General features: G+C 37.8%; 2 protein-coding genes and 1 long non-coding RNA gene across 4 annotated transcripts; 1 reads left to right on the plus strand and 2 right to left on the minus strand.

Annotated features, from left to right (window-relative positions):
* The first annotated feature begins 12483 nt into the window (after nt 1–12483).
* Nucleotides 12484–15857, plus strand: LOC135158125 (uncharacterized). Its single transcript, XM_064115423.1, has 2 exons — nt 12484–12744; nt 13582–15857. The coding sequence occupies exons 1-2, from the start codon at nt 12531–12533 to the stop codon at nt 14814–14816; spliced, it is 1449 nt and encodes a 482-aa protein (XP_063971493.1). The 5' UTR covers nt 12484–12530; the 3' UTR covers nt 14817–15857.
* Nucleotides 15858–16526: 669 nt separating this feature from the next.
* Nucleotides 16527–26766, minus strand: LOC129261235 (uncharacterized). The gene is made up of 2 exons (XM_054899296.2): nt 26413–26766; nt 16527–21116 (listed from the first exon to the last, which is right to left on the minus strand). The coding sequence occupies exons 1-2, from the start codon at nt 26764–26766 to the stop codon at nt 20103–20105; spliced, it is 1368 nt and encodes a 455-aa protein (XP_054755271.2). The 3' UTR covers nt 16527–20102.
* Nucleotides 26767–31189: 4423 nt separating this feature from the next.
* Nucleotides 31190–39287, minus strand: LOC135158126 (uncharacterized). Of its 2 annotated transcripts, XR_010296902.1 has the most exons (6): nt 39273–39287; nt 37946–38042; nt 37017–37177; nt 32144–32285; nt 32001–32112; nt 31190–31611 (listed from the first exon to the last, which is right to left on the minus strand). It is a non-coding gene; the product is annotated as an uncharacterized LOC135158126 (long non-coding RNA). The 2 variants fall into 2 exon arrangements; XR_010296901.1 differs by lacking the exon at nt 39273–39287 and having other exon boundaries at nt 37946–38111.
* Between the last annotated feature and the right edge of the window lie 20878 nt (nt 39288–60165).

Consider the following 60165-nt stretch of genomic DNA (forward strand, 5'->3'; position numbering starts at 1 on the left):
TGTTCCGAGAGAGATTTGAATGTATATAGGTTTTAGGTCTAAATCGCCTTACAATCAAGCCCATTCTTTTTTACGTACAGTGATTACAATTGCCCGGCCATATGTCCCAGTCGCCAAAATTGTTAGCTCGCGCTTCGCGCTCGCATCATTCAGACTGTTCCATTATCATCTTCACAAGTTTCTTACGTGTTGGGCAGCGCTTTTAAAATATTCACTTTTATATCAGTAAATTTAGTTCGCGCTACAAACAGCTTGTTCTTTATTGTTTTACAACGTCCAGTCATGATCAATTATACTAAAAAAAATATATATTGTTGAGCATGATATACCCTTCGTATTCATTATCACACGAAGTGCAAAAGGAATGTCTAGTTTTTATGTCTACATGTAAAAAATAGCTTATTGTGCTTCGCGCTTGCAATTATTGTTTACTGAGGTACATATAATTTGATATTTACATAAAAAAACCTGCTTAGAATGTCCAGTTGTCGCGCAATAATAATATTCAGCTCGCGCTATTCGCTCGCATTGTTTAATTTAATGTCCACCATGTCCACAGTGGCGTATCTAGAACAAACGAGGCCCGGGCAAGTGCTAAAATCGCACCCCTTTCAAAATATAGGTCTATTGTGTATATACTCTGCACTCGACCAGTCAAAATAAAACATAATATTCTAGTCCGGGGTTTTTTATCATGAAAATGATGCGTATCTAACGAAAACAACGTATGCAAGCGCTAAGCACGTGCCTATTATTTTCAGTATTAAGATCTTAAAAAGGAATATTCTAAGCACTTTTTGTAATAATTAACATGATGCATATCCAGGCAATGAACGCATTCGCGAAGCGCGAGCCGAAAATTATTGATATTGAGACCTACAATCGGGACATATCGATGCTTGTCTAATTAAGCATTTCATGCAAGCACGAGGGGCGAGCTGAAAAATTAATATTGAGGGGAAATCTTAATAATAATGATGATAATGATAATAATTATAATAATAATAATAACAATAATAATAATGATATTGGTGGCTTTTTATATAGCGCACGCGTCCACCTTTCGGTGCTCATGGCGCTTGTAGAAAAATAAACACAACACCCAACAACAATAGAAAACAAAAAGAATAGAATTTGAATTCTCCTGAATGTTAATGGGAGATCAAAATATAGTTTTCACTGGGACTTGAATGTTTCTGTTGATGAAAATTTGGCGTAATTGGATAGGCATTTAGGCAATCGATTCCATAGCTTTGGTCCTATAACAGAGAATGCATCTCCCCATTTGTGTTTGGTTCTGGGTGTCTGGAGCAATAGAGCATCAGAATGATGAGCGGAGACTGCGTGAAGGCTGATATTTTGAGATAGAGCTGCGGAGATATGTGGGGGAAGAGAGAATAAATTGAATAATAGTAAAATAATTTTGAAGGAGATTCTTTTATCAACAGGCAGCCAATGTAAGGACTGGAGGATTGGCGAGATGGAGTCATACTTTTGAGTGTATGTTAGGAGACGGGCAGCAGAGTTTTGTAGACGTTGAAGTTTTGTCCAATCTTTTTGTGGGAGGTTAAAGAACAATGAGTTTGAAAAATCTAAACGGGAGGAAATCAAAGCATGGATAATTTTAGGGGCTTTTTGTAGGAATTCATGAAAAGGATACGTATCTCATCGGGGTAGGCCCTAATGTGAGCGCGAAGCGCGAGATGATATTTTGTATATCCTCACCTAAAAATGTCTAATGGAGAGTTTTTATCTCCCTCATCAAAATCAGAGCGTGGTGAGAAGCTTTGACAAACCAGAAAATTATATTTCCGAACTGTTTGCAAGAATTAATGAAAAGAAAGGTATAAAAATAATGCAAACTCGTAGCTATAGATGAAAAGTTATGACATTTGAGTTTGAAAAACTATTTTTTTTCATTAGAAGTGTTTGTTGGAATTCATGGAGAGAATATAAATAATTAAGTATATCACTAATTAAAAGTTGCACGAATATTCATCCCTGGGTAAAGGCATGCAAGATTATTTTTTTATGTTGAAAAGTGCATTAATGGTACAGAGAACGGGGGTATTACCGTCAGCGGTATTCCTTTTTTCAGTGTCTTAATTCCTTTGCTTTTTCTATTCATTTTTTTCCTTTCTTTCTTTGCATCTATCTCCCGTTTTTGCACCACTGAAAGTAGCACCTGGGGCACGTGCCTCCATTGCCGCCCCGGCTAGATACGCCATGTAATAAAGTCCATTTTTCATGTCGGAAGAAATATCAGCTTGCGCTCCGCGCTCTAATCGATTGTTGATATTGTTGATTGTTGATATATATATATATAGCCATTCTGTTCATGGTTCCATTGCTTTTTATGTCTTGTCTTAGGTCTAAATCCAGGGGGAAAATCACCTCGCGTCTAATTCTCTAATATGACGTTTCTTCTTTAAATAAAAAACGGACTTTAACTTTCCAGTTTTTAGATCTGAATTAAACAAAATAATAATCAGCTCGCGCTTCGCGCTCGCATTAATTGTTTGATTACATACTCATCCTGGTTATGATTTCAAAACGTGGTTAACATGTTTAGTTCTCAATAATACTCATATTGTACATGACAGAAAAAGTGCTTAGATTGTCCGAGTTTCGGGCGGAAAATTTGAATTTCTGTTCGCGCTTCATGCACGCTCGCATCATAAAGTTATGCTTATATATCCATCTAATTTATGGTTGAAAATGTGATTCGAATATACATTTTTCAGTCCCAGATATTGAAAATGTACAACTCGCTCTCGCATTTTATTGATTGGTGAGATTTGTATTACATGTACATTCATGAGTCACTGCAAAACGAATACTTTTGTAGGTGAGTATATTAAAAATTACTTCTGTGTTTCGCGCTCGCACGAATCTTTTCGTTAGATACGCATCTTCTTCATGATTACAATAACTGCCCAGAATATTCAATTCTCAGTTCTAAATTAAAATATACAATAAATTTAGCTTGCATGTGATATATTTAGACCTCATGAGATAAGGTAAGATAGGACTGTATTAGAACTTCGATCTTTAGTTAGGTCAAGCCCTCTAGTATATAAATGAATAAATAAACAAATAAATAAATAATGCCTCCCCCCCCCCCCAATCGGGAAAGTGTGAATGATAATTCCCACCCCTACCTTTAACTGATGAAAGTCTGTACTGCCCTGGGTATGGTGGAAGAAAATGTGACTGAGGAGAGTGTTGGACACTTCCAAGACTCATGGTCGTATAATAGCTGACGTCGGTACACGTTACCGATATACATTTGTAGAATCAAGGGCTATACCGACAAACATTTTGACCATTTACGATGGAGTGTAGCTCGTGAGCAAAAAATAAAATAATATAATCACTTTTGAAAATGAACACCACTTCTCCCCCCCCCCTCTCCCTTGCATGGTTGTGGAAGTTCGACGTGTTTTTCGTTTGCGCGGGGGAGGGGCTCAAATAAAGGATTATATGTATGTTCGTTTTGATCACACGAATCAAGCAGTGATAATAATACATGGGCACCTTGAGCACCTAACAAGATGGACACGTGTGCTATATAAATATTATATTATTTTATTACTATTATTATCATTACTTAGAACTTATACGCTACTCGCCCCTTCCACTTCCCTCGTCTCCATTTTTTTTTTGAGGGGGCCGCAGGTATAGGCATAATCTATAGCGTTCCCGCTCCCCCTTTCAATAATTTTAAATTTTTTTCATCGTCCATTCTGGAGATATATGATTTCATCTCTCCGATCCGCCTCGTCAGTGTGTAAATGCGCTAGCGTGAAGGGAGGGGGTCGCTAGCAACCAACCTCCAACCTTGGACAAGACAAGAAATAGGAGAAAAAATAAAGGACATTTTAATATTAGAAACGAAAATGTCTGCTATGTTCTTGTTTGTCTTTTCCCCTGTTTATATTCCATAATGATGTAATGATGTTCATTTCAAGATTTCAAAAATCACATGTTCAGACCCCCCATTCCTCCATGTCCAGGGTTGCACTTTGTGAATAAGAGAATTCAACCTGGTCACACGTCGTTTTATTTTCGTTTTCAGATCCTTTCATTTTACTTCTCTCTCCCAATTTTCTTTCTTTAGTCATGTTCGTTGTGTTGTAGAACAATAGAGTAGACTCTTTGACGTCGAAATAAGGTTACCAGACTAACGAAGGGAATGGGAAAGGTAGCGATAAATGGAAGCGAGGGGAAGGGGCACGCCCTCCTATTAAGTGGGGTAGTTACCCCCTTAAAAGGAAGAGGGAAAGAAAGAAAGAAAGATAAAAGAAAAGAAAAGAAAAATGTGAAAATAAAAATAAGAAAAAGATGAATATCACATGTTTACTAAAACCAATAATACCAAAATAGCAGTTTTGACAAAGGAAAATACTTAAAATTTAAAGCAAAATAATCATACAATCAAAAATAAAAAGTTTGTTTTCCGCACCAAAATGAAGGTGTTTGGATCAAACCTGTACATCACCCCCATATAAATCTTGGAGGTGATTTAGCACCCCCGCTTACAAAGGCCATGTGCATCGGTGTTTCCACAGATCCAAAACAAACTTCTCGAATTTATAGACATTTCCTAGAATTGTTAGTTTGATTTTAACAAAAATTGTACAAAAATGTAGCCAGCCGAAACTTTCAGCAAACAATTTTAGAAATATAACATGAATGTTGACAGTTGCTATGTTTAATTATTGTTTACTTGTAATCTTTGGATTTCCCGAAATTTCCTGCATGGATTTGTTTCATTCGGAACCTTTCCTGGAAAAGGTAAAATTTCCCGAAATTTTCGGAATTTCGGGAGGAGTGGAAACACTGATGTGCATCACGGGAATATCTATATATAACCCTTCATAATGCAATGTTATAAGGGGTTATAAGTAATATCACGAACATGCTATTGAAATAAAAATGTAGGATTTTAATATAAAATCGAAAAACTTTTCAAATTCAACTCTTTGCATTTACTCGCATTTCTCTATTTATTCCTAAACTTTATATGCCCTGTCGCCGAACCCTGCATGTGTCTTTCCACATTTTTAAAAATCGGATTAAAGTGACATTTTTAGATTGGTGACTTCATTTTTTTGTACAAAATACCATGTGGACGTCTCAGGATTCTGGAGTTTCTTGGGGCTTTGCTATCTATGCCTAGAGAAAGGGGAAATAGAGAGGAACGATAAGAAAGGATATAAGAAGAAGAAAAGTGAATGAAATAAGAAAAGAGGAACGATATGAAAACAGAACAAGTAGAAATCATTATACAAAAAAAATCAATCGCGAATATACTTTTTAAAAAATCAGCTTGCGTTTTACATGCGCTCTTATCATTATTCAGGAAAATATGCAGCAATATTCCAAAACAGTTTATACAATGTTTCGTATTAAGATCTTAATTTCAACAAATATCAGCTCGCTTGGCGTATAAACTTTATACTTACCATAAGACCGTATTTGATGAGAATGACCCGATTCAGCTCTTCATGTCAAAATATTAATAATTTTCAACTCGTTCTTCGTGCTCCGCGCTCGCACCATTCTGTTGTATAATCAATGCAATTTAATAAGTTTGAATCTCGGGTTTTCAGTTATTTTTTTCCAAGCAATGTGCTTATAATGACAATCCTCGATCCTGCTAATTGTTAATATCATAATATGTTGGGCGTGGATCATTTGGTGTGTGTGGGTTGAATCATATTTTTAATAAGTACACTCTATTATTCATGCCAAAATTTTAAACGATATTATGTGTCTTTTGTTATGAAAATGCTAATACGCATTTACGAGAACAATAAATCAAATCGAATTGTTTAAGATGAACATACCATGCGTGATTACCAAAAGTGAGTAGAATGACCCGTTTAAGATGTTCATGTTCATAAAAAAAGTTCGCGCTCCTATATTTCTTTTCAAGGCGAAATATAAAAATAAACATTACCTTGCGCGCTTCGCGCTCGCATCAATAATTTAGGCCATAGTACATGAGTAGGTCCATGATTGTAAGAATAAAGCTACGATATACTTAAAAATTCAGACTTTAGTTGCATGGGACACCCCCCCCCCTAAATGATAATAATTAAGCATTTATCAGCCGATGTGGAAGAAATGTGGATGGAAATATTTCTTCCCCCCCCCCCCCCGAAGTACGTAAAAATATACATTCTGGCACTGGCGGCGGAAGATCATGCTTCAACACCGCCGGAACACCGCCAATCCAGAATCTAATATTTTTATGCTTTCGCCGCCGGCCACAGAATAATGCAATTATTTTTATGTCCTTTTTATTCCCAGCATATACCTTTATATTTTATATATTTTATGCTGCACCAAATCTTTTTATATATTATTATAAAAATGTTCGTTACATTGGTTGTTGGGCTGTGCAGTTATGTGTTGGAGGGGGGGGGCAGCTTTACGTTGTGCAGGGGTGGATCCAGGTTTTTCTAAAGGGAGGAGGCACAATTCATGAGAAAATTTTGAAAAGCAAAAAAAAAAAAAAAGGTTTTCATCTAAAAATTTACAATCTAAAGGTATTTCGCCAAAAATTTGTCAAGCAAAAGAAGAAGAAGAAAGGACCTCGCGTTCAAAGGAAGGGAGTGCATACGTGAGTAAAATATGGCAGATATACTACACAAGTTTTGATTACTGCTCTCAAAAAGGTGCTCGGCCCATTAGAGAAACAGTCTTGAATAAATGAAATGTTATAATCATGTGACTGCACAATTAAAAATGAATGTCCTGTATTATGTTCATTTTTCGAGCGATATGGGAAGAGTCTTACGTAATACTAAGTAATTTGCATACCCACATAAACAACGAAACGTTCACGCATGGGATAAAGCCATCCTTCCCTCAGCTAGCCATGGTCCATGCCTCAGCTCACGACACACGCAGAGCTCGAGAGACCACATGTTCTTATTCTATTCTCAAGTACATGTATGATGTTCTGGATCGCACATATTTTATTCTGGTGCTACACTTTCGCTTTATCTTCATGTAATATTAAAGTACATCGCCCCAAATTTGCCACGTTACTACAATCCCGGCGAGGAGTCAGTAAGTCTGCATTTTTCTTATCTTAGATGGTCTGTACATATCTTTCGTTGCGCTATCAGAATCTGTTTTTCTTCTTTCATACTACTTTCTCTGCTTCGACTAGAACCGTCAAGGCACTATAGAAACGAGCCAGCAGAGAACATGCGCTGCATGTAATGTTTACAATTCTCATTGCATGCCGGCCGGAGCGGCCTTGCCCCCATTCACTGTTGGTTGATTGACAGTTCTCGCTTGCGTGTCCGTTACGATCTCAACGCAGAGGGAGGCATACAATTTTATTTTCAAATCGGGATGTCACAGTAATTAGGGAGATCGTCTAGTAGACGAGTTCTAATATAATCACATTTTCCTACCTACTAACAACTTTTCATTCAAAATAAAGATGATTTCCAGGGTTTCTTAGAACAAGTACATAAGCTCATAAACATAATTCATCTTAATTTGAGAATTTTATAAAATCAGCTTCTCACAATGTTAAACGATCCCTTTAACGTAACTTAGTTTGTACTTAAATTATAATTTTTGAAACAACCGGGTCTGGAAAAAAGACTGGACTTATATTATAATTTTGGAAACAACTGGGTATAAAAAAAAAGACTTTGGACCTGCATTATAATTTTTGAATTAACCGGGTCTGGAAAAAAGTCTTTGGACGAATATTATAATTTTTTTAATTAACCGGGTCTGGAAAAAAGACTTTGGATGTATATTATAATTTTTGAAACAACTGGGTCTGGAAAAAAGACTTTGGACGTATATTAAAATTTTTTAAACAACCGGGTCTGAAAAAAAAGACTTTGGACTTATATTACAATTTTTGAAACAACCGGGTCTGGAAAAAAGACTTTGGACGTATATTATAAGTTTTTAAACAACCATGTCTGAAAAAATGACTTTGGACGTATATTATGATTTTTTAAACAACCGGGTCTGAAAAAAAGACTTTGGACACATCTTATATTTTTTTAACCAACCGGGTCTGGAAAATTGGCCTGTCACCATTCTAATTAATTTGTATATTATATGAATGTGTATGTCCTAAAACAGTCGTGATGTGGATGATATGAAATGAAAAGGTGTTTTTCATGATAAATTATGCTCTTATATGTGTGAATTTTACCTTCTCGGATATCCCGACAAAGTAATTTCAAAATTGTAACATACCCCCTCTATCACCCAAATCCAGTTATCCACCCCTCTGCAGACACACCACCACCGCTGCCGTGAGTGTGCTACGCAAGAACGATAATGTAGTCCGCTACATTGCCTTGTCACTGATCGGTGAACGGCAGAGCAGAAAAAGCCTTGATCGCGTATCGACATTAGGATCATCGATCAGTACGTTCCTCACATGCACAACACACAACACCATTCTGTTTTCCTACCTTCCTTGCTCTTGCCTTGGCTGGCGGGGGCTGGGGCTTGCGAGTACATCCCATATTGTCTAAGTCTAACTTCCAATACAACACGGGAACAATTTAGAAAAGTGATTTCAGAATGAACACTACGTACAGCACAGAGTTGGGGAAAAAAAACATTCTTTTTCGGTCATATTCTCCGACTTCCCGCGTTTTAGTCTCGGCTCATATGTTGTTTCAGATTGATGAAAAAAAGTTTTATTATGATTCTGATGAATCAAGAGAAAAAAGGGCAGTGAAACCAACAGAAAGAAACCCTTACATACAAAGGAAATTCCAAGATTATACATCCTGTTTATGTTTTGGAAATGCACTGTACTCTCACTAAAATGTTATGTAAACCGTCTTTGGGTAAATTGTGTCTGAATTCATAGACTAGTACAGTACATTATCCACGTTGGTTGCACTGTCCTTTCTATGTATGCAGTAGGCCTGGCGGAATTGTATTTACTTGTGTGTGTGTGTGAGGCCGGAGTGTGTGTAAGCATATAGCTATATGGTGTAAGGTCTACATCACTGTATGACACCATGAACTGTATAAGCCTACTATATCGATATACTCGTGTGTGTAGGCATACTAGTAAAAGGCCATGAAGAGTTCAGTCCACTGGTCATGTATATGGAGATATGTAATTACAACCCATTGCTCCTGACCAGTGGTTCATAATACATTGGTCACATTTGTCATACGGCGGCCGTACGGCGAGTCGATCGAAAACAGTCGTTTTATTCATTTTTATTCAAACCATCTATATACATGCAGGCGCGGACCCATGGGTGGGGGGGCCGAGGGGGCCTTGCCCCCCCCCCCCCTTCGGCCAAAAAAAAGAGGAAAGAAAGAGGAAAAAGAGGGGAAGAGGGGAGAGAAACAAAGAAAAAGAAGAAAGGAAGAGGGGGAAGAAGGGAAGAAAAAAGAAAGAGGAAAAGGGGGAGAGAAAAGAGGAAAGGAGAGAGGGGAAGAGGAGGAAAAAAAAGAAGGAAAAAAAAGAGGAAGGAGGAAAGAAGAGAAGAGAGAGAAAGGGGAAAAGAAGAGGGGAAAAGAGAGGAAAAGGGGGAAGGAAGAAGAGGAGAAAAAAGAGAGAGGAAAAGGGGACAGAAAAGAAGAAAAAGGGAAGAGGGGGAAGGAAGGGAAGGAAAAGGGAGAGGAAAAGGGGAAAGAAAGAGAAGGGAAAAGAGAGGGAAAGGAGAAAAAAAGAGAGAGAGAGGAAAAAGAGGAAAGAAAAGGAGAAAAAAGAGGAAGAGAAGAAAAGGGAGGGGAGGGAGAGGGGGTAGAAAAAGAGGAAGAGGGGAAAAGAAAAGGAGGGAGGAAAGAAGAGAAGAAAAAAGAGAGGGGAAAGAAAAGAAGAAAAAGAAGAGGGGAAAGAAAAAAGGAGAAGAAGAGAGGAAAGAAAGATAAAAAAGAGGAAGAGGGGGAAGGAAGAGAAGAAAAAGGGAGGGGGAGGGGGGGAAGAAGAGGGGGGAGGAAGAGGGGAAAAGGAAAAGGAGAGAGAGGAAGAGGGAAGAAAGAAGAAGGAAAAAAGAGATAAGGGGGAGAAAAGAAAAGGGGAAAGGAAGAGAAGAAAAGGGAGGGGAGCAAAAAGAGGAAGAGGGGAAAGAAAAGGAGAGAGAGGAAGGGGAGGAAAGAAGAGAAAAAAGAGAGGGGAAAGAAAAGAAAAAAAGGGGGGGAAATAAAAGAAGAAAACAGGAGAAGAAGAGGGGAAATAAAAAAAAAGAGGAAGAGGGGGAAGGAAGAGAAGAAAAGGCAGGGGGAGGGGGAGAAAAAAGAGGAAGAGGGGAAAGAAGAGAGGGGAAGAGAGAGGAAGAGGGAAGAAAGAAGAGAAGAAAAAAGAGAGAGAAAGGGGAAAGAAAAGAAGAAAAGGGGCGCCAAATTGATGTTCGAACTAGGGGGCGCCAATTGATACTCGAGCTAGGAGGGGGGGGGGCGAAATGATATTCGAACTAGGAGCGCCAAATTGATGTTGGACCTACATGTAGGGGCGCCGAATTGATATTCGAACTAGGAGGGCGCCGAAATGATGTTCGAAGAGATGTTAAAATGATGTTCGAACTGGGGGCGTCAGATTGATACTCGAACTAGGGGGGCTCAGGATTGATGTTTGAACTAGGGGGCGCCAAATTGATACTCGAACTATGGGGCGCCAAATTGATGTTGGACCTACATGTAGGGGCGCCGAATTGATATTCGATCTAGGAGGGCGCCGAAATGATGTTCGAAGGGATGTTAAAATGATGTTCGAACTGGGGCGCCAAATTGATACTCGAACTGGGGGGGGGGGGGGGACCGAATCGATGTTAGAGCTAGGGGGGGGGGGCGCCAAATCGATACTCAAACTAGGGGGCGCCGAATTGATGTTCGAACTAGGGGGGCGCCAATTTGATACTCGAGCTAGGGGGGGCAAATTATATTCGAACTAGGGAAGGCACATTGAGTTCGAAGGGATGCCAAAATGATGTTCGAACTGGGGGCCGAATTGATGAACGACCTACATGTAGGGGCGCCGAATTAATATTCGAACTAGGGGCGCCAAATTGATGCTGGACCTACATGCATGGGCGCCGAAATGATGTTCGAAGGGATGTTAAAATGATGTTCGAACTGGGGCGCCAAATTGATACTCGAACTGGGGGGGGGGGGGGACCGAATCGATGTTAGAGCTAGGGGGGGGGGGGCGCCAAATCGATACTCAAACTAGGGGGCGCCGAATTGATGTTCGAACTAGGGGGGCGCCAATTTGATACTCGAGCTAGGGGGGGGGCAAATCATATTCGAACTAGGGAAGGCACATTGAGTTCGAAGGGATGTTAAAATGATGTTCGAACTGGGGGCGCCAAATTGATACTCGAACTGAAGGGGGGGGGGGGCGAATCGATGTTCTAGCTAGGGGGGCGCCAAATTGATACTCAAACTAGGGGGGCGCCGAATTGATGTTCGAACTAGGGGGGGGGGGCGCCAAATTGATACTCGAGCTAGGGGGGGGGGGCGAAATGATATTCAAAAAAGGGAAGGCAAATTGAGTTCGAAGGGATGCCAAAATGATGTTCGAACTGGGGGCCGAATTGATGTGCGAATGGGGGGGGGGGGGCGAATTGATGATCGACCTACATGTAGGGGCGCCGAATTGATATTCGAACTAGGGGCGCCAAATTGATGTTGGACCTACATGTAGGGGCGCCGAATCTATACTCGAACTGGGGGGGGGGGGGCGTCGAATTGATGTTCGAACTAGGGGCGCCAAATTGATGTTGGACCTACATGTAAGGGCGCCGAATTGATACTCGAACTAGGGGGGGGGGGGGCGCCGAATTGATGTTCGAACTAGGGGCACCACATTGATGTTTGAACTAGGGGGCGCCATGGGCGGAAATCACAGGGGGACAGGGGGGACGTGTCCCCCCTACCAAAAATAGTAGGGGAGACACAATATCAAATCTCCCCCCTACTATTTTGGTCTTTTATGATGGAGAAAAATACATAATTCACATTCGAAATAATACATGTATTTAGAACTATTAAAATGACCTTACATTTTAAATGGGTGAAAACCTTCTTTTATTTTTTAATTTTCAAATTTTTAAGCCCCTGGTCCCATAGGCCGATCCAGGAGGGCCCGAGGGGCCCTCCTGGATGGGCATTACACAATATCACATTTCACCATTTCACATTACACATTTCACCTCGTAAATCGAACTTTCGTTATTTTGTTTGATTTAAAAACTGATTTTTTAAAGAGTGCTTTCTAAAAATGACAGCTGTTTGGCCTGAATATTAACATTTTCTGCTCGCGCTACGCGCTCGCAAATTTCGATTTATCAAGTACCTATTATTTTCGTGTATTCCATTTTGTTTTGAAAATATCCCATTTCAAGTATAGAGGGTTCCCGTGTGACGTCACTGCGCGACGGGCGTCCATCTTGGAGGACAAACGCCCGGTCGATGACCCTACAGCTAGCTATGACGCGTTATGCAACAGCGCGATGTACACCATATACTGTACATACCGGTACTACGAGCATGTAAAGTTGTATATCATGCCAAACTTTTGTGCTATGTACAAATGTGGAAATAGGGCTTACAGAGACAAAAAGTCCCTTTTCCGTTTGCCAGCTATTGTGACAAGAGAAGGAGAGGAAACTTTTGAACTCTCGAAGGAAAGGCGAGGAAAGTGGCTTGCACAGATTTCTCGTGACATCAAAGATACAAGCTTGCCGTACATACGTGTCTGTTCAGATCATTTCGTCAGCGGTATGTAGAAAATGTCTCTCCAATAACGTTGCATGTGAAGGACTAAGAATAGATCTAATATATTTAGTCAGAATTATATACTTTTATCGTCTAGATGTTAGGTAGCTTTGTTATAAATATGAGAAATGCAACGTCCGCTGGTTTTTTCACCGGTTTAATGTTGGCGGTGACGGGGAGGGAGTACCGCCGTCGGGTCCGGCGGCAGTTCACGCGGGGTTCCGTGGCAATTACGGCCGATGTGACTGTTACTGTCAGTGTAACTGTAAACCTCGACTTGTCATCAGCTTTATCAACACTGTTGACAACAGATTGTACATTAGCTGACTAGCTGTATCCCAGGGCCACGGAACTGGGGGGGGGGGGCTGAGGCCACCCCCCTTCCCACTTTCTTCCAAAATAGTGTATGGTAAGGTGCCCCAAGGCCCAACTTTGCGCAGCGCCCTTGTCTGGGCACACGCGATTCTAATAAAACGAGATGCGCAACAACAACAAACTTTAAACCTGAAATATGTTAACAGATAATCATTTAATTTTTTTTTGCATGGTCACCTCCCCCCCTTCCCACTTTGAAAATTGTTCCGTGGTGCCTGTATCAGACAACCTCAAGGATAAATCAAGCTCCCCCCCCCAAAAAAAAAAAAAAAAAAAAAAAATATTAAATAAATAAAAAGAAAAAATAATAAATAAATAAAAAATGTAATACTTTATTGTGGGCAGGAAACAATACTTGGGGTTTAGTGTAGGCTAAATATTCATGTTTATCATAGCTGTACTACAGGAAGATATAAGTATTTTAAATTATAATTATTATTTTTTATGTTTTCTTCATAATTGCAGGAAAGCCAGCATATCTGTATGACAGGACCAATCCAGATTGGGTACCGAGTTTGAAGCTTGGCCATAATAAAGTTACACCTGATAAAGTTGAACGTGATTCTGGCAGGTACAAACGAGCACAAACCAGACAGACAAAGAAAGTTGAGAGCAATGCAGCTCAAGCACTTCTTCTTCTTCAGTCTAGTGATGAAGTGAACAACAGTATTGATGAATGTCCTGGAACAGCAAGTCAGACATCCCTCGAAGGTTCTACAATTGAAAGTACCACATCTGAATTACAAAGACTACTGGATGAAAACAGGATGCTGAAAGCTGAATTGTCAAAGAGCATGTACGACCAGCAGTTCTTTGAGGGTGAAGATGAAAGAGTTAAATATTATACTGGACTTGTTAGTTTTTCTGTACTGCTTGTTTTGTTCAAGTACTTAGAGGCCTTCATACCTACCGGCATCACCCTCACTAAATTCCAGCATTTAATACTGGTCCTGATGAAGCTACGTCTTCGACTGTCAGTCATTGATATTGGACATCGATTTGGTGTAACAAAAACTACTGTGTCAAGAATATTCCTCACGATGATAGATATCATGTATATACGACTAAAACCTCTCATTGTTTGGCCGGAAAGAGAACACTTACGTGAAACAATGCCCTTGAGTTTCATAACTCACTTTGGAAAAACAGTTACAGTCATTGTAGATTGTTTTGAGATTTTTTTGGAAAGACCGTCAAATTTAGGAGCACGTGCCTCTACTTGGTCATCATATAAACATAACAATACGGTGAAGTACATGATTGGTATCACACCTCAAGGTCTTATTTCTTACATTTCTAAAGGATGGGGTGGAAGAGTTAGTGACAAATACCTAACTGAACATTCTGACTTTTTACGCAAACTAGACCCGGGAGATGTTGTATTAGCAGATAGGGGATTCAACATTGACGATAGTGTGGCATTAACTGGAGCTAAGGTAATTTACCCAGCATTCACGAAGGGTAAAAAACAGCTGAGTGCAATTGATGTTGAGCAAACAAGACGAATTGCCAATGTACGCATACACGTTGAGCGTGTTATTGGATCACTACGCCAAAAGTATGCAATTCTTTCTACCACAATACCCATTGACTACGTTATTTGTTCAAATGCAAATGGACAAAAAGTAACTTTGGACAAAATTGTAGTTGTTTGTTGTGCACTTATAAACATGTGTCCATCTGTTGTGTCATTCAATTAAACAGGTCTTTCAACATGCCCCCTTGAACTGAGATGATGGTTCAATTTATTTTATAGTGATCATTTGTTCAGTTTTTTTTGTGGCTTTATAATGAAGGTCTTACATCTTTTATTTGATTCCTGCTTTTCTGGCCAGGCAAGTGGAATCAATGTTTTATTGTCCTGGATTTTGATTGAAACCACTCACCTTTGAAAATTGTAAACATTATGAACAAATACAAATGTTTAGTGGCATGTTTACTCAACAGATGCCCATGGATATTTGTTTTCTCACTATTTGTATTACCAATTTATTCTGTAAACTTGTGAACACATGCTCCTGCTTGATATATCTGAAGTCTTACAAGAGGTTGGACACTTTCAACTACATGTACATTGTAAACTCCTTTTTTATGTGTAAGTGTAACATTTTTTGTTATTTAATTTTTTTAATTGTTTGGGCTGATCCATCAGCAACATGTTAAGATCACATCAGATTCTAGTCTTATCTAAATGGGCATCTCCGTGGTAAGACTATTTAATACCACCATATTTATTCTCATTCACCAACAGAGTAATGTACTAATTGATACATACAAAGATATTAGTAGTACTGTTGCTGCTGTTTTGAGATTACACTGAACATAAGTGGACAAGTACTGAAAATTATTCAAGTGCTTCAAATATGTGTGTTATCTTTGTAATCAAACAAAGTATACATGTACAATTGTACTGTACATGTAATAAAAACGGCAATTAAATTTGTTAATCATAATGTATGTTCTCATAGAGTACTGTGCAATATTAATTTTATTTTTTAATCAACTTTATTGATGTTATTTTATAATGATATTTAAAGTGCATATTGTTATTTTATATTGATATTAATGCTTTTGAAACCTGTGTGTAATTATTTATAAATGGTCATGACATGTTATCTGTTTAAATTATTTCTTATATTTTTTGTACAGCTGTATTTTATTTATAAACTCACATTGTTAGTCTTCAGACTTTTTGATGAGTACATATTTAATAAAAACCAAATTGAATTTGAATTAGAATTGGTAATGTTTGTTTCTCGTGCAAGCAAGAGAGATGTGGTATAAATCTGTCCCAAGGTGTGAGGGGGAGGGGGCATGGGAGAGGTGACACTGGGAAGGAGGCTTGGAGGAGATGGTGTGAGGATGAGTCCGGGGAGGTATTGTAAGGAGGGGGCCCTAAGGAGGGGGGGGGGGGGAGAGGTAGTGTGAGGAGGAATGGGACAGAGGTGGTAGGACTGTGGGCAGCAGGAAGAATTCCAGCCCAATCATGCTCACACACATACACTCACTCGTACAGACATGTGCACACAGAATCGTAATCACACATGCACACAGAATTGCTATCATACAGAAACATACACACAGAATTGCAATCATACACCCAAACATACCAATACATAATGAATTGCAATTACACAACACTCACAGACATGCACAGAGAATTGCAATCATGCACACAGCCATGGCACTGACACATGCAGTCAGTCACACACACATACAACCGTACAGTTGAACACATGCATGTACACAATTTTGACATTTTACTACTCGGCAAAATTTTATTCATTCAGATTTTATTTTCTGATTTCAATATATTATTATATTATTATATATTTCTGATTTCAATATATTATTATATTATATTATATTCTGCAAAATCTGCAAGCAGCATGAACTGATTTCACGCTCAGTGGGGTAGCTGTTATGACTGCAAAATCTTTTGTGTTGTTACATGAAAGGTGGAAAGGTGAAACTATAGGCCAAACTTAAAAGTAAATGCTAGTTTTGGTAATGATATCAAAATGAGTTCGTACAGAATCCAATGAAATGACCACCAAAGTGTCTGTTTGTATAAATGAAACGCATGTGCCAAAGGATTCTGGAAGAAATTGTGTAATTGCTGAGAAATCAGCAAATAAGCACAGGATTCGGGTATAAGCGTCGGGCCCCGACGCTCAAAGCAATAATTATACACTGTCCCACGTGCACTTATCTGTGTTGGGGAAGTTCAGTCTGAACATTTTTCAGCGTAGATTTCAAGATTTCACAAAGTTCAGTTTATGTAACTGTACCAGATCTAGATCCTCGATGATATACTGACAATTGAGCCTGGTTTTACAGACTTTCTCATGAAATCAGTGTTTACTGCAACTACTGGAATTTCTCTTTAACATCATCTTCACTTTAGTTATCATGCAACGAGCTACATCCATGAATAGTGTCATGTTCAGAGAAAACCAGGCTCCAACATTGAACATGAAATCACCAGTGATTCCACTCACCAAGAATTTCCATAATTTTGACAAGAAAATTTGTCATTAAACACTGCACACAAAAATGTTTTTTGTGTGCACTTTTGCAACAAAAAGTGATTTAGTGAATAACAGTACCACCATCATTATTCTAAACTGATGTCAAATGACAATGCAGTAAACATAGCATTAAGCTATGGTACCTTTGTACCACACTGCTAAAATTTCACACAAGGCTGTTGTGAACTAAGTAAAGGAAAAAGTGAAGTTTGGAACTGTATAAAACTATGTTGTATTTTATGACATGATACACTGTAGACATATTTTCCCTGCACTCTGTACATCACTTTAAACACATTAAAGTGGCCACTACAACCCATAGTTTTGGTCCAAAAGTACAATATTTACATGTATCTGTCACAAAGTACTGTACCACAGACATCTGGACAAGACAGAAAAATTGCATACCAAGTGTAAACAATGATGTTATAACGTTAGTATTGGAGAGTAGGTAGCAGTGTTTACATTTCTATAACAAAACATTGGCCCTTGAGTCCTTGACCATTTCATATTTATGCAATTTCTAGAAAAAATAGCAACAAAAAAACAACAATAATCACCAATTGCATAGTGAAGTAATTTCAACATTAGGTAACAGTTGCAAATACTATCAATTATCACTACTTGAAACTTACAAGCATCATCAATGCACTAGTAGGCCTGCAGTTCGGAATGGTTTATTCCAGTATAATAAATGTATTCAGAACTACAAACAGGATTTATCATAATGAATGTCCCTAACATTTCCTTCTTTATCCTGTTAAGCAAAAACATAATATAAGTTTCCCGTCCAATTTAGTCAAAATGTAATCATCAGATGTAATCATTCAATTTGGAACGAATGTGAATGGCCAATGAGATCAACATTCAAAAACTTAAAAAGTTTAATCAAATTGGGTTTAATGGCATGTGATTTCATGGGTTTTTCACGTAAGCGTGCAAAGAGCGATCAAATTAAATAGCCACAAGGAGTGTTTTCTCAAATTCGCACCGGCACCATCTTTACGAATGTTAAGGAATTCGAATGAATGAATATGCAAACATTTACAGGATATGGGCAGTGTTTTGTTGTTGCTTATGCTATTTTTATTATCCACCTGTTTTGAAATAACTTTGATTTTGTTTGAAATTACCGTTATTGAAGCAGAAAGCTTGTTTGCCACTCATTCATGACAGAATTAGGCCTATACCAAAAAATACATATTTCATCCACAATCTTACAAGTATAATGTACAGAGCCTTTAAAGTACCATCGACTTGGAGACATGGAGAGATACTTTATCTTGCTGTGTCGACATAATAAGCTTATTATGTTGACATTCCGAGATATTATATCTTGCCATGAATAGCCTTATTATGTCAACAGGGCGAGATATGTTGTCTCGTCAAGTCGACTTACAAAAAAGTTATATGTCAACATGCGAGATATGTTATCTTGTCAAGTTGATTTATAAAATGTTATATATCAACATGACGAGATATCTGGATTCTCGCCGGGCCTTGGACAATTCATATATTGCCATGTTGACATATAACCTTTTAAAATCGACTTAGCAAGATGACGTATCTCGCCATGTCGACTTACGTCGACACAATAATAATAATAATAATAATAGATGCAATTTATAAGGCGCCAAATCCAATAAAAATATAATGCTCAAGGCGCACATGTGAAAAAGTGAAGAGTGAGAAAAAGTAGCGTATAAAGAGGTGAAAAATGATATTGGTTAATCATGTGTATGCAGCATTGTACAAGTATGTTTTCAGTTTTTTTTTAAATAATTCTACAGACTTGGTGTCACGGATAACACGAGGAAGAGAGTTCCAGAGTGAAGGACCTGCATGTATGAAAGCCCTATATAAGGACATTATATCGACATGGCAAGATAAATTATCTCGCCAAGTCATCAAGTCGATGGCACTTTAAAGTTCCGTAATAATGATAATAATAATGAAATAATGGTATTTATTCATCATCGTAATCTCAAGCAAGCAGATACAGAATGATTTACAGAGTACTATATAAAATGATTAAAATACAAAACATTATTACAAAACCAGAATTTCTGAATTGTAGTAACAAATGTTTACACAATAGGTGGCCTGTAACAAATTCCAAATATGTATTATAATGAAATATTAACAGAATGTGCACTTGAAAAGAAAAATAAATAGAGGGGGGAAAACAAACGGAATTGAATGCTAAATAAATTAATATGAACCGTGGATGGAGAGAGTTGACAAAAATCGTTCGAACTTGAACACCCATTCATTAATATAAATGCATCTCTGATGAAATTGGACGGGAAAACCTATAATAATAAGGATTCTCTAATGAGCGGCACTTTTTTTAGCAGGAGCTCACTCAACTCAACACCTACAGACCCAGTCAGCAATTATTGTTCTGGCTTGTTCACTCTATTGTTCTGTTGTGTAAATTCGAGCGTTAATTGTACTCAAAGATTGCTGACTGCCACTGTATTTTGTAAGGTTTTGCTTCTTATGCTTGCCTCTCCTGTTTTCTGGCATTTTTCTGCAGTCTGGGCAGTACCATTTACCATGTGGCACATCCCTTATTTTCAAACATCTCAGATGGAACCACAAGATTTTGCATGACTTCCCATCACATGCAACCATATCTCCTTCCTTCTCTCCCTTTCTACAATAACAAAATGTGTCACATTCACTTGACTTGCCACCGATAGTGTCATCCTTGCTATAGAACTTTGCAAGAAGTTCGGGAAGAATGGCTTTTCGAAATAGCTGTGTCGTCTTGTCAACAATTTCTTCCCACATGTCCTTGTTGGGTCCGATTCTCTCGATGTGGGTGTCCTCTGGTGTCCAAACGACGAAATCAGCAAATTCTGCATTGCATGAAAGTAGTTGGGCCTGGATCTGGTACATATACTGGTGGTCTGATTTGAGGTGAACACCACTGTCTGTTTTTTTCAGACATTAACTTTTTTCCATCGCTATATATTCTTCTACCGTCTTTTCTTTTGCGCAGAAAGGGCACTTTACTTCTACGACTCCCGTGCCACAACAGTCGCAGCTGACAACCCCATCAGGTGAAGCGCCAAGATGTGGGTACTTGGGATTGATTACCAATCCCGACTCATGCAGTGAGAAGTTTTCATGTGTGTACTGCATCTCTGCAATGTATGCTTGTCTTGCCTTCTCCTCATGTTCGCATCCGTATGTGGTGGCCTGTGTCTGGAAATTTTTGCCAGGATAACATATGCTTTTGATAAGGGACAGTGATGGCTGGTCAGGATTGGTCCTGCAAGCACTTTTCATTTTGGATGCAGTTATCCTCCCGGCCCTGTGCTGAAACCAACACTTGCTTGCAGCCTGCTTTCTTGTACGCTGCTCGACATAATCAGCTTGGCTTTGTGTTAAACTTACATCGACATCTGTGGACTTTTCCAAAAGATCATTAAACGTCAACTCGGCAAACTCAGGTTTGTACAGCTCCATCAGTGAAGGCACTTGCGTATCAGCAGGCTTGAATGCCTGGCAGTGACCAGGCAACACACTCAAAACCACAGATTTTTTACCACATGTGTTCAGCGCAGTAAATAAGTCATTTATTTCGTCAACTGTTGGTTGCGGAGCTGCAGGTTGTACAGTATGGCAGTGACTTGGGCCTCTCACCCGACTATCATGCACAAAATCATCCAATTTACGTTTTTGTGATTGTGCTGATGTGAAATCTATCTTATGGACAGGCATATACTGTACTTCTCTCCTTGCACTTGGCATTTTCCAATATGCTGCCTCCTGTGTCACAGTTTTGGAGTCCCTGATTCTCACCTTCGTTTCCAGGTAAAACAAGACGGCACATACATGTGTACAGGTTTCACCCAGACCCGCCATGCAGTCACAGTGGGCTGCTATCACCTTCCCATCTTTCTCAGCAACGATCCACGGTTTCAGTGGTGTTTCACGCAACCGTTGAGAATGCATCACCTGGATAAAAATAAGCAGACAAAATGAGACAATATACATTAGCATGACTTAAAATTGAAACAATCATATGGTGTGCATGGATTGTACTACATGTAAGGCTACAAGTAATAATTTTCTTTTGACTAAAAAAATTAAATATATGCTGGAATTCTATAACGTTTGATGACGCCTGTCTCACAAGTATTTGGGAGCTTCTTTAGATCTTGACAATTGACAATTTCATTAGATAGAGGGTCTGACCGAGGATATTTTAGAGTTATGGGCTATTTATCGCATTTTAAAATTAAAATAAAGTATAAAGAGTTCTACATGTTAGGATAGGTGGTTACCCTGGCTAGGCCGTCGGGATATCCCTGGGGGCCCCTTGAAAAAATATGTTTTTTTAATTAAAAAATAATCTAAATAGCCCTTTATTCCCTTTAATTTTGTTAATTTGAGCCCCCTAAATGTGCATGCGTCGGGTCAAGCTAGTGTTTATCTGATTGCCCGAGTTGAGTTCTACAAGTTAGGATAGGTGGTTACCCTGGCTAGGCCGTCGGGATATCCCTGGGGGCCCCTTGAAAAAAAATGTTTTTTTAATTAAAAAATGTTCTAAATAGCCCTTTATTCCCTCTTTGTTAATTTGAGCCCCCTAAATGTGCATGCGCCGGGTCAAGTTAGTGTTTATCTGATTGTCCGAGTCGAGTTCTACAAGTTAGGATAGGTGGTTACCCTGGCTAGGCCGTCGGGATATCCCTGGGGGCCCCTTGAAAAAATATGTTTTTTTAATTAAAAAATGTTCTAAATAGCCTTTTATTCCCTTTTTGTTAATTTGAGCCCCCTAAATGTGCATGCGCCGGGTCAAGCTAGTGTTTATCTGATTGTCCGAGTCGAGTTCTACAAGTTTGGATATTGGCTAGGCCGTCGGGATATTACTGGGGACCCCTCGAAAAAAAAAAAAAATTATGCCCTTTTATTCAATGACGTTTGTCCCCTAAATGTCCTCGTACTAGGGCAAGCCAGTGTTTTTATGGTTGCCCGAGACGTGCTGTACCTGTTAAACCCCCTATTTAGTTTTCATAACCTCTAACTTTTGAATATCGAATATTTATCCAACTTTACACGCGTTTGAATATCGAACCTGAATATCAAACCAACTTCACAGTTTGAATATCGAATATCGAACATCCAACCAACTTCCTGCTGGTAGGCCAGTGTTGTTGTGGTTGCCCGAGACGTGCTGCACCTGTTGAAGCCCCTACTAGTTAGCTTTCAAGACCCCTAATTTTTTAATATCGAATATCGAATATTGGTTCAACTTCACACGTGTTTGAATATCGAACCTGAATATCAAACCAACTTCACAGTTTGAATATCGAATGTCCAACTTCCTACCGGTAATTCCACACAGTGCGCATTTTGCAATTGAAATTGCATGCGCATTGGGGTGGTGCGTAGCTCTACTTTTAGTTTTAGGACCCCCTACCATACTACATTAGCCTAGGCCTAGATGGGGTATTAGCCCCTCTCCTCGATCAACATCAAATTTAAAATCATCAGTCATACTCAGTACATTTTAAAATAGCAATTAACTGAATCCATCAGATCTACATGTGCTCTCTCACTTAGTTTCAGTCACATTGATTCATTCACCCGATATCTTATTCTTGGGTCAGGCCACTTGTTCACTGCAACCACCCTGCCTGTGGGGAATCTACAGGTTGGACTATGGCATGCCAATGCTGTACAGAGCACACACTTTAAAAAATGATTAAAATATCACTTTTGTGACCAAATTACTAATTTCCGTACCGTTGCAATTTATTTTCTTTAGTAACTTGGGATTAATTTTTGTATTCACTAGAGCGCTCAAAAACTTGAATTTTTTGCATATTTTTGTGTACGCCCTCTATTGGTGGAAAATAATATGGCAAGAAAATTTTCCTTTTTTTTATCTCTATTTTTAATTAAGAAAAAAATAATTTAACTCTTACTGTGCCAGTACGAATACCCCTTGACTGCCAGGGGTATTCGAGGGAATCCTAAGTTGACCGAAACGTAACCAGAGACTGATTTTAAAGCGGTCATAACTCTTTACCCGTACATTGTATAATGAAACATTCTACACATGAAATCATGCATGGTTCATGGACTTTATGATCGTGTTATTATCTTTCTAATTCGCGTTTTTAAAAAATGAGAAAAAATGTAATATTTTACATTGATTTTTTTTTCAATAAGTAAAACCTAGAAATTATAATTTCATGAACATTTCAACGAGCAAGTAACCTGATGAATTGTAGAGATACCAAGAAATTAAGAAGATAAAATAAAAGTTCAATGTGTACCCTTTAAAATGACATAGATATTGATGAAATTGAACGAACAGAAATAACAAAAATAATGCTCTTTTGAATGAAATACTATTTTGGCTATTTAAGTTGCTTCCTCTGAAGAATACACACACAATTGAAAGCATTCTTTTCCAAAAAAGGGCATTGTCTTCGATCAAGTGACCAATCACAGAACAGCTGTGATCCCCGCGCGAACACTATCAGAACCCTGTATCTTCAAAGTGTGGCCAACCGTAAACTTTCATTCGTGTAGTCTTCAAAATAAGACCCCTTGTTTTTTTTTATTCGTAGTGTAACAAACAAAGTTATTGCCAGTCAGAAGGAGACAAAATATAAATTTAAATATGATATATCAAAATATAGATAAAGAGGGATCGGACAGATTCACTACTAATAAGTTTGGGGTGTAAAATCCCACAAAATGATATGGGCGTTCTTGGCAAAGTACAAAAACGCAAGAAAAAAAAACGTTTACTTTTCGTGAATCAAAGAAGAGGAAATGCAGATCAGTTACAAACAAAAAATCAATACAAATTTTCAAAGAAGAACATAGGCCTATTTGTTCTGTATTACTGGTCTGACCAATGTAGCCACCTGTTAACATTATCCGCGACTACATTCTTTTGTTCATAACACCAAGTCATGAACAATAGATGCCCAGACTCTCTTTCACGAGGAATCTTTAATCCGCGCTCCCTCCTGACCTATTATCTAGGAGAGCAATTTAGCACAGGATGTTCTTAGAAATCGGGGCTCACGCTCGTCTTTTGATTTGACTATTCAATACTTTCAAAGGTTCCGATATTTATTTCTTTTTACATTTTACTTTTTTGTGGGTGACCCAGGTAAAAAGAAAACAATTAGCCCCCCCCCCCCTACATAAAAATCCGGCATCCACCCAGGGTCTCCCCAGCTCGTAGCACTATCCGTAGTAAAAAAAAAGAATAATTTGTTCAGATAACATGATGTACAATATATAAAGGCCTGGTCACACCGCCCGAGCGTTGTTGGAGCGGAGAGTAAAAATCATCACCGCTCGCTACTTTTCACCATTTTCGATTTCGATTGTTTTTTTCGATTCACCAATTTTGTGAGCGAAATTCGGCCCTCTCTCCCTACCGCTCCAGCAACGCTCGGGCGGTGTGACCAAGCCTTAAGAAATTTAATATTCAACCCGTTATCGTCATCATTTTCATTTCTACTCTCTAAAGTCGTTTTAAAATATCCTTGATAGTGAAGTCAATGCAGCAACTAACAGGTCGGTCTGTGTGATGATTGTAGTGCGCAGACGAGAGTTGGAAATGACAGCCTTCTTTACTCATATATTCATAGCGAGAACATTTTTTTGAGAATGCTCAAAACAAAGGATAAGACCTTTCCCCCGCCCCCCCCCCCAACAAAAAAAAATCTTCCACAAATCGTGCACATTTGCAGGCAGAAAAAAGCCTTGACACAAGAATACTACCATACCGGCCTGCAAAAGACCCGATCGATAGCTCATGAATATTCATGTGACAATAGCGAATGGGCGAGTAGCGTTGGGTGGGGAACATCGTACCGCTCGGTCATTGGTCAATTCCGAGCTGAATGTCTCCGCACATTTGCCTTTGCTCTGCCCATAGAAGTACGTGTATTGCTACACACAACCGTTATATCACAGGTGTCTATAGGGGAAATTTTGATTCAGATCGTGGCAATATCCGAAATCAACTCTTCAAAATAATGATGCAAAAATACAATTTTACTCAAACAATGTCTATGTAAACCACTATTTTTTATATGATAAAATGAATTGTGAATTCCTTGCCAGTATAACAACATAAAAAACACAGAACATGGTGTTGATTTTCTGGCTGTAAAATTGGTTAAACAAAAAAAAGTTACTTGGGCACGTATACGTGCCAATGGCATTAGAGGCCTAAGGGCACAAATAGCTGCCAATGGCTCTTAAAGAGTTAAAGAATCAAATTTACTTACGGGCCAAGTTTTATGACGTATAGGTGTAATGGAAACTGTCAGTGTAAAAAAATCAAGCATTTGTCCCAAAGAAAAAGAGAAAATAAGCCAAACATTGCCATCCTTATTTTGCCACACATGGAGATATAACTGAGAACAAGGTTATATCATAACCTTGTTCATTGAATGAGTGGGTCAGGCTTAGACAGCTGGCAGCCGTCTGTTTCGAGGAGTTTTTTAACTTTTTTTTTTTTCTTTTTAATTTCTCCTCGTACACAGACGGCTCGCTAGCGTGCAGCCACCATTAGGGGACTTGCAATGCAAAATCCCCCCGTCGGGGCTCTTCAATTTTTGTCTTTAATTAATAAAAATTTTGAAAATTAACGCGACCAAAATGCAAATTAATATTCCCTCTTGGCATTAATTGCCAAAAAACGGAGAAAAATCAAGTTAAAAGGAACAAAAACAGTGACTTACCTCGGCTGTCGCGCCAATTCACTTCCCCGTTTTATCCGATCTTAAGTACATAAACATATGGCCATTGAGTCCCCTGTACAGATCGCGCTAGAACTTCGGTCTCTGTATTTGGTGAGTGAAGCCAACGGAGTTCAGCTGAACAACCAACATAACAGAGACCGAAGCTTTTGGTCTAGGTCAGGCTCAGCCTCAGACTAGCCAGAGTCTGAGGATTTTGTTAGAAATAATGATCCAGCAGGCAGCCCTTCTGTGTGATAATTGTAATTTTTGGTGTCACACTGCCTGTGTAGAAGACCCAACGTTTGCCAAACACACACAAACTTCTTCTTGTACTATCGGTTCCAGTGCGCTGCCACTGCACTGGAACCGAAGCGAGGCGAAGCGGCTAGCGGGCAGCGTCCGCGGCCACAGCCCACAGCCACGCCACGGCTGGCATGGCCGCGCACGACGCGAAGAAATTTTGATACTCGAAGCTTGACTGATATCATAATCATTTCTCATTAATTAAAGTCAAAATAAACATTTCTTACCCGTCCATACACAATAATCAGCTGCTTTTCCGTATTTGGAGTAGAATACGCAGAAACGTCCCTCACCCAGCCGTTCACAAACTGGTTGTACGCTTCCAAGCTTTTGTATGATCGCATGTCTTCGAGTGTGTACGGGCTTGGCGAGAACAACACAAAATTGACAATGTCGGCGTACGAAATTGCTGGGAAAATGTCAGGATCTTCACTCCAACTTCTCTTTGGAAGTGAGTAAGGGTCGACACCACCGATGAAAGATATTTTCTCTTCATATCGTGCTTTTGAAGCCTCGTCAAGACCGTTGAAATATGTAGATGGTGGGTATCGTTCACGTGTGTTTACCAGACTAGCCGCCATGTTGAAACTGGATTGTCCTCCAACATGGCGACGCGCAGCGTTACTATGGGGATTATGACGTCAACGGGAACCCTCTATTGATTGTCAAAACGTATCAGATTTGATTGGCGAGTTATGTATGTCTCAACATTGATTTTCAGCGAGCCAAGCTTTTGGCTCGCGATTTGCGCTCGCATTAATGGTTAAGAAATATTTTAACTGATGCATCCTATTCATAATTACATTAGTGCTTGAAATGTCCAGTTTTCAGGCCAAAATATCATCAGATTTTCTCGCCCTCATTAGGCATTAATAAATAAGATATTAATTTAATGATTAAATTGTCCCTTTTGTTTAATCTCGCACTTAGCAAGAAGAATATGAAGATAGTCATCATTTTCATATGATGACATGTCGTAAGGATGTCCCGCTCCTATGTAAAAACTCAAATAATAGTAAAAAATATCAGCTCTTTATGAAGTGCGATCCATATCCACCTCACTCTTTTCCTACAAAGTGCTTGAAATATAGAGCTGAAATTGACTTTTTTTTCAGATCGGAATATCAAATAGTTTAAGCTCGCACTTCGCGCTCGCTTTGATTTTTCATGATAAAAGATGTGTAGAATGCCTAGATTCTAGGTCTAAATCTGAAACACGTGCGCGCATGTTTGTTCAGATATTCAACTTGTTCTCTATTTAAATCATCCAGTTTAAGATCACAATATCAAAAAATTCTGCTCGCGCTTTGTGCTCGCTTCATTAATGTAGAAAGACTCCATATTACTCATCCTTTTCATGATTTACAAAACATGAATAGAGTGTCTCGTTCTTATGTTTAAATCTCAAATTTTTTCATTTTCCATCAATTGTTTAGTTATATACCTATTGGCCCGAATTCACAAAGGTCGACTAAAGTTATACCGGGGTTAAATTTAGTCGGGGGTTAACTAATACCGGGGTATAAAGTTAGTCCACCGCGCTATTCACAAACGGTGGACTAAGTAATCCATGGACTAACTTTAGCACCCGGTGCTAAATTTAACCCACGGCTGAGTTATACCCCGGTGATAACTTTAGTCCATGGATTAAATCATGGACTGAAGCTAGCATACTATTATAACACTGCACTGAGCATGCTCAGTGTAATAAAGCAGTACTGAGCATGCTCAGTGCCGTATTTGAGAGTTTCGTCTGCTAGGCCTAGGGCCATATGAAATGTCGCCATTGCATCACATGAGTTAGGAAGCAGAACTCAACCCCAAAATCATGTATCAGCAGCATGAACTTGAATTTCTTAGCAATGAGGTGTTGACAACGAACATTGTCATTACTTATTTGTTAATATTTACCAACTTAGGTTCGGACTAACGTTAGCGCTGCCTGCGTGCGAGCTAGCTCGACTGCGCCTGCAGCATCGTACCGTATCGAGAAGTTCAAACTCCGTCAATGTACGGTACCGTGCGGTAGGTGCACTGCAACGTGATGAAGTTTTAACCTTTTTAGACAGCTGCAGCAGCCGGCTTTTTCGAGGGGGTTTTACACATTTTATTTCAATTTCTTATTTCTCAATTGGTTAGTGGAGGCAACGGAGTCCAGCGGAACAATGACAGAGACCAATTTTTTTTTTTTTTGTGCCTTTTTGGTCTAATATGAAGTCCAGATCGATCGCCATCGTATTACAGTGCAGTTAGACGTGGATCTAGGCCTATAATAGCGTGCCGTAACTGCGTTTTAGGCCTGAGGAAGTTACTTAGATCTACGGAAAAATAAATATAACGTTACACGCCAATTACATCTAGATCAAGTGCACATTTGTTTGAATTAAATCATAACCAATCTGATTGTATAATCCTACCTACCTTATCGAAGTCCGGTGGAACTTTGCCCGGAGCTAGCTTTGATAGAAAATGGAAATATGGAATTGAATCTTTGTTTGGGTTATGTACTTGGTAAATGGTGGGGCCAGCGTCGCGTGGGGCGAAGCGACATGACCTTGATGTGATCTCGCGTCCACAAACGTGCCTCTTTTCCTTTCCCTCAGAATTGACTTTTCCATTCGAAGTAATATTTTCAATTCATTTATTTATTCTTGTCTTTTTATATGGTGTATCTCGATAAATTGATTTTTTTTTTTTATTAAGCGAGCCAAATTTTTTTAAAATTGACATTAAAATCCTAGTTTGTGTTAGATTTTCATATCAAAAAAATATTCTATTTCACCCTCATTTCTTTTATCTTTTTCTTGGTCGTGAATTTTTATTTTTATTTTATTTTATTTTTTATTTTTTTTGGGGGGCAAAAGCCCCAAGCCCCCCCCCCCTCCCTATTCTATACGTCAGTTCTACCAACATCTCTAAAAGGAGCTGAGATACTCATTAGTAGCTCCTCCACACTCACTGGTCACTCTTGCAATCGCATTATTCCCAACCTTAACCTATATACTCCAGTTTGCTTTGGAGGGGGGGGGGGTCAAGCTATTCACCATGCTTGCAGTATTTTTTTCCTTAAAGGAAACACAATTTCATTATCAGAAAAATAAAGACTTATCAACCCTGGATAAGTGTAAAGGGTATTCCACCCAATCATAATAATATATTTGAAATTGGGGAAATATCAGTGGCGTACGTATTAAGCCCAAAATTTTGAGGGGGCTAAATATATGGCGTATCGGGTAAAATAAAAAATTGCGAGCAAGGAAAAATATCCAAAATGTTAGTATCAAATATCCAATTTTGTGATAGATTTGACATAATATTCTGAAAAAATGTGTTTCACCTATCTTTTTTTTCCTTGGTTATAATTTTTTTTTTTTTTTTTTTTTTTTTGGGGGGGGGACTTTTTTCCATGGTCAGTGGTCCATGGTCCTCTCTCTATACTTTCAAACTGAACGGACTAAATTTCCTAAAATAAAATAACTTTTAAACAAAGATTTATGCTATAACACCACTGGCCATTCTCTCATTGACACATGTAGCTACCTTTACTCCTTTCATTTCTCATTTGCTTCCATCACATGTACATTATTGTGCATCTTAACGTGCCAAATACTTTTCTCTCAATTAAATTCTATTATAATAATTTTGCATTATACCCTACAACAAGTTTCGTGAAGTATATCCTCCTGCACAAGCAAGCAATCACTTGACTTTCTTCATAAACAACCTTAACCAACATACCATTACCACCACCCTGCCTTACACATAACCTTAATCTCTCCTTAGCACAATTTTTATCTGAAAGTAAATAAAATAAGTCTTTCTTATATAAATTTATTGTTTGCCTCCTGCAAGAACGATGAACCATGCAGCATATGGACAGAATTGATAAAAGAATTTCATTTTTTGTTTTCTCCTGACACAATTACTTGAAAACGATATAAAAGGACAAGTCCACCCCCACAAAGTTGATTTGAATAAAAAGAGAAAAACCCAACAAGCGTAACACTGAAAATTTCATCAAAATCTGATGCAAAGATATTAAATTATGACATTTTTAAAGTTTTGCTTGATCACACACTTATATGTACATCCCAGTCGGCATGCAAACTATTTATTTTTATTCTACTAGATGAAATATTCAAATTTTCTCTTCATTGTCAAGTGAAACCAAGATTAGTCCCCCCCCCCCCGAACATGTGGGATTTGCATTATTTTAATACTATAATTTTGGTTTAATCAAGTTGGCCCTCAATGTCAAATCTGTAAAAAATGAAATATTGTACAATTCAAGCAACAAAAACAAAATAAATAGTGAAGGACGTCATTGACTGTCTCATTTGCATGTCACTGATCTGTGCATATAACTGTGTTGTGAAAAATAAGCCAAATCTAAAAATGTCATAACGTTCCTATTTTACAACCGATTTTGATGAAATTTTCAGCATTATGCTCGGTTGATTTTTTTCTATTAATTCAAATCGAATTTTTTCTGGGGAGGACTTGACCTTTAAAATCAACACTTATATGTACATGTGTAGTAGACAGAGCAATTTATTTAGTGCATTACTTTTTAAGGTAGATTGATATTCTTTACATAATGATACGAAGATTGAATAGACTGTTTACGTTTTCTTAACAATGCATCAGAAACTCTGAATAAAAATAGATAAACAATGGATTAAAAAAAGTTTAATGAAGATTTTAAACTCTACAGCTAAAGCATGAATATCACAAGTAATTTGTCAAATATATTTCTGAAAGAAATTAAAGGATGATTCTATAAAATAGTAATATCAAACAAATGATAATAGCTTGCAATGTATTTATAGTGCTTACTACAGAAATGTATCTTAGGGTCAATGAAAATAGGAGGAAAAAAGGATATTCAGCAAAAATGACATTTTATAATTTAAATTTGATAAATTAAGAAGCTGCATATGCTAAGAAAAATGACTGTTTAATTAACAAAGAGGTTTTAAAATTGAAATCATGAGGCCTCAAACATTGATTGTTGATTAAAACAAACTTGGTATAAAATCGACTTGAATCATAAAAAAGACCAAGTCCATCTCATGCCAAACTTAATTAAGCAAAAAAAATGTTGCTTATACCTCTCGTGTACCTGCTTATACATTAGCCCATCATGTGTGTCATTTATATCCTGGAATTCACGTCCCAAACTTTTTGTCAAACAAGAAAAATGTTGTGAATTTGGGTTTTAAAAAGCAAGACGGTCATTTGATCACTAATGATAAATCGGAATGCATGAATACATCCTATCAACCAAGCTACCATATTTTTATCACAAGTGTCCACTTTCATGCACAGATAATCCAATGGAATGTTTAATACCCGTAGCACACCGTCCTTTTCTATTGACAACAGAATGCAGGCAGGAATTCATCAAAGAGGGGAGCAACGGATACCTGCAATAAGGATCAAAACAAAATGAATATTATAAAATTTTCTCTTCGGTATTCTTTCTGGAAATATATCTTCATTGATCAAGCAATTAATACCTCCTTTACCTGAATAAGCAAAATGCATTTTTTCTATTTTTCATTTCTCCTGCAATAGGAAAGTTAGCAGATTATCTATATTTTTTTTCTTCAGTGAAATCTTTAAAATTGTCTTATTTCACATATTAAGAGTTTAAAATTACAAAAAAATTTGACCAACAACAAGATTGAAACTTGATAAAAGACGGTAAAAGACATGTAGTAGGGGCCAATATATTTTTTCTTCATTATCACATACCTCTAGTAGGTGTTGAATACAGAGAATATCACATTAAAAACTGATTGAGTATACCAACCTATACATTTACAGAAGACCTGTTCTTCCTGCTAAGTACAGGGCTTGTTCCCCATCAGGACTCCTGATGTAGACATGGCCCGGATTGGCCCAAATCGATAGCACCTATGACTCTTGGAAACCTGTAGCAATCATCAAATTAACGATGGGTGGTTTGAATTTCTTGTCATTGGAAACTTCATTAACTATTACTCCTTGCTATTGCCTCAGAAAAAATCTTTGATGATTCTGCACACGGATGACTGTGATATAGTTGCTTCGTCTGCTTGCATCTTCTAAAAGGTACCTTTAGTTATCGAATGATAAGTGATGTTATGTAATTGGTTTATTGATATTAAAGCCAATTGATACTTTACCATTTACGTTTGCAAACATTGTGCTTCTGTTATGACCTGATGTTTATGATGCACTGGAACTGCTTAAAGAGATTTTTAGAAAGTCAAAAAGGGGCCTAAGCTTTCGATCCTAGCAGAATCTTCGTCGGAGGCAAAATGACAAACATATAAAGTGGAACAACCGTAATATAGACCACATACAAGCTACAGCAACACTAGAAACAAGGAGACAAAAGGGGCATTAGTGAGTAGAGAAGACCAATCAGGTTAGTGAAGGGGATGAAATAAAAGGGGTAGGCAGACACAAAGGGAAGTTAGTGTAAGTAAGGCCAGTAAAAGACCTCAAGCCAAGAGGGATTGAAATAATGAGGCAGGCAACATCAAACAGGATCTGGAACAAAACAGTGATAATGGGATGAAAAACAAGAGAATTAGTGAGAGGTGGGTCAAACAGGTTACAAAGAAAGGCTTAATAAACTGGTGCATAAGAGTGGGGAAAAAAAAAGAATGGGGAACAACTGATAATGTGCAAAATACATATAAGTATATATGATAAAGCATTAAACAAACTAAGAGAAGAAGGTAAGTGTAAATATGTATCTATAAGTGATATGTATATAAATATATCCAAAAAGAAATGTATATGAAAAAATATATAAATACACATATGGTGTAACTGATATTGTAATTCGCTAGGTGTGACGGGAAAAAAAACATAACACTATATAGTAGGGGAAAAAAGAAAGAAAAAAAAAAAAAGAGAGGAAGCAAATATAGAAGAGAGGGGGTGTATTATGAAGAAACCATAGTATACATGTAAATAAGCAAATGTGGTAAATCTAAAAGAGGTGAGTGGAGAAAAAACAAATATATATATATATATATATATATATAATAATTATTATATCGCCTGAATAAGGAAGGAAAAATTGGAGCTGAGCTTGTATGAGATATGGGAAGAAAGTAGAGTAAGAAACTATAATGTAACTATTCAAAAGAGCCGAGGGGGAAAATTATATGTATATATAAATTGAAAGTGGATAGGAAAGAAAAATCAGTCGTTCCCCTCTTGGATGTTCAGGCCATGAGGTTGGGTGGTGCGAAGTCGTCTCATCCAGAACTTCTCCCTGCTAGTACGGACTGAGTCAGGACGGGTACCTAAAGATTCGATGCCCTGTAGCATCATGTCAGTGATGGAGTGGTTGGGGAGGTTAAAATGGCGGCCAACTGGAGTGTCCAGCTTTGCTGTGTTGACGGTGGATCTGTGCCCGTAGAATCGTTTCTTGAGTGTGGTCTTGGTTTCCCCTATGTATTGTACCCTACAAACTCTGCAAGTGATGAGATATACAACATTAGTGGTAGTGCATGTGATGTTGCCCTTGATTTGGTGAGACATGCTGGTAGAGTTGCTGGTGAAAGTATCGCCCTCGTGAAGGTGTATTTCACATATGATGCACCTGTTGCTGGTGCATTTGAAGGTGCCATGCTGTATGGGAGAAGAATGGTTAGTGAGGGAGGGCACTTCAGCACGAACAATGAGGTCCCTGAGATTCGGTGGGCGTCGGTATGCTAGAAGGGGAGTATCGGGAACGGCCTGTTGGAGACGATCAGAAGTGTGTAAAATGTGGTGGTTATCAAACAGGATTTTGCGGAGAGGGGGTAGATTGGGATGGAATGTGGTCACAAGCGGTATTCTGTCGGTGGTCTCCTTGTCACTTTTTGGTTTGAGAACTTCAGATCTGGGGAGAGAACGAACTTTGTTAATTGCCAGTTGGACTGCCCTGGCCCCGTGGCCCCTGGCCAGAGATGTTTCTGCAAATTCCTGGCATGGAAGGAAAAATAAGGGTCCTCGGAGCAGATACGGCGAAGTCTGAGGGCTTGACTGTAAGCGATGCCGGTTTTGCAGTGACGGGGGTGGCAGCTGGATGAGTGGAGGTACTGGTGGGTATCTGTGGGTTTAGAGTATAGGGTAGTGGTGATACCATTATACTTTTTCTGGACTGTAACATCAAGGAAGTGGGTTTCCTGTTGGGAGAAATCAGAAGTGAATTTGATGGTCCTGTGGAAGGAATTGATGTGGTCAATGAATGTATGGAGGCTGTCTTCATCCCTGGTCCAGATGAAAAAAAATGTCGTCTATGTAACGCCACCAAATCCATGGGCGACAGGGGGCTGAATCTAACATCTGCTGTTCCAGCTTCGTCATGAAGAGACAGGCGAATGAAGGAGCCATCCGGGTGCCCATTGCTGTACCGAATATCTTTAGGTAGTGCTTGCCCATGAATGTGAAGTTGTTTTTTGTTAGTACATGAGCCATCAGAGATTTGATATCGGATATGGGGGGACTGGAATGGCCACTGGCGGCCAAGGCTTTACATGATGCTTGGATACATGTACCTTCGTCGTGGGGAATGCTGGTGTACAGTGAAGAAACATCGAAAGTGCCGATGATCGCAGTCTCTGGTATCTGGTCCTTGATGTCATTTAGTTTCCTGAGAAAGTCTGGAGTGTCGTGGATGTAAGAGGGTGCACGTGAGACAAGGGGCTTAATGTGGTAATCAACAAAAAGGGAGATGTTCTCTGTTGAGGAACCATTTCCTGAGAGGATGGGTCGACCGGGGTTGCCAGGTTTGTGGATCTTCGGGAGGAGATAGAAGCGGGCAGGTTTAGCATTAGTAGGGGAGAGAAATTTGTGGGCCTTCTCAGAGAGATGCTCGTGTTCTTTCATGTCATTCAGTGTCGATTGGATCTATAGGGAGAAATTACAAGTAGGGTCAGAATCGAGGAGTGCATAGTGAGATCGATTATTGAGATGTTTCATGGCTTCATCGATGTACTGCTGGCGGTCCATAACAACGACGGCTGATCCTTTGTCTGCAGGCTTGATGATGATGTCGGACCTGTTTTTGAGTGATGAGAGAGCCTGGCGTTCTTCTCGAGGAAGGTTGTCATGTGCTCTGGTGTCGAGGGTATCTGTGGAGCGAACTTGGGATGAGACAGCTTGGATGTAAGTTTCAAGGGAAGGAACTCTATTCTTAGGTGGAATCCATGTGCTTTTCTTGTAGAAGGGCTCGGGATCAGTAGGGGGTTCATCTAAAAAGAACTCTTTGAGACGTATCCTGCGATAGAATGTAGAGAGGTCTTGGCTGAGAGCTATCTGTTCAACTTCTGGTGGCGTGGGGCAAAACCTGAGACCTTTAGAGAGAAGAGAGGTTTCTGCTTGGGAGAGAGGGGAGGATGAGAGATTAACAACCAAATGGGGGGATACATCATTGTTGTTGGTATGTCGTCTAAATCTGTTTGACCGTTGTCGCTTCTTTGTGACGTTGCCTATTTTCTTGTTCCTGCGTTCAGTGAGGAGAGACCTGTGTTTAGAGAGATCAGATTCAATTTCATCATTATACTGAAGCCATTGGGTTTGGGTACAGCAAGAACGTAGTTCGTCTTCCAGGCTACTGATGTCAGCTGAAAAAGAATCAAGAGAAGCAATACACTGTTCAGAGAGGATGTTAATTAATCGAACTGAAGCTCCATGTAAGGTCTGGTTCCATCGTTTGCGAAGTTCAGGTGTGAGCGTACCGAGACCGGGAGTGCAATGAAGTTGGAGGCCTGTGGGTATAATGCGATTGAGGGAATAAAATCTGTAATTGTCCTGGTGAAAAGAGGTCTTGAGGGCCTTCAGCTTGAGATTTTTAAAGATATTTTTCTTAGATTCATTGATGTTTATGATGCACTGGAACTGCTTAAAGAGATTTTTCTTAGATTCATAAAAAAAAAACTCTACTGCAATAACTATCCATGCAAAATGGAGAATATCTCTCTAGCTGAAATGACATACCAATATTTCTTTTTGGGTGGTTATAAATCATCCTTCATGATAATTTCCCACTTGAATATGACATATTTGTATTAAAAAATGTTGCTACATTGTAAAAAATGAGAGAAAAATAAAAATCCCCACCTATTTCCAACCCAAAGGGTTACATGTTTCATTCCGAAAAAAACCTTTCTGTGAAATACCCCCAACACTCCCCCTCCCATGTAAGGGGTTACTAGTTCTCCTGGCTGAAAGCAGAAACAAAAATCATACAATTTGGATGATTAATAATGAATATTAGGTTTTGCATTAATTATTTCTGTAAAACATGTACATGTTATCATGAATATGGAAGAAGTAGCCTGATGATGTCACATCCACACATTTTCCACACATGAATGTACAAGGGTTCAATGATATTTGCTCTGGCGACAATTACTCAATGGAAAATCTGCATGCTAAGCAAAACATAAAACTTAATTTTCATGACTAGATACTTCCAATCCTTGATCCTTACATTATTCTGAACTCGCAATAACTATCTTAAATATATAATCAGCAGTCAACCCAATTGTTACATTCCTGGAGGAAAAAAAATAATGATTATAATTTCAGATCACTAGAGAACAAGTCGGGATATGAATATTGCATATGAGATACACAGAACTGTTTCCCCCAAGTAATGTAAAACTTTAAAACTGAATCAATTCATAATTCTCCATCCAATATGGATGGTTTTTGCTAGTCGAATTGTTCTTTATCAAAATCTCATTATTTTTGGCCTGGAGAATCACTTTCATAGAACATAATTTGACCCCCCCCCCCCAATTACCTTCTGCTTTATAGTTCGCACATGAAAACTCACCAATGGCATAAAAACAAAGTCCTGTCAAAACCTGTAACATGACAGGCAATGTGTGGTCCTCTCTGTTGGTACCCCACTCTGAGAGGTTCATCCTCGTAGTATTCAAATGGATTATTCCTGTCTCTTAATCCATGCTGTGGTATTTCTATGTGTTGCTGAATCTGCATGGAAGTTGAAAGATTGTGTTGAAGAGTCACCATGAACGGGCAATTTACTCTTTGAATTTCATTTAATTCAAAAGTGTTTAAAATGAGGAAAAGAATGTGAAGGATTATACAGAAATCCTTAAAAAAACATAGGATGAAAATTATAATTGACATGAGTAGCTTTTCTGTTTACCTACTTGTAAAAGTGAAGAAAAAAAACCTGCCAATTGTTGCTGATCATCATCATTGATAAAACCATGCACGTCTTAGAGATGCTTCTATGAAAACTGATTGAGTGAATCACTTTCAATTGGCTTTAATAATGAAGGCAAGGCACTAATTTTATGGAACTTTGTTTACACAAATAGAGGTTATTGCTTGCGAGTGACTTTCGAATAACATATTTTCATGAATCTTCATCAGTCTCATTAAAACTTTTTTTTTACTCCCCCCCCCCCCCCCCCGGCATTCATCAGACTGACAATGTTTTCTTTCTCTCTTTTAAATAAATATTCAACAAAATGTCAGGATTAATTGGAGATCAACAAGCCTTAAAAAAAAAGCTAGTGACCAGTAGACAAATATATATGTTAATAACACACAAGCAAGGTCCCCCCCCCCCTCTTCTTTTTTGTCAATTACTATGACAAGAATGAAAAAGTAACATACATGTCACATGATACATTTACAATTACATGATGAATTCAAATCCCGGATATAATATTTTATTCAAAAAGGCCATTTTAATGACATTTTTTTAAAATATGAATTGATAAGGCATACCTCACTCTCTTGCAAGACGGCACAGCAGTTCAAAATTGTGAGCCATGTTTGCCTTGTCTTGATTGATCACAATCTGCCGAGTATGTATGGTCTGTTGCTGATATGGAAGAAAAAAAAATAATGAAAAAAATATTTATTCATCAATCATACTGCAATGTCAAAGTATATAAAAAAAAAATAATAAAGCAGCTACAAATGTAGATTGATAAAAAAATTTTGTGGGAGGGGATGCTGCGGAGTCACATGTAGTCTCAGGGGAGCATATCCCTGACAGAAATAAACCTATTTATCGGTCTACTACAAATGTAGAGGACTAAAGATAAAATGCACTTGTCTGTGGTCTCATGTGAATTTAACATTGGAAGGACACCTTGTGAAAAAAAAATACTTGAAACAAAGAGAGTGGGGTAGAGAAAATAACCCCCAAAAGAGAGAATTTTCAAAGTTAGACCTCAGTTAGATCTACTCAAATTATTAATTAGGCCTAGGATTTCCATTATTTTTTAATGTTTTGACGACACCGTAAATCTATAAGTGATCGCAAATGCGATGCCGAAGGTCAGTAAAACTTAGTTTTAGTAAAAGTAAAATCAGCTCATTTATAGCTGTTGGAGTAAACAGCGGTGAGTGGAACCCAATCTTTCTTTTTTTTTAATTCCAAAAATAATTGAATCAGGGCTTAGCCCACTCATCCTACGAACGAGCCTTAGTCTTAGAGGTGACCCTTATTATAATATTTTTTTTTTTACTCCAACGATGTTGTAGGACTAACTCTAACATGGCTACCAGGTAAGCTTCATAGCTTGACCATCTATCCAAGCCAAGGCAAAGCCAGCCCAGAGTAGAATGTCTATACCGGCTCTGTATTTGTATTGCTGCTATCCTGCCAGGATTCCTCCATTCCTGGCCTTGCCTTGGCCTTGCTTTAGACAAAATTAGATGCACAGTAGATTGTGTTGGCAGAGCCAGGAGGAGTGGCAGGGGTATCGTAGACAACAAAAATTTCATGAAAATCACACGAAATCGAGAATCACTCAAAATCACTGCCTGGCATAACTAGTATCGGCCTTTCAATCACGCCTACCTTGCCTGTGTAGTGTACGCTAATTGCGTCTCGCACTGCACTGCACTGCTCATAGATATGAACGCACACAAAAGTACATGGCTGGGACTGAGCACCTTAGAGACGCGACGATAACAATGATTCAGATACCATTTCAAGTTTTCGAGTATACTTTTTGGAAAGTTAAAGCTATCAATAATATTTACTGATGGAACTGAAGGCTCCGTCATGATTTAAGCTCCAAAAAAATATGTGATTTATTACAATCTCGGTTGAAGCCGATCACACCAAATCTCGTCTCCGTCCAAAAAACTTTTTTCTTACGGCAAACTTTTCCGCAATCGCAACGCTGCTCTCTGATTGGTTAAAACGGTGGACTAACTTTAATCCACCGATTTAGTCCACCCCAAAGAGCTGACTAAATCGTGACGTCAAATGACGCGTTTTATACCCCGGTATAACTTTAGTCCACCTTTGTGAATCGCAAAAGTTAGCCCCTAGGTGCTAACTTTAGTCCATGGATTATTTTTGACGTCAAATGACGCGTTTTATACCCCGGGTATAACTTTAGTCGACCTTTGTGAATTCGGGCCATTCTGTTTAAGTTGCAAAAAGTGCTTAGAATTTCCATTCTTGAGGTAAAAATTTCCAAAAATTTCAGCTCGCGCTTTGCGCTCGTATTATTTGATTGTTGAAATATGTAACGTCTTCATGGCTAACTGCAAGCAGTCTTTAACAGGTACCTTTTCCATCAGTTAATTTCTGCTCGCACTTCGCGTTCAAAGTAATTATTTAGTTGCATACACATCTTTTTCAGGATAACAAACATTGCCCAGATTGTTCAGATTTTAGGAAAAAATACATAAAATTTCCCCACAAAAATTTAGCTCGCGCTTCGCGCTCGCATTATATAAATAAGGATTATGATATTATATATTTATGTTGATTTATAAGAATAAAGCTTAGAAGTGACCATGAGGACTACCCCTTCAATGAAACAAACAAAAATCATCTTCTAGCGGCCGATCGGGGATTAATTTTTTTTTTCCCACCCCCCCCCCCCATTGGCGAAGGCTAGATCCGCCCCTGTGGTCCCCCCCCCCTACCTTTGGGGACAGATTTCCGCGCATGGGTGAGACTGAATGGACTGGCAATGATGTTGCAACATAGAGACCTTGAAGTCGACAATGACAAAGTTGTCAAGGATTTCGCCACTTCCCATCCTCGAAAGATGAGGCTTTCCTGTGTCAAGGATGATCCTAACGATGTATAACAAGTGAAACGCGTAACGTATAACAAGTGGATATTTGATTGCTTTTATGTCTAAATTTCATGAATTACTAGTAGATCCATAACCTAATTTATGTCGACATTTCAAAAAATTAATTTTGGTAAGATTTCGATGTTGATTCTCCCAACATTTTCTAAGTTCATTGACCCAGGCGGCCAGGCCTGCATTGACCCTAAATTACCTTTGACCTTGGTCATGTTACCTTAAACAAACGTAGTCAGGTTATTCCGCTATACTTTATTACCCTTGTTTTCAAGTTTCATGGACTATAACATTTCTTAAATTTGGTTAAGATTTCAGTGTTGACGCCGTCTCCATCGTCAAAAAGAGGCGCCAATTATTGTCTCGCTCTGCTATGTAGGCGAGACAAAAATTATGTTCTGTCCTAGCGACTTTTGTAACATGTTTTAGTAGGGGGCACGTATACAATTCGTCAATATTTTCATGAGTAATTCGTGAGCTTCACGAGCTGAGCACAAATGCTTAGAGCGTTGTCTTTATTCCAGACCCAGTCATTTAAACAAAAATTCAAACAGTCTTAAAAATACAAGACTTTGTCATATTCTTATTCCTGTGGAATAACACGAGTATTATGCTTAGTCTTTCGTCTAGACCCGGTTATTTAAAAAATAAAGAAATATTGAAGAAAAAAAAACTAAGACCAAATTTCAAATTAAGCCCAGTTAAAATGCTTGGGTTTAGAGTGTTGTCTGTACCCCACACCCAGTTCTCTGAAAAATACAAATTAAGCGAAACTTTAAACTTTGAACTTACAGTATAATTTTTTAAACAACCGGGTATGGAAAAAAGACATTGGACTTATAATAATTTTTTAATTAACTGGGTCTGGAAAAAAGACTTTGCACATTTGTGCTATACAAACACATTACTATAGGGTTTTAGTTTTTAGTTACTGGGTCTGGAGAAAAGACTATGCTTGATTCTCAATTTACTCTTAGCGCATATATTCACAATATGCGCCGTATAAGTGAAAACAACAACAAAGACACAAATTCCACCAGTTTTAATTAACTGGGTCTGGAAAAAGACTAAGCTTGATTCTCATTATTATTCCACTGGAATATCATTATCATATCTTAGTTTGGATTTATATTATAATTTTTAAAATAACCGGGTCTGGAATAAAGACTTTGGACTTATATTATAATTTTTTTTTAAACAACCGGGTCTGGAAAAAAGACTTTGAACTTATATTATAATTTTTGAAACAACCGGGTCTGGAAAAAGACTTTGGACTTATATTATAATTTTTGAAACAACCGGGTCTGGAAAAAAAAGACTTAGGACTTATATTATAATTTTTTAAACAACCAGGTCTGGAAAAAAGACTTTGAACTTACATTATAATTATTGAAACAACCGGGTCTGGAAGAAAAGACTTTGGATCATATTAGACTTTCTTTATTAACCGGGTCTGTTAAAAAAGACTTTGCACTTTTGTGCTATATGAACGAATTACTATAGGATTTCAGTTTAGAACGGATTCGCCAAAATTCCCTTCAAATTTATTACATTTGTGGGTAAAGTCATTATTACATTTGTGGGTGTAACAGGCTCCCTCCCTACGAAATCCTGGATCCGCGCCTGTATACATGTATATGTAGCTGGTACAAAAAAATGTTAAAACTCGCCGTACGGCCGCCGTAGAACAAATGTGACCAAGGTATAAATGAGTACGTGTCCTGAGATAATTCAATCGAGCTCTAACTAAACCATGCATGGACCTATAACTAGCATGTCAGTGTCAAGTTGCGGAAAACCGGCAATCCTATGGAATTAGTAATGAACTTCATTTTTTTGTAATTAATTATTGGATAAAGTTCTGTACATAATTCAGTTCGATCGTATACTTTTCGATAATTGGATGAAGACCATTTCGGGGTAATAACCACTATATCACTAATAAATAGACCTACCAAAAAATAACAATGTGCAATATATAGAAGTCATGTCGGATGTAACGTCGATACTAAGGCCGCGATCATCATTTTCGCCCATATTTCAAATACCTTTCTCTTTCGAAAACTGGCAATGGGGAAACACTGACGCCATAATTTGTTTTGTGGGACGCCAAAGTGTTACTGTCATGCAGAGCTGTCTCACTAAGTCTCAGGTCTCTATTATTTAGTGATCGATGTGCAGGATTTTTCCTTCTCTATTTTAGACTGAAATACATTTATGATTTTTATAAAGTTTTTTTTTTTTTTTTTTTTTTTTTGGGGGGGGGAGGGGGGCAGGGGGTCATTTTCACGTGAAAAATATGGCGAAAGCTGAGTCATTTGATCTGCTACTATATAACTTCTAGTTTTGTATCTAAATGAAACATGAATTAGGAAGCACAGCGATGGAACGATCAGTCCATATCCCAACAAAAAGTTTATTTGATTAAAAAGGAAAATCCAACAAGCACTGGAAATTTCATCAAAATCGGATGTAAAAAAAGAAAGTTGGACATTTTTTATGATCAAATTTCACAGACCAGTTATATGCACATCCAGGGGGGCGTTTCACGAAAGGACTTGTCGGACGTTTTATCCGACAAGTCCCATTTTATCCGACAGTTACCATAGTAACAGTACCTCTCAGCCAATCAACATCAGAGAAAGATGTCAGATCTGACAACTTGTCGGATGAAAATGTTGATGAAACACTCCCCTGGTCTGTATGACTGCATGATGACGTCACACACTTAATTGTATTCTTTGTCAAATATAAATAAATATTCTAATTTTTTCCTAATTGTATGTGACATTTTCATTAATATATTATCGCTGTGGATTATATTTCTATGGTTCAGTCAAGTAATTGGTCCTTATTATTTTGAAATATCTAAAAATTGAAATATAATTCAAACAATTAAAAAAATAAAAGAAAAAGTGATCGATCGGACATCATCAACTCTCATTTTCATATGATTGAGTTGTGCATAACTATTCTGTGAAAAATGTGCGCTATGCGAAATTTTGAAATGTCATAATTTTCTCATATTTTACATCCGATTTTGTTGAAATCTTCAAAATTATGCTTGTTGGATATTTCTATTGATTCAAATTAACATTCTTTTCTGGGGTGGACTTGACCTTTAAACATTGAACTATGGTCGAGGTGCAGCAGCATACCCAGGATTTTCCAAAAGAGGAGCAAATTTTTTGGAGGATATTTCGTGCGGGAAAAGAATTGACAAGCAAAAAAAGGAAAGGTCTTCAACCACAAATAAAGGATTTCGTACCACAAAAAATTGACAAGCCAAAAAAAAAATAATAAAATAAGGTCTCTAAGTTCAAAAGAGGGTCCACACGTCTGTTTTCATTGCATTTTTACATTCCAAATTATTAATTTTGCTTCTCAAAAGGGGGGCATGTCCCCTGGATCAGTTATGACTCGTCAGGGGGGGGGGGCACCTGTCCCCTGGATCACTTGTGACTCGTCAAGGGGGGTGCATATCCCCTGGATCAGTTGTGACTCATCAGGGGGCAGTCTGCCCCCTTAGGTATACGCTAGTGGCGAGGTGCAAAAAAAAAAACAGGGACAATGATTTACAAGTCATTATATAAGCACTGATTTTCAAGTCATAAGCACAAGGAGGTGAAATTGAGAACGGTGCGAAGAGAAAAAATGCAATGAAAGAAAGAAATTAGTATAAAGAAAGAAAAAAAATTGAGAAGGGATGGGGGCTGCATGGGATTGCGTCGTTTGGGAATTTCTTTAGTCTGACAAACTTTATTGCATTTTTGTTTCGTTTCTAACTTGACAAACAAGCCATGTACACGCCCCTCATTATAAAAGGGAGAAATATCCGGATCGGACTGTTATGAGAGAAAAGCAAAAAAAAAAATGTTGTGATATCGGCATCATAATTGATAGTGCATTGAAATAATGTAATTTCTTCATTAAAAAAATAACACACTTTCTTGTGAATAGGAACATGGCTTACCGCTTCCCCAACCTCATCTTCGCAGAGGGTGGACAAAATTATACTGAGCAAGTAGTAGTAGTTGACCTTCCTGTAAAATATCCTATATCCTATATTAAACGTGTAATTTTTGTTTGTCAACGAAACATAGCACGAATCTCTTGTAATGAAAAAATCTCTGAGCTGACTTTATAATTTTATAAATTACAACATATTTTATTAATTGAGAAAGAGCAGAGGTCAAAAATACAGTATATAATTGAGGGATCCAGCCTGGGGGCACCCCAGGAATATTTTTGAAATTTGCTTATGGACTTACATTTTTTATTTATTTACTTTAATGCATTTTTAATCTATTAATTAATTCATTCATTTATCATGTATTCTGTTTCATTTACCCAAGGTAAGAGAGTCTTGCACAAGAGAGCTAAATGTTCGAAAATGGCCACTATGGGCCCGTCTGTTTGCTATTTCCACCACTTTTTATTTCTTTCTTCACAACGTTAATTTTGTATAAGAATCTTCTACTATAATTGGCGTGCTTGCCTGACACACTTTCATTCCAATTTGATATTGACCGAACATTGCCATAAACATTACCGATAAATCGTTCTTGTACCATGATTGTTAAGAAAAAAAAGAAGATGTTCACCTATACCCTGGCAAAATGGCATTTATTGCATGCTTAGTTTCAAGTTTCCAATTTGCACCTTTCTAATGAGTCTAAGTAGAAACACAAGTAAAGAACTATATAGCTCTTGAGGCCTGTTCAGAAATAATATGTTGGATACAGGGGCAGCCTTCGCTGATGGGGGGGGGGGCGAATTTTGTCAGCCCAAAATTTTCCCTGATCGGCCTCTCGAAGTTGATTTGTTTATGTTTATTTGAAGGGGTAACAGTGCATCTCTTAGCTTTATTTTAATAAATCATCATAAACATAATCTCATAAGCCTTGGTTCGTGCGCAAAGTGCGAACTAATTTTTTTTTTTTTTGTATTTTGTCCTAAAACTTGAACATTCTGGGCAATGTTTGTGAGCCTTAACGTCATGTAACTGATTAATATTACTGCGTATAGCGTGAACAGAAATTATAATACGTTTTGATCTGATCGAAAAGGGACCACCTGTCAAAAACTATACTTGCAGTTGGCCATGAATGCGTTGCATATTTCAACAATCAAATAGTGCATGCAAGCGCGAGCTGATTTTTTTTTTACATTTCTACCTAAAGAAGGGAAAATCTAAGTTCTTTTTGTCAATTTGTGAACATGATAGGTATATCACTGAACAATTGATGCGTGAGAAAAGCGTGAGCGTAAAAAATCGAGATTTAGCCTAAAACGGGACACATTTTTCATGTTTTGTAAATCATGAAAATGATGAATAATTGGGAATCTTTCTACATGAATAATGCGAGCGCGCCAAACGCGAGCAGAAAACTTTTGGAAATCTGAAATGAAAATAAGGGTCCATCTAAGCTCTGTGTTTCAAGTAGTATACTTTGGTGGAAAATTGCTAGGTGGATATTGATCGCACTTAATAAAAAGCTGATATTTTGTTTTATTTTCAAAGTCGTCCACTCATCTTATTTTATTCTTTCGCCTCCTTTTATTTCTTTTTCTTCTCTCTTTTCCCCCTTATTTTTCAACTTTCTTTCTTTCAACCTTTTTCTTCATTTTTTTTTGCTCCGCCAAGGGGGGCAAGCACCTCGCCCCCCTTCCTGGATCCGCCTATGCAAATATTCAAAGTAAAAATGTTCTGTAATGAAGACAGGATCATTCAGAATTGTGCTAAAAGATGTACATGCATAGGCAAGGCATGCAGATCCATGGGGTCGAAGCGGCCGCGGGCAACCCCCTACCTCTGTTGGCGGCGGAAAAGGAGGTAAAAGAGAAAATAACGAGGAATGAAAAAAGGAGTAAGGGAAGAAAATGATAAAAGAAGGAAGAAAGTGTAATAAAACTGGGGAGGGGATGATAAGAAAATAAAGAAGGAAATCAGGCCATAATGAAAAAAAAAAAACGTTTAAAAACGTTGCTTACACTTCGCGCTCGCATTGACTTGAGCGGGATAATAATATGTTCAACATGTTCAAGAGGATATCAACTGCCCTAAAATATTAATTTTCAAGTCTAGTCAATATGCACAAATTATTCTCGCCACTCGAATATTAATTATCTTCTTTTTATTCAGCGATACACATTCTCTTCATGATTACAAGAAAAGTTCTAAATTCATATTGCAAAAATATTAGCTCGCGCTTTGCGTTTACAAATTTAGTAAGTAAGTGCGATCAATATCCGCTTCACATTATTTTTCTAAAGTGGTTGAAGGTAGCTGAAGGTTGAAAGGTAATCTGAAAAATAAAAATATTGCGCTAACTTTTTTGTGAGAATGAAATTAAGCAAGCGAAGCGAGAATGCCGATGGTACTGAATAAAAATATAGCACCGCAGAATAGAAAAAAGGAGCTCGAGTTAGAATCTGTTATAACAATGGCAATATATACAAAACATACACAACACAATATATTTAAATTTCATTTTTCATAATAACATATTTTATGAATTTCCATATACATCTGTTCACACTAAAATTACACTACTGTACGAAAAAACAACACCTAGAACAAACTATGAATAACCCATTTTCCCCCCTTTCAAATAAATTGAGATCCATTTACGCACATGCACACGCCGTACTCCCCCTTTCCCCATTTTCTTTCTCCTGCTCCTTCAATACCCTCCAGGAATTGCTCAGGGTTCGGGGGGGGGGGGTGTCGATCTCCCTTTGATCATCATACTTTTTAATGAATCATAATGGCAATCTAATGGTAGCATCTAAACTCGCTCGTCGCGCTTGCATAAACTTATGCAGTCCTTGTGAGCATAGCTCACCCCCCCCCCCTCCTGGTGACTTGGAACCCCCTCCCCATTGAAGAGAAAAGAATGATAAAGAGATATGTATCACGTCAAAATCTATCACAAAGTTAGATTTTTGTATTGAAGGGTGATAAAAAAATTGCTCGCCTGCAGCTTTTCTAGTAATAATTTTATCCTTTATGCAATTCTGTCCCCCCTTGAAATTTTAGACTGGTAGTGCTACTGACCACCCCCTCAAAAAAAGTAATGATAATAATAATAATAAATTACAAGTAAAAATAGGCCTAAATGTAAAAAAAAAAAACTTTCAGGGACCAAACTTAATTGTGTCAGTTATCCAATCTCCTCCAACCCCGTAAAGACCGACACTGGACACCCATGTTATTTTACATACACCGCGATGAAAGCGAAAATTGGGGGAGGGGGCGTGCCCCCAAATTCTTTGGCTAGGATTTAACATTATCTAGGATATGTTAATGCTTGTATGGTATCTCCGCGAAACCTCTTCGAAATTCAGCAGGGTTTTACGATCGTTATTACATTAAAAATTAGCAAGCTGATTTAGACTTCGTGGCACATACATGTACGGCATTACATTTTTTCCTCCCGTTCGTTTTTTTTTGTAATCCTCAATCGTCAACCTGGACGTGTTCTTATATGCCTAATTCCACTTTTCCTTAATCCCTTCTCTTCCTTTTTTTAAATTCAGCTTTATCGCTATCTCATAGGCGGATCCAGGGGGCGAAGTTCCCGGGTCCCCGTAGTGGCGGAGCAAAAAAAAAAGGAAAGTAAAAAAAAAAGGAAAAGGGAAACGAGAGGAGAAAAGGGGGAAGAAGACAAATGAATAAAACAAGGCGAGCTGTCATTATTGTTTGATTTATAAATTGATTTTTATTATGTGCAGCCATATTCCGTTTTATGGTCCAAGTATCAATGCAGCCCCCGCTACGCGCTCGCATTATTTGTCAAGTACCCTAGTCTTCGTATATTCAATGAATTCTCAAAAATATTCATATTCAGGTCTGATTGTCAAAACCTATCACATGATTGTCAAAAGACAATTAAAATAAAATCGGTTCGTGATTTGCGCTCGCATTAATTGTTAAAGATTATATCAACCAATGTCTTCTATTCATAAATACAATGCTTACAATATCCAGTTGTCAGAACTTGATATTAACAAATTTCTCGCTTTCATCGGGCTTATTAGTTATTAGAGTAACAAATAAGATAAGAACATTTTCATGAATTGCTAATTACTATATTGTATTTTTTTCAGAATAGAATGTCGACAATTTCATCTCGCGCTTTAATAGGTAGATAATTACCATTTTCGTTATGATGACAAAATGTCCTTAGAATATCCCCGTCCTAGGTCAAAATAATTTTACAAAAATATCAGCTCGCGCTCACAGGCTCGAATCATTTTATTAAATGCAATCCACATCCAATTTTCATTTTTAGTGATTGAAATAATGCTTATATTACTTGAGATTATAATATAAACAATATTCTGCTCGCACTTCGCGCTCGCATTATAAATGTGAAAGATGCCTAATTACCCATCTTCACGAATTACAAAACATGAATAGTGTCCAGTCCCTTTTTTGAGCTCTAAATCTCAAAATTTTCCCCATCTCGCTTCGCGCTCGTATTTTTTTAGTGTTTAGTAGTTCAGGATTACAAAAATTGCTTAGAATATCAATTTTCTTGATTGGAATTTCAAAAGCTCAGCTCGCACTTCGTGCTCACATTATTCGATTGTTGAAATAGGCCAACAAGAATGTATCGTCTTCATGGAAACTACAAGCAGGTCCCTTGTTTATCAGGCCAGGGGCCCGTTGCAGAAAGAGTTGCAATCAATCGCAACTCAAAAAATCAGGCGCAAGTCCCAAATGCGCGTTGTTGATTGGTCGAAAATCAAATTGCGCGTGATTTTTTTTGAGTTGCGATTGATTTCAACTCTTTCTGCAACGGGCCCCAGAACAGTGGCTTACCTAGGATTTTCCCAGGGGGGGGGGCAAATTCGTCCGCCCAAAAATTTGACGAGCAAAAAAAAAGGACTTCAAACACAAATAAAGGAATTTGTACCAGAAAAAAAAATTGACAAGCATAAAAGAAAGAAGAAAAAAAAGGTCTTCAAGTTCACAGGAACAGGCCACTTGCGGGGGGGGGGGGGAGGATACGTTCCTTGTATGGGTTGTGACTCGTCAGGGGGGGGGCAGTCTGCCCCCCTCTTGGCCTCTGCCCCGGCCCCCCGTAGGTATACGCTAATGGGCCAAACATATATTTAAAAAATTGTACTCGTGCTTCGCATTTTCAGTAGCAATTAGATATACGAATCTTGCCCATGATCAAAACATTACTCTTTTTCTTTATCTTTCCCTCTCTTTCTTTTCTCCCTTTCCCCATTTCCAAATTTCCCTTACCCTATGCATGCGCTGAAATATGACGTGAAAGACATGAACACAATCGTTGTACACGCAAAAAATGTGTATGATGGGAATGTCAGGAGGCCGAGCTGAGCGAGCGTGGCCACTGTCCATCGCATCGCGCAGTGCATGCAGCATGCAGTAGTTGTATACCGTAATTTCAATCAATCATCTCCATAGTTCAGCCAATGAACTAATCTTGTCGCACGTGGAAATTTGTAGCCAAAATTTTGACAGAAACATCTCCAATACGTTTTCGTGAACCTAAAAAAAAACTAGAGTAACATGTGAACTACAGGTTAGAGGGACAGCATAAGGGTAAAGTCAGTCCCCATGTTTTTTTTTAATTCTCTAACCAATCTAACGCAACGTTATGGTCGCCTGCGCTCCTCGCAGAACTCGCCGCCGGGGGAGAAACTCGACGGAAGTCATGCTATAACAATAACCGACGAGCATATACGGAATTAGCAGACTACGCTCGCAGGGATATTTCGGTTTGCTAAAAGTGGAACGGAATAGCGATCGACGAACAGGGGGAAAAAACCAGTCGTGGACGAAAGTGGGCGCTATATCGGTGCGCATAAATTCAGCTAATTGTCAGTGAATTCAGCCGAGGAAATTGATTTTATTTCTCAGAGTTTATTTAAAATTTTGATATTTCCAAGATGAAATTTTGTCACTTTCACATTGATTTATTATCAGCAATTGTTATTCAACAAAAAAGATTCATTCAACTGGAAATGTTGTATCCTTTACCAACACTATCCACGAGCTTTAAGTAACCGGGTCTGGAGAAAAGACTATGCTTGATTCTCAATTTACTCTTAGCGCATATATTCACAATATACGCCGTATAAGTTGAAACAACAACAAAGACATTAATTCCACCAGTTTTACTTACCTGGGTCTGGAGAAAAGACTAAGCTCGATTCTCATTTTTTTTCAGGAATACCATTAACGTAACTTAGTTTGTACTTAAATTATAATTTTTGAAACAACCGGGTCTGGAAAAAAGACTTTGGACGTATATTATAATTTTTAAACAACCGGGTCTGAAAAAAAAGACTTTGGACTTATATTATAATTTTTTAAACAACCGGGTCTGGAAAAAAGACTTTGGACGTATATTATAATTTTTGAAACAACTGGGTCTGGAAAAAAGACTTTGGACGTATATCATAATTTTTTTAACAACCGGGTCTGAAAAAAAAGACTTTGGACTTATATTATAATTTTTTAAACAACCGGGTCTGGAAAAAAGACTTTGGACTTATATTACATTTTTTGAAACAACCAGGTCTGGAAAAAAGACTTTGGACGTATATTATGATTTTGGAAACAACCGGGTCTGGAAAAAAGACTTTGGACGTATATTATAATTTTTGAAACAACTGGGTCTGGAAAAAAGACTTTGGACGTATATTAAAATTTTTTAAGCAACCATGTATGAAAAAAAGACTTTGGACTTATATTATAATTTTTGAAACAACCGAGTCTGGACAAAAGACTTTGGACTTATATTATAATTTTGGAAACAACCGGGTCTGGAAAAAAGACTTTGGACGTATATTATAATTTTTGAAACAACTGGGTCTGGAAAAAAGACTTTGGACGTATATTATAATTTTGAATTAACCGGGTCTGGAAAAAAGACTTTGGACATATATTATAATTTTGAAACAACCGGGTCTGGAAAAAGACTTTGCACTTTTGTGCTATATGAACGCATTACTATAGGATTTTAGTTTTGAACGGATTCGCCAAAAATTCCTCCAAATTTATTACATTTGTGGGTAAAGTCATTATTACATTTGTGGGCGATCAAAAATTATTACATTTGTGGATAAAGTGCATTATTACATTTGTGGGTGAAATTATTACATTTGTGGGTAAAGTGTTATTACATTTGTGGGCGTTATTACATTTGTGGGTAAAGTGTTATTACATTTGGGGGCGTTATTACATTTGTGGGCGTTATTACATTTGTGGGTGCAACACCCCCCCCCCCCCCGGGCCCCATTTATTTTCTTTTACACCTACAGGGGCCCAAGTAGCTTGCCTAGATATTGTCATGAAAAACGTATTCTTCCATAAAGGTGTATATACAACATATCTTGTTTGTAGAGCTTTTGGGTACCTGAAGAATTAATCGACCCCCCCCCCCCACCACCCCTGGCACGTTGCCACATGCCATATACGAACAACTTTAGGTCCGTAAGGACGATCTACATGTTTGGTTGAAATCTGATATCTGGTTCTAAAGAAAATCAATATGAAAATATGATTTCCCAAATTGACCCTTTTTCAAATATTTCATCCCCTGCTTTAGGAGCCCAAGGTGACTATCCTAGGTCTTGACATGAACAACTTATATTCTCCATTTATAAAGGTATCTACATTCAACAGATCATGACTGTACTACTTTTGGGTCTGGAGAAGATTTTTAAAGTTTACCCACTTTCTCCAATCGGGGGGGGGGGGGGCACATGCTCCATATGAATAAACCCCCTACTGATGATCCTCACCAAGTTTGCTCGACATCCGCCCAGGGGTTCTTGAGAAGATTAAGATGTAAAAAGTGTAGGCACAACTGACAAAAAGCGGTCACAATAGCTCACTTGAGCCTTTGGCTCAGATGGGCCAAAAATAAGGGAACTGAGCATTAAAATCCTTAAACTGACAACAATCAGACGTAGTGAGAATATGTGTTCTTTCAGTACAAATTGGCAATCATAAAAATTTTAAACATATTTAAGTCTCAGTGGATATATTATAAGCAAATGTTTTGTTTAACACGTTAAGCATTAAAGTAAAAATACAAGTGTTGCCAATTAGCAAAAGAAAAGGTGATCAAATAGGCCTCTAAATAAGTCGTCATAAAAGCTTGGGTTAACTTACAAGTTCTGGCATCTCTTGTATTCTTGGAAAGGTGGTGATGAAGTCTGTAATGGTCATGTATGTCCTCTTCTTTAGCATCATTTGACGATAAGCAGCAGTGTCTTTGAAAAATTTGATAATTTTCCCCTTATTTGCTGCAGTGGGAACTGTGTGCTTCTTTCAGTTAACCTGAAAGACAGAAGTTACCGTATTATTTCAACCATCAAAATAACCTGCATGTACATGTAAGGCACTTTTATTGCCTTGGACATACTCTTTTTATTACTTCTAAACGTGCCTTTAATTTGGTGCCCCCTTGATCTCGTATTTTGAGCTATTCTGCATTTCATACATTACACAGATGTGCATGCGTACTAGGGATGCCATCGACATGGCAATTACATCATCAAAATGACAGAAACCATGCCAATATCGACATGAGAAATAGATTTCACAACATTTGTCAATATAATTTCGTTAAATGTTAAATGTATGAAATCACCTATTAGAGCTTTCCAAATGTGCATTGTCACTCAGATTGATGAAACAAACTTGAGAATGAAAGAATGATGATTATCAAGGCAAGTCATTGACCAATAATAATTTGCTTTGAATCTCTTTTTTTACTTTTTAATAATTTATTTGACTTATTTTTTAATTGTTCGGAGGGCTTTCGAACAAATCTATACATATAATAACTACATGTACAGTTTGCAAGGTGTAATTATTGTAAATCATTAATCTGACTTCGGTTCAAAGCGTGAAAGCTGTCCGAAAATACTTTTGATAATGTCTTTTCAAATATAGAGCAAGTTTTATTTTTCTACTTTTTCCTTACCAAAACTGTATTTGTGCTTTAAGAATATATTGAATTATCTTTTCTAATCAGTTTATTTAAACTCAGACAAATCTTTCAGTCAGCCACCCATCTTATTTCACATATTATTTTGCAGGAATCAACAATGTAACAAGATTTACATTTCTCACACCTTTTCTTGTAATTCTTCATCTTCTTGTTTGTGATCATCTGATTTGGCATGCTTCCTCTTCTTACCCTGTTTGCCATTCGGCCTCATATTCTTGAATCTGTACTCAATGAATCCTTCATTTTCTGGGAAGAAATGCTCCTGTCATGTCGAAAGTATAAAACATAAGTAGTCACATGATATCATGAGATCCAGTACTTCAAAAGTCAAAATCATGCATTCTTCGTAAAAATAAATAAATAACCTGAGTCAAAAAGGGGCCTGAGCCTTCGATCCTAGCAGAATCTTCTTGGAAGGAAAACCCATTCAGTGTGTTGCTATGGTAACCAAATAAACAGATAATATTTTTTTAATCTTTTGTATTTTGAAAAGAATATGCAATTTAGTGATAAAGATGTAAATTTGTGATTCTACTAATAAGATTGGCCTTATTACCAGCTTTATGTAGACACCAAAATCACAAAATACCATTGATCCTAACTGGAGTTATGAAGATAATATCGGCACGCAAAAAAAGGGCCCCAAAATTGGAAAAATCCTATTTTAGGGGCGGCGGGCGGGGTCGGCCAGTTGCTTTTTTTTGTTCCTTTTTAATTAGACATCCTGTAAATCAACAAATAAGTAATAATACGAATTACTCTTATCATTGGAATTCTTGTTTTTATTATGTCAATAATCATTGCTATGGTAACACACTCAACATAAATAGGAAATTGCATTTATACTGGACCTGCCTATCTGTATGCGTTTTGTGTACATTATCACGTCATTTTGATCCAAAAATTTTACTGGTTTTAGTTAACATAAAAGATAAACAAATACTTTATAAAAATCATCAAATTATACATCAAAATAACAGGAATTTACTCTAGATACTTTCTATTGATACCAATTTCTAAGATCTTAGGTGTTTTTTACTCTGTTTATAATGTGTCACATGAAAAAAAAAATGGTAGCAGACTAAGTGACAAGTGCTGGTAGACCTCTCCTCAAGATTTCTTCTTCACCGCCCTAGATATTAATATCTAAAGTTATTTCAAGTTCATTTTAACAACAGTTTTGTAAAACTTCAAGTTTGGACAGAAAAGGGATCAGTATGAGTGCCGGAATCGAAAAGAAAAGTGAAAAATATACCTCTAGGAAAACACGCTCAAACTACAAACTGTTGCACGATGAACTAGAGGACAATACTACCGTCCCTGCAGGCGTGGAGGTCCCTCCTCAGCCTGCTGGAAATACAGGCACAGAACTGGCAGGCCTTCTTAAAGAGGCAACCAGTAACTTTGAGAAGATGATGGACAAGGCGGTGAAGACACTAGTCGATAGTGTCAAGAAAGTGGAGAGGGCCCTTGAGTTTGAGGGGCTTCGCATAAATGACTTGGAAAAGAAAAATGTAGAACTAGAGAGTCGCCTGGAGAAGATGGAGAAAGCATATGAAACTTTAGTTCAAAAGGATCGATCTAGAGATAGTGAAAATAACAAGGCAGACCGTCTTTCACGAAAAAATAATTTTCGAGTTGTGGGAGTTGAGGAAGCAAAAGATGAAGAGGATTGCCTGAAACTCGTCGAGGACATGCTGAAAACAAAATTCCATATGGCAGTCAAGGTGGAGAAAGCCATCAGGACTGGTAAAAGGGGTGTTAAGCCACGCCACATCATTGTGAAAACACATGCCTACGACGATAAGGTTAACATACTAAAGAAATCAAGAGAAGCTCTTAAAACAGAGAAATATTACTTGACAAACGATCTCACTAGGATGGACTTAGAGGTGAAAAGAAAGCACCGAAAAGAGGTGGAGGAGTTGTATCAGAAGGGGACAAAACTGCGTTTCTATGCTGGGCAGTGGAGAAACGAGAAAGGAATTCCTTACTTTACTTCTTAAGTCACCACATGTAGTGCAGCTTTAAACCTTTAGTTATGCCTGTTCTGAATCACTTTGCCTTGGACATGTTGGAGAGGATGATTTATTTACCCATGGGACTAAAACCACACAGCAGATTTTGAGCCCATTATCATCTTCTAAGAAAAACCAGCAAAAGAAATGAACCATTGTCCTGATCAGAGAAACTCTCCAACCCCCTCTCTCCAACTCCCCCTCTCTCTCCCTCCCTCCCTCCCCCTCTCTCTCTCTCTCTCCATTACACACACACATACAGCTTTATTGATACTTGTCACAGGAGAGGTTGCCGTGATCTTCCTCTTTTTCATTTATATTTTTCCTGTAGTAACTGAACTTTGTTGCAGGAGTGGGCATGGCCTCGTGTCTATTGTTTGCCATGTTCTTCACTCTAAACTTAGTTGTATATATGTTAATAAGTAGATAGTTTTTCTTGTTTTCCATTTATGTCTTTTGTTATATCATGTCTGTACTTGATTTAATTATCATTGCTAAGCCTATTCAGTGTGAGGTGTTTACTACTATTTTCATGTTTAAATGATGTTGGATGATTTACAGCAAGATATTGACTGTAGGTACTATATTCCGAATGAGTTTAACCCACCTGCTGGGAAGCAACAATCTCATTACTTAAGCTTCTTGCACTGCAATGCAAGAAGTCTGTCTAAAAGTTTTGACAACCTAAATATGTTGCTATCATCTCTAAAATTTAATTGCTCTATAATAGGTGTTACCGAGACGTGGTTGAGTGCTCAATCACCATCATTATTTCTGATTGATGGTTACCAGATAGTAAGGAAAGATAGATCAATTGGCCGTGGTGGGGGTGTTCTCTTCTATGTGTCTAACAAGATCTCTTTTAAACTCAGGGAAGATCTTTCCCTCCAAAATCAAAGTGCTGAAATGTTGTGTATTGAAATAGACTTACCCTCTGATAAAAACATGATTGTATGTATAGTGTATAGACCCCCTCAAGCTGACATTGATAATTTTCTCACAGGTATTGAGTTATTATTGACTGATATAAATGCATCTGATAAATCAGTTTGCATGATGGGTGACTTCAATATTGATCTGTTGATAGAAAATGTAAACACTCTCCGTTTCCAAAATATTCTTGATTCTAATGCTCTATATGCAATGATTAATAAGCCAACAAGAATAACTGACAGGTCATCAACACTTCTTGATAACATTTTTGTGAAAACTACCAAAGGTTATTCCCAATCAGGTTTATTTTTTAGTGAGATTTCTGATCATCTTCCAATCTTGTGCATGCTTTTATGATATTCATTCCAACAAATGCAATAAGGCTAAAGTTATACTAAAGCGCAAAATTACTGAAAGCAATATTTCTAGCTTGAGGGATGCTTGTCAGGAAGAGAGTTGGTCGGATGTATTGGAATGTCATGATGTTGAACAGGCTTATGAATCATTTAGTAAAATTTTTCATCACCATTTGGATGAGACTATTCCACTTGTTAGAATAAATAATAGAAGTACAGGTAAACGGCCGTGGATTACAAAAGGTATACTACAATCAATCAAAAGAAGAAATGTCTTATACAAAAAGAGTGTAAAGAAACCTTCACAAGAGCATGTTGAAAAATACAAAAAATATCGAAATAAGCTGACTTCTATTATACGGTCATCACGGAGTTTGCACTATTCTAGACAGTTTGAGAATGCTCGAGGTAACATGCCCTTGACATGGAATGTTGTTAGAGATATATTATGTAAGAAAAATAAGTCAGAACCTGCCCAAAAATTTGTTCATAAGGATAAAGAGCTTACTTTTGATAATGACATTGCAAATGAATTTAACAGCTACTTTGTGAACATTGGGCCTGACCAAGCGAAGAAAGTAACTCCCGTAGAAGTTAATTACAAAGAATATTTACAAGACAGGTCCGAATCATCTATATTTCTTAAGCCAGCTGATCATCTTGAGATATTAAACATTGTTAAGTCTCTTAAAAATAGTAGGTCATCTGGGCATGATGAAATAAGTTCAGCATTGTTAAAACAAATAATTGGCTCAGTCCTTACTCCTTTACTACATATCTGTAATCTGTCCATTTCAACTGGTGTATTCCCTTCCTCTCTTAAACTAGCCAAGGTTATTCCTGTTCATAAAAGGGAAAGCATGACCGTTATAAGTAATTATAGACCAATCTCAATTTTACCTAGTTGCTCAAAAATACTAAAAAAAAAAATTGTTTATAACAGATTGATTGCCTTTCTTGACAAAAACCACCTTCTTAATCCCAACCAATTTGGATTTCGCAGGTCTCACTCAACGGACCTTGCGTTGTTGAAATTTTATGATTATGTATCTAGTTCTCTGGCTAATCGTGAGCACGTTATTGGTGTATTTATGGACCTGAGCAAGGCATTTGACACCCTTGACCACTCAATACTGCTTTATAAACTCCAACATTATGGAGTAAGGGGCGTTGCCCTAAATTGGTTTACTAGTTTCAAATAGAAGACAATATACATGCTATAACTATTCTAATTCTGGTATATCAGTTATGATGTGCGGTGTACTGCAAGGTTCTATATTGGGTCCATTATTATTTCTGATTTATATTAATGATATTTGTTTGGTATCAAACACATTGAATTATATATTATTTGCTGATGACACAAGTGCTTTCCTATCACACCGTGATATTGATATCTTAGAAAGCACCATTAATGTCGAACTTCCGAAACTATCTAATTGGTTTAGAAGTAATATGTTGTCACTGAATGTAAAAAAGACTAATTATGTACACTTTAAAGGCAGGAAGTCCTGTCCTGACCATGATTTAAGATTGAAACTTGACAATGCTTTGCTTGAAAGACAGACATCCTTGGGGTCTATATCAATGATCAACTTAACTGGAATGATCACATGAAACACATCAGTAAACCAATTTCTCGAAATATAGGTATACTGTATAAAGTTAAGTACCTTGTACCTTATAAAATACTTTATATGTTGTACAATACTCTTATTCTACCTTATGTGTCATATTGCAATATTCTATGGGCAACATCAACGAGTGTCACAAACCCAATTCTTTTGTTGCAAAAGAAAGCAATTCGCATTTGTGCTGGAGTTGGTTACCGTGATCATACACGCCCTCTCTTTATAAAGCTGCAATGTCATACTGTTGATGATGTCCATTTTCTTCAAACTTCCCTTTTTATGTATCGGTTTAATGCCAAAATGTTACCTACCTGCTTTTCCAATATGTTTCAACAAAATAGTGCTATCCATACCTACCACACAAGACAAGCATCTAATATGCATTTGTATAACCCTCGCACACTGTTGGCTCACAAATCTATCAGACATTATGGACCTGATGTTTGGAATTCGATACCTACTAGTACTAGGAATATATTATCAGTGCATTCCTTCAAAAGTGCGGTAAAACGCATACTTGTCTCTAAGATGTAATTTTGTTGTACTGTACATTTTAAACTTAAATATTGATATAATTTCAATTATTATTACGCCTCACACACTCCTTGTAAATATTTGTAAATAGTTGTGGAACATAATAATTTGTTATTTGGTTTTCTCTGTTTGTTTGTTAGTTTTTTTTTTGTCCCCTCTTTGTGTAATCGTTAGTTTTGACTTTTCAGTATTGTTTTTATATTCATGTATGTATTTCATATATCCAAAGGTCTGACAACAGCTCAAGCACCTGCTTATTTTGTCATACCACTGCATGTCTGCAACCTTGTTATAATCAGATTATGTTAATGTTATGTTAATCATCATAATTATACATTAGTATTATGTAAAATTTAATGTAATCAATTTTGTGATGGTCACACTATGTACATTGTCATGACATGCAGAAATAAATAAATAAATAAATAAAAAAAATATTAAAGTGGAAGGTCACCCTGATGAAAAGGTTGCGGTAGAAATAGCGTGAAGACATGCTTCCATTTCACGGAAGCGTGCCTGCAGGCACGGTCGGCGGTTAAACGCTTAAAGGAGTGTTAACAGAACACACGTGTTACCTGCTAAAAGTTCAAGGCACAATAAAGGAAAACTGTGTAGGCCTACTTATAGTACAATTTGCATAAATTAGCCAAATTAATGAATTTCCAAATTCTATGCACAAATTGTGATCCATTGTTTGGTGATTTTAATATATTTGCATTAATTAGCAGTTAATCAATTTCCACATTCTGTGTAAAGGATATGGTTCCTGTACTTACATAAGCTTTTAGTTTTAGATCTTTTACATTTAGATCTAGACCCATCTCCTAGATTTTAAGTTAAGTCTAGGTCTAGATCTAGACTAGTTGGCCGGTCACTAACAGTAACAATATTCACAGCCGTAAGGCCCAATTAAGGCCAAGGCAGTATAGTGTATCACTCACACTACCTCGAGCGAAGTTTGTGCAGGCTCCACTCCACTTCACTACCGCTACACTACGCTCCACCTACCCAAACTTCGAGACCGTAAACTCTATCTGATATTCCGAGTGGCAAAGGTGGGATTTAATGGGGGGAAAATATAAAATTCATGCAACATCACGATCTTTAAAAACAATTAAATCTAATATTCTTACTTTACACCAAGTTTCACTTCTTTTCCGTGCTTCTATCAGTCTCAAAATTGGTGATTTAGAGCCAACATGAAGTTCCTCACACGTATAAATAATCCGCTGCCGATTTCAAAACATCGCATGCGCGTGCGAGGATCCGAGCTCGGACCGGACCCGGTAGCTCATCTCATGCGATACGGCAGCGAATTATTTATGTGTGAGGAACTTCATGCTGGCTCTAAATCACCAATTTTGAGACTGATAGAAGCATGGAAAAGAAGTGAAACTTGGTGTAA

The sequence above is a fragment of the Lytechinus pictus genome, unplaced genomic scaffold, assembly GCF_037042905.1.
Source record: "Lytechinus pictus isolate F3 Inbred unplaced genomic scaffold, Lp3.0 scaffold_38, whole genome shotgun sequence".
Taxonomy (NCBI): Eukaryota; Metazoa; Echinodermata; class Echinoidea; order Temnopleuroida; family Toxopneustidae; genus Lytechinus; species Lytechinus pictus.

What these genes read in the sequence shown, in the direction of transcription:
- LOC135158125 (XM_064115423.1), top strand. Translation starts at nt 12,531, where the DNA reads ATGCCAAACTTTTGTGCTATGTACAAATGTGGAAATAGGGCTTACAGA. An exon ending in TTCAGATCATTTCGTCAGCG is followed by an intron (nt 12,745 to 13,581) that starts GTATGTAGAAAA and finishes TCATAATTGCAG; the next exon opens with GAAAGCCAGCATATCTGTAT.
- LOC129261235 (XM_054899296.2), bottom strand. Translation starts at nt 26,766, where the DNA reads ATGGCGGCTAGTCTGGTAAACACACGTGAACGATACCCACCATCTACA. An exon ending in TGATTATTGTGTATGGACGG is followed by an intron (nt 21,117 to 26,412) that starts GTAAGAAATGTT and finishes ATTTTTATCCAG; the next exon opens with GTGATGCATTCTCAACGGTT.